Below are 71786 nucleotides of genomic sequence, written 5' to 3'. Positions count from 1 at the left end.
CTCAGTTTCCTTACTTGCCAAATAAGAAAACTGGTTGCAAGAGTTAGATTTACCTCAAGATACGAAGTAAGGATTTCCTACAACACTCTTCATTTCCCTGGTAGGCCTGTCAGTCTGACATGGAGTAAACAGTGAGCAAATATTGTGCTATTGGGCAGAATGCGGTATTAGGGCACCATTTATCTATTCTAAGTCTGCATCATAGAAAATTACCAAGTGCAGAAATGGAGGGACAAAGGGTGAGCAAACACAGCAGTGGAACTCACTGGATGTTATGTTGAGAATGAACAATACAATTTGTGAATGGGGACGGGAAGTAAAAACTAAGGGAGAGCAAGGGAAGGGGTGATACTGTCCAAAAAGAAATGGACTCTTTACCTGACTTATGTAACCGCCACCCCTCTGTACATCACCTTTATAATAGCAAAACAAAAGAAGGAAATTGCCATGTGCAAAGCTGTTGGCTTCCGTGCAACCGCTTGTCCCTGCAGTGGTGATTGCAGGACTGTCTTGAGAGGTTGTGGGCTACTCCAGGCTTGTCTTCATCTGTTGGGGAGGAAGGACTAACCATTTTCTCTACTGCGCTTGCATCAGTTGGGAGACATCTTTAAAAAAAAAAAACTTAAAGACTCTTGACTATACAGAATTTATGCTTAAAATAGCAAACGTATCAACATTTAAGTAGCATGGCTTGAAATCCAGTAAATCTGCTTCTGCATGCAATTCTTAGGAAATAATTGAATGAATAACCAATATAAAAGTGCAAAAGTCTTATTGTTTATTTTTCATGGTGGGTAGAAAGAAATAAAGTAATTATAAGCCTGTGACTCATTAAATGAAACCAGAAATGAATCCAGAAATCATTTGAATACACCACTTTTTTAATATGCCACTTGTTAAAAAAAATATGGCAAAATGTAATTCACAGAATTCTAGCATTTTAAATGTTTGGTTCAATGGCTTAAGTATGTTTATGTTGTTGTGCAACACCATTACCACTGTCCAACTTTGGAATGTCGTCATTTTTCCAAAGTAAAACTCTACATTTAGAAGCTCTTCGTTTCCCTTTCCCTCCAGCCAACAGCAACCACCTTCTTTCTACCAGTTTCTATGAAACTGAGCTTCAGGTGACTCATATAAGTAGAAACATATGCAAATATCAGAATTTACCATTTGGAGTTTATATTTAGCCTTGGGGTTGTATCATCTATATTAGTTAGTCAAAGACAATAAATAGTCAATAAAAGATAAAGACGGTCAATAATGTTAAATTAAAAAATATAAATGGCATGAATAGAATGACCATTAGTTACATGGAGTTATCAATGCACATGAGCATACATGAAAAGGACAGAAAAAGTGGAGAAAAAAGAATATAAAAGATATGTATGTAACAATAGTTATTTTATGGTAGTTGTGAAGGGCTGAGGAGTTTTTTGTTTTATCCTAATTTTATTTCCTTGGGTTGAAGCTTTCTTTTCTGCCCTTTTAAACCAAATAAGCAATGAAAAAACATGCTGTAAGTCAGGTTGTAGGTAGGCTACAGGGTGGCCAGTAGGCTTCCAGGTCCTAACACAGGGCTAGAATCTAACACGCCATGTTGTCGATGCATATGAGACCTGAAAAATACAACAAGCAATCCAGAACTAGGGAAGCTGCTTATGAAGGGCAGTAAGGAGTCAAGTTGACATGTTTGAGCCCTAGTGGTAAAGATGCAAACTCAAGAGCAGCAGTCAGTGCTTCAGGACCATCGGACAATGAGGACAATGGACTCCCATCCGAGTGTGCATCTACATCTCTTCCACTAGTCACAGGATTCTACATGTCCTTTTCAAGCTTTGTATGTTATGCATCCCATCCGAGAGCCTGGAGTTAATCCCCCAATACTAAAACATTGAGAGGAAGTGTCCGAAAACAGAACTGGGGCACCAGCAGATGATCACAAGCCCATAACCAAATAATGGCCTTCAGGAGGGAGAAGGTTGTGTTGCCTTCCAGCAAGCCCTGTGCCGACACTACAGGGGCCCAAGTTCTAAGCTGGTAGACAGCAGACTGCTTACTCCTTCCATCTACAGTGCAGCTGCCAAGGTATGAAGGAAGGAAAGGGAGAAGGAAGGCTCAATGTACAGAGAAAAATCAGGAGCCAGACCCAATTCAGACACTTGCCAGATATGCAAATACAGCCTAATAATAATGATATTTGCTTTCATGTAGTACACACATTCTATGTGCCAGGGTGCTTCTGGTGATTGCTTTATTGAACAAAAACCACTGAACTTATGTATAAAATGAATTTAAGAACACTACATTGCAGGATTGTTATAAGGATGAGAACTACAATGGTCTACTGTCTAGAATTCAGAAACAGTTAAGTAAATGTTCATATTGAACATTATCAAGCCAATAGAAGCAAAGGGAAATATTCTGGAAAGAATGTAGTCTCTCTATTTAAGCAAGCAGGCTAGTATTTACCCAATTTTCTAATGGTAACAAAACACTGGAATAAAGAAGTGGGCTGTGCAGATATAGCATAAAAATGTAGTCCTGAGAGATGCAGTGTGGGAATGCACTGCAGGTAAAGAGGGGCTGGAGAGGGGGGACAGGAAGTAGAAAGTGGAGGCTGCAGGATGGAGAGGGAGGTAGATCTGTTCCCAGGGTACAGAGCAAGTTCTGTGGGAATTGTCCACTTTCCAATTGCCGAGTTGCTCCAAATGTTTGCAGTATTCTCCCAATGGCGTTCTTCATGTTGACAATGGAGGGACTGTGCCAAGCATGCTAGCTTTCCAGGGCTGTACATTTGCTTTTGTTCCTAAAGGATAGGCCACCCCTTCTTGAGTTCCCTCAGCTCTGCTCCTGGGAGGAAGCTCCAAACCTTGGCAACTGACCCTGTTCACTGCCTCTTGCAGCATGGTGAGCATTATGTGGCTATCGCCCAACCCTAAGGGTGCTCCTGACAGCTTCCCTCCAAAGGGTAGCGTTAAAACCCAGAGAGAGAAGGCTGTACACAATTACCACAAACAGAAGGACCTACAGAACAGTCAACAGCATGAAGCCACGGTTCTTGGGGTAAGTCCATCTCCCTATAACAGGAACATGGAGGAAATACACTGTGAATGTGTCATGACCATCCATCTGCAGTGCTTCTGGGAAAATCTTTCACTTATTTCCAGCTGACTCCAGACTAACCGAGATAGGAAATGGAGCTTTCTAAGAAGACACTCTCAGACCTCAGGCCTTTCTGTAAACTAGAGCCACTAAGTTCTTTTGCATCAGAATGCTAAGCAAGTAACAAATCAGTGTCTTCTAATTTCACTTTGGTAGAGATTTTCAATGGAACCATATGCTTTTACTCAGTATGATTTAATCAGATCCTTTTCTTTTGTTCTGTGAACTTTTCAAATATTTGAGATGATAGACTCTAACTTAATCTCACTATACATTTTTTTCTCCTTGTCTATGTGATTAAGGACCAGACAACAAGTGTCCCTATACTGCCATCCATTCTGGACACTCCTAATCAAGACCCAACTCCTACTCATTCCCACCTTTGAAAACTTTCCTACTCGTGCCTTCAGAATAATCTCAATTCCTCAACTTCTTTTTTTCCAAAGATCTCAATCTACGGTCAGAGAGAATCTGTGTTCTGAGGGCAAGCATGCTCTCACCCGAATCATAGAAATGAAGTCAGCATCATCTTTGCTTCTTGAGATACTTGGAGATCCATCTTTCAGTGTATCTCCTATGCCCTGAATTTTGCCTCTTAAAAACCTTTGTGAGCTACTTATTAATTCATCCTCATATATCATTAGCCATGTTGCATTCTATACCTTGGCTCCTAAATCATCATCATCATCATCATTCCCTCTAGCAGAGTTTCACCAGAAGTCACACTGTTTCAATATTCATGTAAGTGATATAGCCACTGTCATGTTCCATCAGATCCTGGACTTCCTTCTCCCCACATATGTTTATTCGTCCTCAGGTGCACATTCCTTAGGTCACATCCTAAACCTTATCAACAGCAGAAAACCTATTATTTCTCTATGTTTCCAGCACCCCACACTGCAAACACCACCTCCAAGCTCTCCCAGATAGCTCAGCATGACTCTCTATTGACTTTCTTTAATCTCGGCCAAGCAGTATCAATAATATCTCTTTGTCATAGAACCTGACCTCTCTATAGGCTCATTTTCTTCTTTACCCTGTCGAGGTCCCATAATTCGCTCTTTCATGAACTCTCTGGTCCTCCATCTCTGCTCCTCCAATAGCACACTCTGCAGGCAAACTGAATTTTAATTTAATTCTAATTATTTGCCCATTTTCCTGCTCCATATCTCAGTCTAGTAAGATACACACACACACACACACACACACACACACACACACACACACACACACACACACACACACACACACACACACACACACACACACACACACACAGCCTTAAGATTTATGGCCATCAACTCAACTGGATTGTTACTGCTACCTAAAAGGGACATGCGTTCTTTCATTCACTCCCCGACCACTCCAGAAAAACACTTCACGCCTTCTAATCTGTAATAAATCTTCCTCGCTCTCATTTTCCATTGAATACATTTCCTACAACACTAAAAAACCTGAAGTAATTTTGACAGAATTCTACACCATGCCCAGTTTACCCACATTTGTGCCCATGCATTCTCCTCTCCATTACTAAGAATAGAACATCCATCACTGAATGTTGACTCTCCCTCCATTTGTGCACAAGACCTCATCTCAGATAACTTGTTCCAACAATACTGCCTACTCTTCCTGCCACTTTTGATGAATTCTATGAGTACAGAAGCTTAACATAACTTCTCCCACTGAGAAAAAATATTTTTAATTTCATGCACCCTCCAGCTATTTGTCACTAGTTGTCTTCATAGCAACATTCATTTGAAGAGTACCAGTCAATGTTTCTAATTTCTCTTGAATAACAGTCTTTCTTGGGCTAATAATAATAATATTCTTTCTTGAATTATATCAAGTAGCATTTGCTGTCTTAGTTACACATTAACAAACTGATTTCTGAGACTTTTGTTAATTTTCCTGAATAGAAGGTTGCTTGATTTTCAGTTGACTACACTTTCCTACTTAGAATATTGCATTCACTTGGTTTTCTGAACATCATACTCTTCTGGTTTTCTACAATAATAGTGATTTTCATTTGCTTCATTCCCTGATTCTTGTCACACAACATGTATTCAATAAATATTAATTATGTGAGTGGCTAACATCTCTAAACTTTAGACTATTTTGTCTATGTATGTCATCTTTCAATAGCTATGTGCTTTAAGCAGTGATTAAAAAGATGAGCTCTCATTTAAATAAGGCTAAAACTCCCATTCTTCCAGTAAGCATTTGTGCAGATTTATAATACCTTAACTCTAATTTTCTTTGTTAAAAAAGGTAAGATTAATAGTGTGTAGAATGTAGGTTTTTAACAAATATACATTATTACTATAATTAGAATGATGAAAATGAATATTATTAAAAACCATGAGCTTGGCACAAGTGGCTCACTCCTATATTCTAGCTACTCAAGAAAATGAGTTTGAGGATGGCAGTCCAAAGCCAACCCAGGCAAGAAAGTCCATGAAACTTTTATCTCCAATTAACTACACACACACACACACACACACACACACACACACACACACACACACACACACACACACACACACGCCAGAAGTGGACCTATGGCCCAAGTGGTATTTAACTAGCCTTGAGCCAAAGAAGCTCAGGGACAGTGCTCAGGCCCTGAGTTCAAGTCTTAGGACAAGCACATTTTATTCTTTTTTTTTTTTTGGTCGGTCATGGGACCTGAACTCTGGGCCTGGGCACTGTCCCTGAGCTCTTCAGTTCAAGGCTAGCGCTCCACCACTTGGCCACAGCACCACTTCCAGCTTTTTTTGCTTATGTGGTACTGAGGAATCAAATCTAGGGCTTCATGCATACAAGGCAAGCACTTTACCACTTTACCACAGCCACTTACCAGCCCATTTTTTAAAACTAAATGAATAAAGGTAAATGACAACAACTGAAACTTGTTGTTCTGTTTGATGTCAATTGAAACTAATACCCTCATTCATGTAAGTTTGTTCTCTATAGTCACATAACTGGACCATTGTACAGATAACTTTTCTCCAACTCCTTTAAAAAAAAAAGCTTTTTGGGGGCTGGGAAGGTGGCTCAGTGGTAGAGCGCTTGCCTTGCATGCATGAGGCCCTGGGTTCGATTCCTCAGCACCACGTAAGCAAAAAGAAAAAAGCTGGAAGTGGCGCTGTGGCTCAAGTGGTAGAGCGCTAGTCTTGAGCTGAAGAGCTGAGGGACAGCGCCCAGGCCCAGAGTTCAGGCCCCACGACTGGACCTTCCCCCCCCCAAAAAAAAAGATTTTTGGCAAATACCAGTTATAAATTAAAATACATGTATGGTCATTCCCTAATTTGCTAATTTAATCATCCTTTCAGAGATTAAGTTCTATATACTTCCTTTTATGAGAAATTATATAACTTTTCTCCTTAACTTATGTATAATTTAGCTTACAACTATGTCTAGCTTAACTCCTTGTGGATATTTCCTTTTCAATATGACATTTTTCCTTATCAGTTATGAAATAATCCTGTTTAGTACTCTTTACAATTCACAATATGTATCTGAGTAATCCCTTTCACTAGAAGTGTGTTCCAGAATCTTCCCTCTGGTCCTCTGTAGGTGATCCAAATCTGGTGCTGCCTGATGATTTCAGGTTTGGGAGCCATTTGGGTTTCAACCTCCTGCTCCTTCTACTTCGACCCAGAAGCTTTCACCATGTTGGTATCTGGGTACCCATTTATTGGAGCCTTGTGTGTGAGTAGCATGGGATCTTAAAAGACAACATGCTTTCATAAACGCTAACTGGGAACTTAGTCCTGGGTGACTCAGTCTTCAAGAGGAGGGGAGAGAGAGGCCAAGGCCTCAAGCTTTCCTCTGTTATCACCCTATATCAGGCCTCTTTCCTTCCACAAGAGCAGCAGAGAAACTTAATCTGCCCTCCTGCTGCGTAAGGATCTCAGAAAGAGACTGAAGAGGACAAAAAGCAAGAAGGGAAGTCAATGCATTGGGTATAACTGAGCAGCACTTCTGAGCTGGCATTATTGCTACCTGATGGAAGATGGAAGATCTTTTGCTTCCTTTTTGGGGACTTTCATGAGCCCATTGTCAGGCAGAGAGCAAGATGGCCATGTTTAAACAATCAAGTGAGACTACTAGTAGCTACCACAGTTTGCAGACATTTACACTAGCACCAATAAAACTCAGGGAAGTAGAGTCATTCTTGCTGTGTGTTGAGTGGCAGTCCTGAACCCTAAGGCTCTTTCTTGCTTCCTGCCATCTAACAGATCATGAAAAGGACTAAGTGCATATTTTGCATGAATAGTAAGGAAAAACTTCCACCGGGATCATTTCTTCCCCCAATAACATCCTGAACAAAAGGGAAAAAGGCACATATTCTAGGCTGGTTGATGTCTTTTTAGTACCTATGTGGGCACAAATTATGCAACCATGCAAGGTCTTGCTCCGTCCCCTATAGAATAAAGAATTTCTCTGAAGCACTAGTTGAGACACTCACGTTTCCTTAGGGAAAGCTAGTGTTAGTTCACGCTGGATCTTCTTTGTGACTATCCAGTAGCCAAAGAACGAACTTAACCAATGGTTCAGCTTCTCAGAATATCTTACTTCTAATATCAGGATCTTTGATTCCACTAGGATCAAACACTGGCTTCTGGGGCTAATGATGAAAATTTAACATCTGAGCTAGTTTCTAATTCCCCCAACTTAAAGTCTTAGGCCACCCACACAAGAGCTTCATGCCCATACATTTCTGCACCTTGCCTCAATCCTGAATGCTTCTGTTCACTGCCTCATCTATCCCTTTCGAGCCACTGGTCTGCCTCAATTGCTTCTCTTTCAACCTTGGATTCTGAATAACTTTTGTCTTTCTCCAGGGCTCCTCAGTACCTCATGCTTTCTAATAAAATAAAGCTAATCCTTCTGAGCATCTGCCTATTCTTAAAAGTCAATATAAACCTTCATCCATGTGAATTCATGCCATTTCTGTAGTGGCATTTCCCTAATTTTTTCCAATATTACTCTTTTTTTGCTTAATGATTGAAAGTATCATAAAACTACATCCTTCAAGACAACTGAATTGGCCATTCTTCTCTTTCCTGAGCAGTTTGCAACTAGTGAATCTCTCTCAATTATCTCTGGAAAAATATCAACCAAGCCTTTTGTAAGTATGCATACCATCAGATTACAGCTAGTGTGAATTCTGGTTCCAAATATCCATGTTTAGCATTTAGAGAAATAACACTCAGAAGAGGTTAGAGTGCCTAAGTTCTTCTGGTTGGCCGATTGGCAGAACCAAAACTGGAGTCCGTTTGCCCTTTGTGTGTGCAGACTAGTCAGGAAGCCACTTCTGAGATCAGCCTGCTCATTTTCTACATTTTGTAAATGAAAAAATGGCATCCTAGAGTAGAAAATAACTTCCTCCAACATAAAGTCAGTAGTTCATACTGATGGTAATCTGTCAATAAAAAAGAATTCCAAGTGTCCTGACCCCCTACCCAATGATACGAATTCTTTAAAACCTACTCCTTAGCTGGGCCCTGGTGGCTCATGCCTATAATCCTAGCTACTCAGGAGGGTGAGATCTGAGATCTGAGAATCAGAGTTTGAAAATCTGTAAGATTCATCTCCAATTAACCATCAAAATGGCCAGAACTGGAGTTGTAGCTCCAGTGGTAGAGTGCTAACTTTGAGTAAAATAGCTCAGGGAAAGCACCCAGGAGCAGCACGTGTGTGCTGTGCACGTGCATGCACACACACCACACACACACACACACACACACACACACACACACACACACACACACACACACACACACACACACACACACACCTACTCCTACTTCTGAGTTTGGCTACAACTTCAATCAGGGGCACTTGCTAGTCTCTGCCACCCATGTGTCTTCATCCATGGCTAGCCAGACCCTGTGTCTTCTAGAGTCAGAATAGGCTTTCCCTTAAGCCATTCTTGCAAGTGTGTGGCAGATAAACAGGAAAGGCTGCTAAGGAATAAAACCTGTAGCTGCTTCTTCCTACCATGTCTTCAAGGTTTGTGAGCAAACTGGCTATTGTTTGTGAGTGGGAAGGAGAAAAGCACAGGGATTAAGTCCGCACATCTCTACCAATCATTTTGCTACTGAGGGAAACTGAAGGTGTATGTTTATCATTTTGAACAACCACTACTTATCAACTGCAGGTCAACTGCATGCCATTTGTTGAAGGTTATATGATATTCAGTAGGGCCAATCATCCTCTGAAGCATGCAACTTCTCCTGTTTATGTCTGCCTATCTCTAAACCTGCTCCTCCACGTAAGGTAACCTCAAATATTGGGTTTTCCAGAGAGGACTAAAGATATATTGCCAGAGATTTTTAAATCAAGATAGTTCTTGGCAGTGGCCTGAGTGCACCGACTCTGAGTTCAGTACTATAGAGAGGCAGCTGAGAGAGGCCAGAAGCCCTCCTCCCTAAGAAGAGTTATTAATGTGCTTTCTTACTGGACAAGCATTGATAATTATATCCCATGGTGGACTATATAGTGAAGAGGGATAAAAGATGAATGAGATATAATCCCTGTCCACTAGGAAAACAGACGCTAAAGGAAAACACACATCCAAGGAAGCATGTCTGCTGTACAATGGACAGAGGGAAAATAGCATCATGAACTGATTCTGTGATGATGGCCTAATGCAGAATTTCTCTTCCAGGCCATGAGAAGCCTGACTTCAAATACAGTGAGTTCTGCCATTGCTGGGGCAGCCTCTTCTTCCTTGCTAATAGCCTAGAGGCCCTGGGGACTGCTTCTCCACCTTGTAATTCAGGAAAGGAGCATTTATCTCTATCGCCTTATTTGGAGTATCATCATTCAATACATAAAGGCAGGACTGCCTCCTGGCTGGGGTCAGTATAACAGTAAGTGGTTTCAGATTGAATATCCTGTCGTGTAAAAACAACATGTCTCTTCTTCACCCAATTGCTGCTTTTCCAGCAGTTTCTGTTTCCTATTTGTCTGAATGTCTAAGTCACACAGAAACAATTTTTGATTGGAAGAGGCCCGTTACCAGACTGAGCGATGTGGTAGATCCAGTGAAAGGAAGCAAATCAGAAAAGGACAATGGAAATTATGTCCCCCGAGTATTCTTTCATAAGTTTATAAGTATTCCAACCTCAATATGTTGAACTGTCAAAATGCTCCTTTGTTAAGCAGGCATTGTTTTCAAATATAGGCAGAAACATTTTCTTTATTGAAATTATTTTTGAACTTCAGATTCTCTCTCTTAAGGCTCTTTCCTGGAGTTGCAAGAACTTAATTCTTAGAGATGCTTATTTTTCTAATTGTCAGTGAATTTAAGTATATAAATGAAGCAGAGTGGGTAGCCCAGTGGGAAAGTGTTTGTTTAGCCTAATTAAGGCTCTGGATTTGATCACTAGCAATGAAGAATGAATGAACCAACCAAAGAAAGAAAGAAGCAAAGAGAGACAAGGGGAGGGGGAAAAGGGAGGAAGGGAAGAAAGGAGGGAGAAAATGAGGGAAGAAGGAAGGAAGGGAGGGAAGATAAGAACAAGACTAGTGCATGCCTATGTGCACTACAAAAATTGAATATTAAGTCCAAATACATGATTAATATATTTTGACCCAGCAAGGCTGGCAAAGAGGGTTAGTGATAAAAGCCAGCTTATCAATACTATAAACTTGTGGTCCTCTAAGAAGAAATTTACAGAAATAAGAGGAGACAAAGGCATTATCTCTCAACTCCCTGAGTGCATATGTCTTACAATTGTAAGAGCATTTTTGCACTCACATCTGCCTGAGTCTATCCATATGCCCTAAAAGTTGTTAAAAGCAGTCATTCTGATCCAGGAGATTGAGGAAGTAAGAGAGCACAGAGACCCATTGGGTTAGAAATCAACATGAGAAATCCCAGAAGATAGTATACTCATGGTACAAAAAAGACAAGGTAAAGGAATGAGTATTAGAGAGTCATATTCCCACTGGAATAATTGGCATTTATTTCAATGAAATCTAATCTCATTACAACAAAATGCTTCCCACTCAGACAAGGAGATCCAAAAAGAACTTCTTGAAATAACAAAGTTGTAACAGAGCAGACTAATCTGATCCCAACAGTTACCTCTTTTTCATTTAATGCAGCTATAACCTAGACAAATGTAATAGATGAAAAAACATCATATATATAGTTTTTTAATCTATTGTTTTATATACATATATATGCTGGATAGATAGGTAGATATAGACATAGATATAGATATATTATTGATTGGGAGAAAAAGAGGGAAGCTAGAAAGAAGGAAGCAATCAAGAAGGAAAGGGAAAAGTGGCCTGGTCATTATTGTTCACACATGTAATCCTAGCACCTGGAAAGCTAAAGAAGACTCTCTGTAGTTCAAGGACAGCCTGCGGTACATGGTAAGTCTTTGTTTCAAAAGAAAAATTGTCCTATGTTCCAGAATCTAAGAAGAATTATAAAGTCAAATTGTCAAGTAAGTGGTGAGAAATGTGGGGTAATTTGTACTAGAATATATGTGTTAAATGTGATGGCCATAAAGTTTTAATGCCTGGGAAAGGTTTCCATTCTGCTACGACTACAGGAACTTCCACTGAGTTCCTTGGAAAAAAGTTCGAAGCTCAGACTGAATATTTACCCAATATTTGAAAATAAGATGAGGAAATAGCTACTCAATGTTCTGAGGAGTTGAATGAAATCTTGCTATCTGCTCACTAAGTCTTGAGCAGGCAGAGTATCCAAGTCACACATAAAATAGGGGAATTTCAAACAAAGGAAGTGTGCTAGTCAAGCTTTGTGTTGCTAGGGACATAAACAACTTGAGGGGGGGAAGATGTATTTATTTTAATTCAGACTAATTTTTATTTATGTCTATCAGCATCAATTAGTTTTTTAGAGGGTTTCATTTTGACACGTCCATATATACATACAGTGTCCCTTGATCAGACCCATCCCCTCCATCACTCTTGGATATTCTCTCGCCCTTTCATGCTTCCCATACCAGTTGAACAAGCTTCATTGTTCCATTTTCACACATATGCATAGCTTCAGAAGTTTCAGTCCCTGGTCCATCACCTTGGATGAAGCCAAACATCATGGAAGTGGAAGTATGTGGAGGAAGAGGCTGTTTATCTCATGGCAGCCAGGAAGCAAAGGGAGGGGAAATAGGATGCAGCCAGAGAGAAGGCCTATCTTCCTAGGGCACACCCTCAGTGATCCACACCCCCTAACTAGATCCTACATTCTGCATGTAAAAAAAAGCATTGAAATCAACAGGAAAATAATGGACGCAACCAGAGAGAAAGGCAAATTACAATTACCTATAATTATGTGAAACACCAAGGTTCTGATATGAAAAAATCAGAGGAGAGAAACAAACATTTTTTCCTGTCATTTCTTGTCCCTGTTGGAGGAGCTTTCATCTCCCAGTCTCTTCTTGGTAAGCACAGGTTACTTGTGTCAGGTACTAACCACTGATACTCTCCAATTTTCAGTATATTCTGCTGGTGATATTTGTCTTCAGTGTGCTAGAACTTTTGCTAGCTACCTATGCTTCTGTCTTTTGGTGGAAACATATCTACTCCAGCAATACCAAGGTGAGTATGCTAAAATCTTCTATGATACTTACTATGTTCCAAGTCTGAGCTACAATCATCCAGGTCCAGACAGTGTCACAAAGAATTAATAACTGGTCATGAGACGCATGTAGAAGATAACTTTTATAGTGGAATAAAAAAGTTTAATAAGTGGGTTTCTACAGGAGGACTCCCTACTCATCTGAGATCAAGGTATAAATAGAGAAGTAGATCATTAGATATTACTTTATATGAAGCTAGCTCTCTTTAGAAATCATCTGGCCCAACTCCTCATGAAGAACTACAGCTTGAATGAAATTGCATGGAGAATGAGTGATAAAATTGAGCTGAAGAACTTCTAATCATGAACACAGCCAACTACCTGCCTAGATTCTCCATAGCCAAGTCTCCTTGCTAATGTGATTTTACAAGCATTTCTCTATTTAGTTTATGCTTTCCAGTACATTTGCTTACTTCCTTTTAGCATTGTGTATATGTGTGTGTGAGAGAGAGAGAGAGAGAGAAAGAGTGTGTGTGTTTGTGTATACTGGAGCTTGAACTCAGGGCCCTGGTACTGTCCCTTAGCTTTCTGGTTCAAAACTAGAACTCTAACATTTGAGCCACAGTTCCATTTCTGACCTTTGGCTAGTTAGTTGTAGATAAAGAATTTCATGGACTTTCCTGCACAGGCTGGCTTCAAAAATGTTTCTCAGATCTCAGCTTCTTGAGTAGCTAGGATTGTAGTTTTGAGCAACCAGTGTTTGGCTCCTCTTAGCTTATGACCTTATCATTTTTAAATGCTCTCATTTCTCTTAAAATCTATAGTTAACAAAAGAAACATTGTACTGAGTTTGTGCAAATTATAATTCTAATATGATCCTATCAGAAAATAGCAAAATGATTACTAGGCTATAGATTATCATTGAATTAATATTATTATGCTAAAGTTAGAAGAACTACTACTATAAATTATAAATAAATTATAAACAAATAATTTTTAAAACTTCCTCAAATCAAATATTAAAAGTTACTGTTAGTCAGTTTCCCTGTCATTTACAAAATACTTGAGAAAGTCAACTTAAACAAGGAAAGATTTATTTGGGTGCATGGTTCCAGAGGGATTGGCCATCTCCAGTGCTTTTGAGACCTGTGGCAAGGTAAAAACATCATGATGGAAGTCTATGGCAGAGGGAAGCCAATCACCTCATGGTGGCCAGGAAGCAGAGAGAACAAAAAGCCAGAGACAAGATTTATCTTTCAGAGGCACACCACCATCAGTGACCTATTTCCTCCAACCATCTTCATATCCTAATAACATACTCAGCTATGAACTCATCCGTGGGTTAATTCATTATAGAGGTCACACTCTCATTGTCCAATCTACCAGCTAAAGACCAAGCTTTTAACACATGAGAGCTGGGGGCATGGGGCAGGGGGAGGGATCATTTCATATACAAATCACAATAGGTACTTACACATTTTATCTTTTCTAGAGTACATTATCCTTACCTCAGTCACATGAGCAAATCTAACAAGTCAATAAGAGTTCGTCGTGGATACGAGTTACCCTCAATTCAGAAGAAAACCTGGTGCAAATGGCAAAGTGTGACTAGACTTCTATAATCTCATTCATTTTGGATATAGAAATAAACTTTTAAAAGTTTTTTGTTATTTTCTTTACAAGTTTTTTTTAGTTTCTCCTGAAAAAATAATTTTTCCAAGGCCCAGGTCACTAAACTGGTATAAATAACTTGACAAACTTCTGTGTGGAAGCTAAGCATAAAATGTTTCATCTAGCTCTATATATTCGAAGGAAAATGTATATTCGAAGGAAAATGTAAACTCCTGCTCATAGGAATTAGTTAGGCCATGTGGCTATGCAGGACCTATATGTTTTATTTTTGTACTCATAATGCTTAAATTAGATATCAGAAATTGTATAAACTTCTTAAAAATTCATTGAAAATATGATTCACTTATTTGATGACTCTATTCTTAAATAGTTGTATTCAAAGTTAATAGTAAATCCTACAAATACACTCATTTAAGTGCTAGAAATAAGAAATAGGACATGCTAAGAATATCAATTACTGTAGCATAGAAATGAACATGACTTAAACAATATAGAAGCTCATAATATTATTCCCTGGGTCTAGTCATTGGGTCCCATCCCAACAGAAATGTCTACACAAGTAGCCCAAATATACAAAAGTGGTCATAGTAATACAACAGACTCCAAATGAACATTACCTGGATGTCTATAAACACATGACAAATACTGGTATGTTCAAACAGTACAGTATCATTCAGCAACACAGAACAAACAGCAAACTACATGCAGACATATAAATCAATCCCATGACAATTACTTAAGAGAAAAAAAATCTATGTAAAAATTAGCAAATGCCCATGATTCTATGTACATAATATATAAATGCAAGCAAAATTAACATATAGTGTTAAGAAGCGCGTAGTGGTTAATTTGGAGCATAGTTGTTGGAAGGGTTTCTGGTAATGTTCTTTTTTGATCTGGATGCTCATGTTGTATATTTGTAATCTGTGTTCTCTCATTTCTTTATTACAATTGAACACAACACTTTGGAAAACAAAGCCAGTAGTCTTTGATCTCTTGTTCATGTCTAGCTTTTTAAGTCCTCTCATCTCTTTTCACAGTCAGGTCCCCTTAAAAAAATCACTTCCCCCCCAACCCTGGAGTTATCCTTGATTCTATTTCTTTCCCCATTCACACATAACCTATCATTACAAGCTGATCTAGAGTCCGATGTCTCCTCCCCACTTCACTAGTACTCTGGTCCAGCACCTCACTGACACCAGCGCAATGATAAACCAATGGGCAACACTACTCAGCATGTTCTCCACGTGGTATGCAGCAGGACTTTTCATTAATCAGATAAGGTCTTTCTTTCACCAAATCCTTTTCTTTTCATTCCAAATAAAAGCCAACATCCTCAAACATCCATATGAGATCTGACTCCTCATTTCTTCTCTCATCTTCACTCTCACTACTTTCCCCTTTGCTTCTTCTACTCTGCCTTCATTGGCTTTTTTCTAGAGCACAACAGTCTTTCTGGAGGAGTTTTATTTTTTTAGGTCCCTCCATCTGGAATGTGTTTCTTGCAAATGTTTCCATTATTTGCTTTCTTTTTTCTTTCAAGTCTTTTCTTCAAACATCTCAGCCACAGTAAGAATTTTCCCCACCAACCTATACAAAACTGCCACCCCCTCCTTTCACTGCATTTTTTCCCACAGTACCCACCACCATTTTACACACAATGTATTTTACGTATACCTTTATTGTATATCTAATATATAAGCCAAAAGATGTATCAGTACTCACTACTCCCTTCTGAGGTTTTCAGCTTCTATTGGACCATCTGCACAAATCGGAATGTGCTCATTTTTAAAAGATGTGAAGAACCTTGGAGATTTCTTTTCTTCCCTTAAGCTAAACAATGCAAATAAAATTAGATGTTATCCAGAGCCTATTTCTTAACTTCTCATTTTGTTTTATGATTTTATTAATTCAAAGAACATCTTGACTACCAAAGTGTTGAAAAGATGCATCAGCCTCCAGCCTCTATCAGGGTCTCTTTCACAAATGGGTGACCATCTACTCAGTTTCTCAAGTCAGACATTTAGGAGTCATTCCTGAGTCCTTTCTTTGCTTCATTGTGTCATTCAGTGAGAAACTAATCAAGGAAGAATCACAACAAGATTTAATGAACTCATGGCAAGAAAGTGTAGTTTTAATCAAGTCCAAGAAGATACGTCTGATATTTAGTAATACTGGATAGATAGCTAGATAAATATATATATGTTCGAACCCTGAGTTCTGACTTTTGACTTTAAAAAGAAACCTCCAATATTGCCAAAAGATAACCCCAAATGCTGAGCCGTGCATACTCAGATCCTCATCACAAGCTCTCCCATCAAGTTCTCTTAGACAATTCAAGTACGTTTATCCTCCCTGGTCAGAAGAAATAAGCAAGCATGTTGAGAAAGAACTGAGAAATCTCCTAGATCTTTCAACGCCCAGTCTACAAAAGCCAGGGCCATTAGTCACACAGTCAGAATGAAATAAGATTTTCTCTTATTCTGGTAGCAACCTGAATATGCCTAGAATTAGGTTTTCTCCCAGTTAAGCCTTCAAGTGAAAGTACAGTATGGCCAATATCTTGATTTCAGCCATCTGAGATCATGAGCAGACATATCCTGCTAAGCTATGACTCAGCCCATAAAAATCAGTACATAAAACTATGGGTTGTTTTAAGCCATTGAATTTGTATAATTAGCTATGCAGATAAACTGAAACACATCCGGTTATTGCCTAGAATCTGAAAAATGAAAAGCTCAATTTGAGCCATATTCACACATTAGCTCCACCACTTACCAGCAGTAATGGTGATTCTCTATTTCCTCGTTAAAATAGATGTGAATGATAGAACCTGCTTTCCAAAAGCTGTTGAGAGGGTACCTAGGTAGCACATATAGAAGGATACATTTAGAGAGGAAATATATATCATTGTATTTTTTAGGAGTTCTTGGCTCATCCTAACTGTTGGTTAGCTGTCAAACTTTTAAACTCAAGGAAGGTTAGACTACTGCAGTTTGAAGTAGAATACCAAGATAAAATATCATTTCTACTTAAAAAGTTTCCATCTACTTGTAGCTGTTCTATAAAGACTATGAAATTCCACCACTCTATGGAATAAGTTAGTTCTTGTCTTCTGGTCTGAGTCTACAGAAAGAAATACTAAAGGGTCAATCTTTGATGAACTTGAAAGTAAGAAAAGAAAGAAAAAGGCACAAGTTGACATTTGTTACCTGGTTAAAAATATATAATTAGATGAATTATAAAATACCTGACACAGAATTGTGTATTTCATGCATAGTCTGCATGAAGACAGCTCTTTGCCATCATTTTAAATGAGAGTACATATGTCTGTAGATGTGTCTGTTCATATGCATATACGTGCCATTTGCCAACCCAAACTCCCATTCAAGCTCTCTAAAATGCAAGTCAAAGCAGAAACAATAATAAACATTTTAAGCTAGGCAAAATAGTGTAATTCCTCAGTCATCAAATAGTCATAATGCTTGGTCACTAACCAGGGATTTCTTTGCAGTCTCTGGCTTCAGCAGTCATTCTAAAATAGAATAGTTTAGCCTCAAGGAAGATTTAACAATGTTTGGACATAATTTTTTTTTTTTGGAATCTGGTCATGGGGCCTGAACTCTGAGTCTGGGCGCTGTCCCTCAGCTCTTCAGCTCAAGGCTAGTGCTCTACCACTTGAGCCACAGCGCCACTTCCAGCTTTTTTATTTTTGCTTATGCAGTGCTGAGGAATTGAACCCAGGGCCTCAGGCATGCAAGGCAAGCACTCTACCACTGAGCCACCTTCCCAGCCCCTGGACATAATTTTTTAGAAGTTAGGAACAGTCTCTAATGTACTACTGGTATCTAAATGAGTATAGGCTGGAATGTACTACTGGTATGTACTACTGGTATCTACATGAGCATGGGCTGGAGACACTGATGCACAGAACTCCCTACAACAGAGACTTATTGGTCCAAATGCCAGCAAGGCATAAAAATTATGAACTCCAGGGGTTCATGTTTGGCATAAGCTAGGAGTAACGTCTGTATATATTGTGTATGGTTATACGAAACCATTTACCTCCATGATTTAATAGTCAAAAATCATATATTATAAGAACATAAAGAACTAATATGGAAAACAGAATTCTGAACAGCATATTATGTTTCTTTTGTATTTGATACAGTGTAGATATAATATAGGCTTCTATACTGATACTCATTTGTATATGAATTATCAATTTTATCTTGTGTTCACTGTATGTCAATAAACAAACTGAAGGTCTTCTGGATTACTGATTCCTTCTCCAGGAAGTAACGGGGTTGGGGGCACTCTAGAATTCTCAGATTCTATGACTCAATGACTGAGATTCTGTGATTCTAGTATGGAGTGGAGTAATTGCTATGGGCACATTGCAAAGGACTCCATGTGACACTGGTAGAAAAGGAGATCATGATTTCAGCCACGATATTCACTCACATATTCTCCTAGTAGAATTCCGCCAGTGAACCATGGAGTCACCATCTCAGGAGAAAAGAGGGACCCAGGTCATCACAATAGAACCAAATGAAACTGTGTTAACTGCGTTTCCTTACAGACCACACATCTCTCTGCTGGATATTCTAAAGGGGGAGCCAAAACTCTTGGGGGTAAGTTCTCTCCAATCGTGGGTCATCCTGGAAGGGAGAAAAAGAAGATTTGTCTTCATGTTTTATCCTCAGAAACACCACTAAGTGATCATTTCCAGGGAAAGAACAGATTCCCTCCCTCTTTCTTTTCCCTGCAATGTACCTTTTTTGAATCATAAGCATGACTTAAAACAAGCATAATACATTCTTTAATATTAATATCCAAAGCACTATAGCAAACAACAGATAGAAATTTATTTACACATATGCAATTTTTCATCAATAATGTACCTAAAGGAGAGCTGAATACACAGTCCTAACCTCATGAAATCATTCTTTGTGTGGTGCTATGATGGATAGGCCTGGGGATAAGATTGAGAATGCCAGAGGAAAAATTTGGCCCCAAGAAAGACTACTGGCCCTTCAAGACCATTGCATTTTCCATCTCCTGCAAATATAAATGTTGAGAAGCTAACTAGATTATTTGCATTTCTAGTCAGGCGCTTAGATGGAGAGCAGATGAGACACAATGCCCACTATCACAATAATGTCATCTATCAGCAAACTCATCATCTTCAAATTTCAAATTTCATCTTCTAATTTCAAAAGCATATATGATTGGCCACCCAAATCTACAGGTTCCACAGCCACAGATTCAGCCAACCATGGATCAAAATATTCAAAAAAGTTATGTCTGTACCAAATGTATACACACTATTTTGTTCTTGTCACTATTCCCTAAAAAATACAGTACAACAATTGTTGTTGTAGCATTTACATTCCCCTAAGTATTATAAGTAACCTGGAAGTCACTTAAAGAATATGGGAGAGATAAATGGGGATGGAGCAGGGGAAGGAAAGGAAAGGCAAGGAAGGGAAAGGAAGGGAATGAAGGAAAGATGGAAGGGAGACAAAGAGAGGAAATAAAAGAAAAATGAGAAATGACTATGAGAGGATGGAGATATTAGGCCATTTTACATAAAGGACTTGAACATCACAGTCGTGGGTAGAACCAATCTTCTTACCCCACTGCATTCCCATGCATACCAAAGGACAACTGTATTAATGTAGAAACTGTGAAGAGGAGCAGGCTGTGAGAGTAATCCTAAAATGCTGTGCTCTAAAAGTGGAAATAAATATAAAGCAAATAGCTTGGTCTCTGCTCCCAAAGTTTATGGTCCAGGGCAGCCAGATGTTCAAATTTGCATGATACAAAATAAACTGGTAATTTGAGGGGCTGTACAAGGCTGAGCCAAGCACACAGTAGGGAAAGACATTTGGGCTGAGGCTCCTCACATTCTGAATATAGCTGGTAGCGGAGAGAAAGACATTCAGACCTAGGGAAATATGTAGTGGAGAGAGACATTCAGACCTAGGGAAATATGCAGTAAGCACAAAGCATGCCGTGAGGCCCCGGCAGCCTCCAGGCCTTGGGCACTGGTAACCTTCTGCATCATTTCTCCACACAGGCTATCCAGATCCTGCTTGCTCTGGTCATTATGAGCCTTGGAATTATATCTGTCCTCACTTTCTCCAAAAAATTCCCCCTCGTTTTCCTCACAGGATACCCATTCTGGGGAGCATTAATTGTGAGTACTGTGCAGTAAGAGCTTTTGAGGCATTGCTATAAAGGCTGGTGTGATATACATGCCCCTCCAGAAAACCAAAGAGGCAGTCCTCTCCATGACAAAACCATTCGCTCCTCTGGGTCAGGTACTGTTCTCCTTTCCATAACAGCGACCCCTACTGGGCAATGCTTAGAGGGATCCAAAGTCCACGCTATTGATCTGAAAGAATAGGCAAGTACATGATTTTCTCCTTTGCAAATAAGGAAACTGAGTTTGAGAACAGGGAATAAATTAAACATATCTATCTAGCACTCATAGCATCAAAAGGAACTCATAGCACCAAAATTCTGGTCTTTACATGTCATGTCAAGACTCCAAGCCCATGATGAGCCCAAGATATCCCAAGGAAAATAGCAAACCCCCCAGAGGAGATACTTATCTCTGGAGCATTAATACAAGTAAGGGCTTCCGCCTTGGGTGACTTTTCCATTTCCTTGCTTGGTACTAGAGTATGTTCTGAAAATAAGTGGACGCAAGGCTTCAGAACCCATTCTCAACTTGAAAAGGGTCTTCCCTGAGAAAGGCCCCCTCCCTCTGCTCAGAACACATGCAGCCCCCTCCCACCTCCTTCCAGGCCAAGAACTCAAGAAAAACTCTTTTTATTGAATCCCAGCTGGAGCATACATCTTGATAGTATATTCTGGACATTACAGAGGGGTTATTTCCCCAGTTGTTGCTGGAAGACAATGCCTATGTTTCTTGCTAATACATGGATGGAAAGGCCAAGACGTTCTGGGAGATTCCCACAAAGGTGATTTGTGTATCCTATGGAGACTGCACCATAAAGCAATCCCACTCTGCCGGGAGCCAGTGGCCTGTCATCCTAGCCACTCAGGAGGCTGAGATCTGAGGAGTGTGGTTCAAAGCCAGCCCAGGCAGGAAAGTCTGTGAGACTCCTATCTCCAATTAACCACCAGAAAACTGAAAGTGCACTATGGCTCAAGTGGTAGAGTGCTCACCTTGAGCTGAAGAGCTCAGGGCAGCATCCAGGCCCAGAGTTCAAGCCCCACAACTGACACTAAAAAAAGTAATTCCACTCATCACCTGTTAACTTTTGTCTCTTGTCTTCCGAACAGTTCTTTGTTACAGGATTACTCACTATGACCAATGGGAAATCAAATAAAATTTGGGTAAGTTATGTTTGCGATTTCTATGCTGTTTAAAATCTTTTCATTCTTTTATATCATCTCAATGTATAAACAATTTTGTGGTAAATTCTCAAGAAAATATGAATATATCAGATCTGCAGTTTAGATCATGATTCTCATATGCTGATGCTGTCATTTGCACTAGATATTTTTTATTCTGGCCAAGTAAACTGGTACATTCTTTATATCCCTCTAACTAAGTAGTTCTTACTTGGTAGTCATTTTGTCCCTTCTCCTCCCCTAGGAAGTATTGAATAATGTCTAAAGACATATGTGCTTGTCATGACTGGATGATGGGATGCTATTGACCTCTGCAGTGAAGAAGCCAGAGATGTTTCTAGGCATTCTAAAATGCACACAGGAAAGCCTCTCAGAGTAAAATCAAATCACATGACCAAAAATGTCTATACTGTTAAAGAAATCCTGTCTTACCTAAATCAATGCATAGAAACCAGTAATTATCTTCCCTAGGCATGACTCCCCATATGAATGAAGGCTTTACGCGAGGCCTGCCAAGGCCCAGAGAAAAGAGTTTGTGCATTGATGCTGCATGGGTCTAGGACTGAACCAAGGGTACCATTCATTGCTGTGCTGAGTTAAAGATGAAGATCTTAGCTATAAAAGAAATAATGATACCCAAATGTTCATATTCCCTTCTAACAACACTGATCTTGTGAAGATCCTGGAGATCTGAGCCTTCTCTCAAAGCCATTTTATCTTTGCTTTCATAGTCCTCTGCCAATTTCTTCTAGAGGTAGTTCCATGCCATAGAGAAATTCTCAGGCAACAGGAAAAGTTGAAAGACCCCATCTTTCCAAAGCTGAGAAATATACTAAGGTTAATGCAAAAGTCTCCCCAACCCACAAAAGGAACCATACAGATGAAATGGCAAATGGGAAAAGAATGTTGAATGGGGCATCAAAAGATCTGACTTTTCCCCACAGCTCTTCCACCAATGGTGGGATTGCTGCAGTCACAGCCAGGGCCTGCCTCACATCCTAAACCACCCTGGAAACATCACCTCTCTGGAGACTGTACTTTACCAAATGTGAGAGAAAAAACAGCTTGGCAAGAGCCAAAAATCTGAAAATTGAGCGAGATGACATCTGCTGACTCTTCCTCTTTCTATTTTTATATGCCATATTAAAGATTAAGATTTAAGTCACAAGCATATGTCCAAGTCCCTGCCAACTAAGCCATTCCACCAAGAACAGGCTGTAGACATTTCTTGCCACAAAAGACACAACACATCAATAAAGGAATAGTAAGTGCAGGCTGAAGTGAGACAGAAAGGATTTTTCAGTGTTGGGAGTGGGTATAAAGAAGAGAATAACATGTCCCTTTTCTCTTAAAGGAATGTATATATACATGCAGATCTTCTCAAGAAAGTCAACACCAACACAATGGGAATGCAGGAAAGACATTGGATGGAGTGATCTGTACATCTTATACCTTTCATTTGATTGATTGATTGATTGATTTAGCTGGTCCTGGAGCTTGAACTCAGGGCCTGGGCACTGTCCTTGAGCCTGTCCCTGTTCAAGGCTAGCGCTCTACCACTTGAGCCACAGCGCCACTTCCCGCTTTTTCTGTGTATGTGGTACTGAGGAATCAAAGCCAGGGCTTCATGCATGCTAGGCTCTACTGCTAAACCCAGCCCCGTGCCTTTCATTTTAGAACATGAGATCAACAACACCTTTAAATCCTGATCCAAATAGTTTATTATCTTCAAATAGGTCAGTGATTTTATGTGACTCCTCTGGGGAAATGAATACAAGTAACAAGATGGCAAAATGTCCTCTTCCTCATTATCTTGATGTCTCTGGAGCCTAATGCAGTGTGACACTAATTCAGTACATAATGTATATGAAATAAGTCACATGATGTAATTTCTCATTTTTAAAGGTAAGACTAATATTTCAAAGGATTAAGCTAGGCACTGGTGGCTCTTACCTGTACTCCCAGCTACTCAGGAGGCTGAGATCTGAGGATCACAGGTCAAAGCCAGCCCAAGCAAGAAAGACTGGAGACTCTTACTTCCAAATAGCCACCAGAAAACTGTAAGTGGTTCTGTAGCTCAAAGTGGTAGAGCACTAGCCTAGAAGAGCTCAGGGGCAGTACCAAGGCCCCAAGTTCAAGCCCCATGACAGACAGACAGTCAGACACACACAGACACAGACACACATACACACAGAGATTAGGTAATTAGTACAAGGTTCTAATGAAACTGGGACTCAAAATCAAGTCTGATTTCAAAGTGAAGATACCTTTCAACATACTACTACTTGAAAGTTACGAAAAAGTTACGATTTGCTGAAATTTAAAAATGAACATTTTTAAGCCAGGTACTAGTAGTTCCGAACCACTTGCAATTCTAGCCACTCAAGAGGTTGAAATCTGAAGACTGCAATTCAAGCTAGCTCAGACAGATAAATCTAAGAGACTCTTATGCCTAATTGACCAGCAAAAAGCCAGAAGTATAGGTGTGGTTCAAATGGTAGGCAGCCTTGAGAAAAAAAAATCAAGCAAAAGCACAAGGCCTAAGTTCAAGCCTAGTACAGGGTCATGAACTCAGGGCCTAGGTACTGTCCCTGAACTTTTTCACTCAAGGTTAGTGTGCTACCATTTGAGTCAAGTTCTGCTTCCAGCTTTAGGCTTTCCCTGCCTAGGCTGGCTTTGAACTGCAATCCTCAGATCTCAGCCTCTTGAGTAACTAGCATTACGGATAGGCATGAACCACTAGCACCCGGCTCACTTACTCAGCTCATTTAGTATTGTTTAGTCTTCTAACTTTGGTGAATCAAAATTTATCTCACTCATCTCTCTAGACCTTGACCTAATGAACCAACTCATCCCTATGAAGTATCTACAAAGAAAAAAGCACTAAGGATTTCTTACAAGGGATTTCTGATTTGTTGGAGATTTTAATTTATTGTGTGTTAAAACTATGTTCCAGGGACTATCAGTCATGATCATGAATGTCATCAGTTCCGTGGCTGCGTTGGCTGGGATTATAATCACCATTATCAGCTTTACACAGCAACACAAGTTCTGCCAGATGCCTTCCCTTGAAGGAATATGCGTTTATGGTAAAACACTTCTTGTTGTAAGTGATTTTATCTCATGTATGATCCTATTCAAACTCTGTCCATAATACAATGGTGCATTAATTTTTATTCTAATAAACGAGATTGTATCAACCTCGGTTGATACATATGAGCTAGTGGCTCATGCCTGTAATCCTGGCTACTCAAGAGGCTGAGATCTGAGGATTGTGGCTTTAAGCCAGCCTCACCAGGAAAGTCAGTGGACTCTTATCTTCAATTAACCACAAAAATGCTGGAAATGGAGCTGTGGTTCAAGGGGTAGACTGCAAGTAGAGCGGTAGAGTTCAAGTGGTATCCTTGAGCCTGGGACTGCACCCAGGCCTTGACACCAGATTTTGTTATAAAAAAAATTAAAAATCACCAATATACAATGGAAGAAATGTTTAGCAAGTAAGGTATTCTAATAACTTAGGGCATAAATCACTTTATATAATTACTAGCAATTTTATTCAATAAGGAAAACAAAATGTACTTTTGCCAAGATGTATACTTCAGACAGAATATTGTTTGTGTCAGAAGTAATAAATGGCACCATTTTTAATCATGTCAAAGATTTCAACCTGCCTTTCCCTCTAGTTCCCAAAGCAAGTCCTGGGTTCCATTCTATCTCTACCAGCTGTATCAAAAGGCTTGCAAACTAGAATTTTAAGATTTTAACCAGCTGGGATGGAAATAAAGCAGAGTCAAGGGGAAGTTAGTTCTCACAATAAAGGAGGACATAAAAAAGAGCTATCAGTGACTGAATATAAGATCTTCTTTAGTCACTCATTTAAGCGGGCCAAGTGACCTTCTTGTATGTTCTGAGGCAAATTCTATATTGTATTCAGGTTACTGTGGAGTGCTAGAAACAAATACTGGATATGAAATTCTAATTTTATCCTTATACATGTTACCATATTTTAATTCATATGCATTTAATTCATGTTTAGGATTCCACTACTCTCTATTATAGTGAGATATATAATTTATACATAATATAGAGTTATTTTGTGTGCATTATTTCCTTATATATTTTGATCATATAAGTGTGTATAATATATATTATTCTATATTATATTATTTATGTAAATTAGATATATCAGGAAGAAATTATATATGAAAAGAGTTAAATCTAAAGCTACATGAAATTCTGTTATTTCTTGCCTTCCCTGGATGGATATTGCAGGATAGTCTTCCTGCATAGAAAATCATGGAGAATCTGTCCCTAGGCCTGTTTTAACTTTTGGCTAAAACTAAGATGAATATTAGGACAGTGAGCTATAGATATCTCATAAAGACCAATCCACTGTCTACATAGTCACCAGAGACATCATTTAAAATTTAAGGGAAGGGGGCTGGGAAGGTGGCTCAGTGGTAGAGTGCTTGCTTTGCATGCATGAGGCCCTGGGTTCTATTCCTCAGCACCACATAAGCAAAAAGAAAAAAGCCGGCAGTGGCTCTGTGGCTCAAGTGGTAGAGCGCTAGCCTTGAGCTGAAGAGCTGAGGGACAGCACCCAGGCCCAAAGTTCAGGCCTCACGACCGGACCAAAATAAAAATCATTCACCTATAGTTCCAAGCATGATCCTCTATAATTATTAAATATTGTCTATCCCCCAGAGGAAATGTATTAATGACTGCATCTTACTCTCTCTCTCTCTCTCTCTCTCTCTCTCTCTCTAAAAAAATTTTTAAAAAATTTAAGGGAAGGAAAAAGTCATCACGATGCCATATGGCAACAATTCACTGTGCCACCAGTATCAATACTCTCTACTGTTTCTTCCTGTTGCACTCAAAAGGTGTTTGGGTCTATGGGTATAGATATTGGAGGATGTTACTGCTATCTCAGAAATATATGAAAACTATATAATATCTAATGCCAAACTTGGTCATGAAGTATAAGGTACTATCTCTAAAGTGACACTGGTTTGTTTCCAAATGCCGTTTACTTTCCTTCCTTACTTGCAGGGAGCTTTGTCAATCTTATTAATCATCAGCATAGCAGAGTTCAGCATCTCTGTAACTATCGCATCCTTCAGAAGCAAATGCTGGACACATTCAAATAAGGTGCGTTCAAATGAGAACTGATCCCTATGAGGTTATCCCAAGTAGCTTCCAGTCTCCAAGTGGGTGGAGGAGGATGCTCAGGTGTTGAACTGAAACTTCTAAATACAAGAAGGCCAGAGCAGGACAAGCTTAAGACTGAAGGTCCCCACAGCCCTATGGGACAACTATGCTTTCCGTTCTCACTGTCTACTGTTCATGCACAAGTCTTTAGCTCCATGACAAAACATTAAAAAAATCAGACTTAATAGGAATCCAAATTGCTGTGACATATGGAGCTTACATCTGGGTCAGAAGGGTACGTGAGACTACTTTTCTTACTTCCTCTTCCTATTTCCTCCTCCTAGAGAGGAAGTAGAAAAAAATATGAGGTGATACTAAGTGCCATTTATAATCATTACAGTTTGTATCTACCAATTGCACACTGGGTCAGTCATTATTATCATCACTGAGCACTAATATAATATCCTTATATTACATAAGCAGGAATGATCTAAGGTTAAATAATGTTCCCAGCTTTTATTTCATATGATCTTCAGTCATCACCTCTCTACTGAAGGGAGTGTAAACTGGTTAATTAAGTGTTTGATGAAAGAAATAATAAGTTAGACAGGAAAACACAGGACATAGGATTCTACTGTGGCTCTCTAGCTTCATAGTCTACAGGTCTATGACACTGTTCTCATTGGGGTGGCCACGTTACATCTCAAAATCTCAGTCCCCTCTGTTGGAAGACAGTCAGCAGTAAGGATGAGTGATTTTTAAACAATGGCACCTAATAGCTGGAATAAGTGATAAATTATAATCCATGCCTCCAAAGCTCTCTTGGAACAAATGAGTAAGGTAATACCAATGAAAAAAGGCTAGAGATAAGTGAAAAATACAAAACTCTTCAAAGTACCACTTGTCCCCACATAACTAGTGCTCTAATGGATGAAAACAGATGGTGTAGAAAACAAAGAGGGTGGAGAATGGCAATGTATATAATACAAGAATGTGTGGATTGGGGCTAGTCCTATTACCAACTAGATGAGCATAATTAATTCACTGAATACAAAATATGTAAAATAGAAAGATAGTCTCTTCCTACTCTGTAAAGAACCTCAGAAATGGCACAGACTGATTAAAAATCAGCAGGCTCAACAGGCTAGGAAAAGATCTTTACCAGCAATACATCCAACAAAAACCTAGTATCTAAAATATACAAGGAGTTCAAGAAACTAACCCCTCCCAAACTAATAAACCAATGACTAAATGGGCAAAGGAGCTAAGAAGAGACTGTCTCAGAAGAGGAGGTAAGAATGGCAAAGAAACGCATGAGTAAATGCTCATCAACCCTGGCCATAAAGTAAATGCAAAGCAAAACAACTCTGAGATTCCCATCTCACCCCATTAGATTGGACATCACCATGCAATCGGACAGCAGAAAATGTTGGCAGGGATGTGGGGAAAAAAGAACCCTACAGGCACTGCTGGTGGGAATGTAAACTAGTACAGCCACTCTGGACAACACTCTGGACAACTAAACCTAGATCTCCCCTACAACACAGCCATACCATTCCTGGGCATCTACCCAGAACATCACAAACTAGGATACCATAAAGCCACTTGCACATTCCATGCTCATTGCTTCACTATCACAATAGCCAAGTGTGGAAACCCCAGATGCCTACAATAGATGACTGGATCCAAAAATTGTGTACCTATACACAATGGAATTTTACACAGCCATTATTAAGAAGAATAATAAGGCATTTGCAGGAAAATGGATGGATCGAGAACAAATCATGTTCAGTGAGGCAAGCCAAGCTCAGAGAGACAGACAATATGTTTTCTTTCACATATGGAAGCTAGATTTAAAATACACTGCTACATGATAAACTATACAAGACTCTAAGCACTCACACAAAGGAGAGACCAAACAAAAATACTCTTAAGGAACGCAAGAAGCAATGCCTATGTGCAGCATCTGATCATACAAAATAATAATATTTAAATGAACTCCAGGAAATGGAAACAAGAGGTTTTTTTCTTTGTTGCTGTCTCCCTTTTCTCTTATTTTTGTCTTGCTTGTTCACTTATCTGTCTTTGGGAAGGGTAAGAGAGGCACAGAAATGGAAGGACAAATGGTGAACAAATGTAGCAGTGGTATTCACTGGACACTATGTTGAAAATGAACTGTGCAACTTGTGGGTGGGGATGGGAGAGAGCAAGAGAAGGGTGACATTGTCTAAAAAGAAACATACTCATTACCTGATTTATCTAACTGTAACTCTTTGTATATAAGCTTCTATAAATAATAATATTTTGACAGATCCTTATTTTTAGAAAGACTAGGACTCACTAACGTTTGTGTCAGATACTATTAGCTTTTTATATAAAAATCATTAACCTTCTCGAGTCTAAAGGCAAATCCCAATCCCCTAGCCAATCATACCCTATAACAATATCTAACTGCGATGTTATCATACTAGGTTATGTCACAACCCTATCCTTTCATAACTGTTTCCATTGTCTCGCTACATGAATTGTCTGTCTTACCTCATCTTTGCCTAAAACATTCCTATTACCTGTTAATATTCATAGATTAAAATTCATATCCTGACCCTAATGAAATTAGGTCATCTATGTTCCCTGAAAGCACCCCTTTCCCTGTACCTATAATATCATCACTCACTGAATGGTTTTATTGTTACTGATTTGTTATATTGGTCTGCCAACAATTGTGAGCACTGTAAGGTCAAAATTCACATCTAATTATTTTTGATGACTAATATTTAGTCCTCTATGTGACCAATAAATCATGCGTATTACTTCTTGTCTAAGATTGAGTGTAGTATTTGTTCTTATCATACACATACATACTACATATATACATATATATTAGGCGGATATGTATATTTGATGACTATATATATATATATATATATATATATATATGATGGAATTTTATAGCAAGAAGATGCAATCAAAGCTTGCCCGGCCACTATGCACATCAACCTGGTATTGCAATACCCCCAGGAAAAATGTGCGCCCTTAGGGGACTGAATTTAAAAAAACAAACTTCATACTTGAATACAAACTGGATGATTTCAAATGTCTTATAAAGTTTATAATATTAAGCATGGAAAAAATATTTGTGACGGTATATTTGTGACACCAAGGGGTACTGACTTGTCCCCAATAATGCCAATGAGCTGATGACAGGACGGATATTATTTTTTTTCCAACTCCTCATCTAGATGTCAGTTCCTATCTACAGTCACAACTAAAGATTACCAAAAAAAAAATTGGAGAAGTCAACAGGAAAATTTCATCAAAGATGGTTCTGTCTGTTGCATTAATGCCCTCTTCTCCCTGTTTTACAGGTTGTGTTTTTCTTGCCTTCAGATGTTATTCAAAATGGTGAACAACCTGCTCCCAAAGAAAATGCTCAGATACAATTTGAGCTTCAAGAGGACAGTCACACTGATGGTACTTCAAACACACAAACCGTTTTCTTTGGAGGCTATACTTTCTACAAGTTGAGAGTCTCAAAAAATCCTTTGCCCTCCCAAGAAAGATCAGAGCCAAGTGATGAAGACAGGACAAGTTCCCATGTACTTTCTGTTTTAGAAGAGCAACAGGAAAGTATACCTCTACCATCCAAGTCATCACAGGAAGAAATGGAGCCAGAACCCACATTAGAGGCAAGGTCCTCAGAAAGCATTACACATTCTCTGAAAGGCTCTGTAAGTGAACACATAAATGATTTAGAATCTACTCTAGTACAACCCTCTGAAACACAAGACCAGCTTCCGGACCTGGACTCACTACTCCAAGGGCTCGCAGATTCATTGCCCAGTGACTTGCCATCTGAACTTCCACTCTCACAATCCCTATCAACACAAGTCTTGCAGTCTGAACTTTCATCATCCCATCTCATACAGTCAAGTGATATGACAACTGAAGACTTGCCCTCTCTGGAGGAACCACCTCAGGAGGAACCACCACAGGAGGAACCACCTCAGGAGGAACCACCAAAGGAGGAACCACCCCAAAAGGAGCCACCCCAAGATGAACCACCCCAAGAAGAGCCACCTCAAGTAGAACCACCTCAAGAAGAACCACCTCAAGAACTACCACCTCAAGAAGAACCACCTCAAGAACCACCACCTCAAGAAGAACCACCTCAAGAACCACCACCTCAAGAACCACCACCTCAAGAAGAACCACCTCAAGAACCACCACCTCAAGAAGAACCACCTCAAGAACCACCACCTCAAGAAGAACCACCTCAAGAAGAACCACCTCAAGAACCACCACCTCAAGAAGAACCAGCTCAAGTAGAACCACCTCAAGTAGAACCACCTCAAGAAGAACCACCTCAAGTACCACCACCTCAAGAACCACCACCTCAAGAAGAACCACCTCAAGAACCACCACCTCAAGAAGAACCACCTCAAGAACCACCACCTCAAGTAAAACCACCTCAAAAACCACCACCTCAAGAACCACCACCTCAAGTAGAACCACCACCTCAAGAAAAACCACCTCAAGAAAAGCCACCTCAAGAAAAACCACCTCAAGAAAAACCACCTCAAGAACCACCACGTCAAGATGAATCACCTCAAGAAGAACCACCTCAAGATGAACCACCTCAAGAAGAACCACCTCAAGAAGAACCACCTCAAGAAAAACCACCTCAAGAAAAACCACCCCAAGATGAGCCACCCCAAGAAGAACCACCCCAAGAAGAACCACCTCAAGATGGACCATCCCAAGATAAACCACCTCAAGATGAACCATCCCAAAATGAACTACCCCAAGAAAATGAACCATCTCGAGCTGAACCATCCAAAGATGAATCATCTCAAAATGAACCACCCCAAGAAATCCCATTCCACGATGAACCACCCCAAGACATTGCATCCAAAGATGAACCATCCCAAGATGAACCAGCTGAAGACATACCATCCCAACAAACACCATCCCAATACAGTCTGGCTCAAGATACATGTCAGGATGTTCCAAAGGACATTTCATACCAAGACACATCATCACACGATATACCACTCAAGCTAGACCTGGATCAGTCAGAAAATGAACCACTTTCAGAAATAATATATCAAGACATTCTAACAGAAGTCAAGATACAAACCCAGGAATGGAAATCTGAGAAGAAAGCCCATGGCATCAAGTCCCCAAGAAGACTTTCCTTTGACCAAAGGAAAGATAGGAAGTTCCGAAAGAGATATTCCTTAGACATACCAAGGAAAAGTTTGCAATACCAAAAGAGATATTCCTTGGACCTGTCATCTCCAAGACGACAATCCCTAGATCAAAGAATCAAATCCTGGCTGTTCCCAAGGAAGCACTCCGTGGATAAGCAAACACAATATAACCAAACCTCAGACCAACCCTCAGATCAGCAAACTGATGATCAGGTTAAAACTAAGCAGGCTGAAGATGAGAAGGTTGATGAAGATCAGCAGGTCCAGCAGGTCAAAAAAGAGAAATCTCAGGATGGAGAAATTCAACAGGTTGTAAAGAAGCCAGACAAACCGCCCAAAGATGAGGACCAGGAAGCAGATAAGGAGGAGCCTCCAAAGAAAGAAATCCAAGATCAGCATTTTGAAGACCAGAAATCCCAAGAAGACAAAAGCCCAGAAGGACAGTTCCAAAAACCGAGACAAGAAATTCCAGTGGAGAAACCTCGAAAGCCGTTCTGTCAAGACTGGAGCTATGGAAGCTTTGACTACCCACACTATGAAGCCCAGGACAAGCAATCTCCATTCTGGACATCCTCATCTGGTCAGAAAATACAAGACTGGAGAGGTCAAGGCTGGAGAAACAAAGACTGGAAAGCACAAGAATGGCAATTTGGAAAGCAGCATACCCTAAACTGGGGATGCCGAGAGCTACTGGAACAAGAATCCCTAAGGCAGAAAGCACTCTGCCAACAAATTTCAACCCAAAGCATCACAGCCCAGCAAAACCTGGGCTGCCAATCACAAAACATTCTGTCTCAAGTCAGTGAGTATCAAGACCAAAAAGGCACTGGATCCAGAGCTGTAAGTCAAGATGTATATGCACACAGTACCCAGACAAAACTGAGCCAACAAGAGGACATGAAATCTGCAGATCTGGTGTCAGATGACACCAGGTCAGACCATCAACCTTCTTGCAGCCAAAGCACATATCTAGCCTATCTGAGCAGCATGGAATCTGACCAAGAAATTCAGAAAAATAGCCCAGCTTGCTCAGCTTCCAACAAAGATATGAATATAACTTCTTCCTCGAGTTATGCAAGAGATCAACAGCAGTCTGAAGAGTCTGATTAACACTCAGAAGCTATACAAATACCACACTGCCCCTCCCAAAATGGAACCAAATGAAGGGAAAACCAATATAGTCTTCCCTAACTTATAATCTTAACTATGATAAAGATCACCAGAAAATGAAGGGCGTGTAGAACCCTCTAAGAGTTCCGTCTTAATTAAAATACAAGGACAACAAAACAAAAAAATGTTATATGTGAACTTTCTGGGGGTAAAGGAATAAATCTCGTGTAAACATTTTGTCATCAAATTTAGTGTTTCAATTTATGATTACCAATTCTTTTGAAAACAATATTTAATGAATCAACTTTTGATAGGACTAATATTTTGCCTGCTACTTTGTATTCGATATGGGGGTTCATAAAATTAACTAGGAAGTTTACTCGGGCTGTATAAGGATTCAAAAACCAAAGGAGTCAGCAAGGAATCAAACTCACTATGACCCTTCCCATTTTGCTGCTTCCAGCTCCCATTTATTATTTCTCTCCAAATTTGTATGGAAGATAAATACAACACATTTGCTCAATATTTAATGAGGTAGAATGTGGCAGTAAGCACAGTGAAGAAAAAGAAATACACACCTGGCAGTGGGAAAGAACTCAGGGAAGGACGGCAATGCAGATGTTTCTAGAAATTATGACAGAGGCTCCTTCAGAATACAAAGAGAAATGGATCCTTTATGCTGTACTTCACCTGAAATTTCAAATCCCAAAACTCATCCTTTTCTCTCTTCATTCTGTCCAGCAATTATAGGAGAAAATAGTCAATGGTATTATCTTCATTAGTTTTCAAAAACACACTATCTTACACTGTGCTCCAGTCCCTTGCTTATAAAAAGTGGTTGGCTAGCATCTGTGTCTTATGTCCACAATCCTGACTACTCAGATGGCTGAGAGCTGAGCATCGTAACCTGAAGTCAGCCTGAGCAGGAAAGTCCTTGAGACACTTACCTTCATTTAACAACCCAAATGTTGGAAGTGGAGCTGTGGCTCAAGTAGGAGAGTGATAGCCTGGAGCAAAAAAGCTCAGGGACAGGATTTAGGCCACAAGTTCAAGCATCAGGACTGGCACACACACACACACAAAAGTGGTGGGTTAGGTGTATCCAGTAAAAACAGTCTGTAGATCCTATTGCCAGATTATGCCATGGACTATCAGTGCTCTCTTTACAACTATAAAGAATCATCTTCAAAACAAGACCACACTAAAGCTACCAGCACAACTATGTTTATTGCAGCATTATTTACCATAGCTAAGATATGGAACCAACCCAGATGCCCCTCAGTAGATGAATGGATCAAGAAAATGTGGTATATATACACAATGGAATTCTATGCCTCCATCAGAAAGAATGACATTTCCCCATTTGTTAGGAAATGGAAAGGTTTGGAAAAAATTATATTAAGTGAAGTAAGCCAGGCCCAAAGAAGCATAGGTCCCATGGTTTCCCTTATTTGCAATATCTAGTATAGGTATGAGTCAAGCGGAAAAGGTCAGATAATGTGATGTTAGGAAAATGAACCCTTAAATATGTATTTTAATGTTTTCGTTTCTTTCATGCATGTGTTTCTAACGCATTTATAAGATTATTTCTTTGTTGCTTTGTATGTCCCTCCCCCACAGTGTAACCCCGCTTTCACTATATTTGATGTCAGTATAACATGTGGAGGAGATGGGGACAAACAAGTCGTTTAAGGATTCAGGTGGACCTGTTGCAACAATGAGAAGTACAAAATGTCATGTCAAAACCAACTTTACAATGTCGGTGTGGGGGGGGGGTATAATTGGGTGGGGGGAGGGGGGAGGCTGGGAAGGGAGGTGAAGGGTAAACAAAGGAGGAGGCTGCAATGCTTGGTAAGAAATGTATGCATTATCCTGCCCATGTAATTGTAGCCCCTCTGTACAGTATGTTCTCAAATAAAATAAAATTAAATTAAAAAAAATAAATAAAAATAAAAAAATAAAAAAAAGAATCATCTTCAAATGATTTAATTATATATGTATATATATGTATATATGTTGGTGAAATTAAAATTCTGTCCTCCATCAAGAATCCAAAGTATATCAGGGATCTTCAGAGAATAATCAATATTATCTGGATGTGGAAATCCATAAGTCAGTAGATGAATGACTTGATAGGTAAGAGTGGTTCATGCTATCTTTCTCTACTATAAACCAAACCATGCCCCTCCCCCAAATTCTTACATTGAAGGCCTAACTCCTAAAACGACCGTATTTGGAGATGGCTCTTGGAAGGCACTAGGGTTAGATGAAAATATGAATGTGAGTGCCTTCCTATGAAAAGAAACTAGACACATTCACTTCGTGTGCGTGTGTGCATGCATATGTGCATGCGTGTGTGTGTGTGTGTGTGTGTGTGTGTGTGTGTGTGTGTGTGTGTGTGTGTGTAGAGTGGTCCACATGTGAAGAAAGGAAATGTCATTCAAGGAAATGGAAAGAAAGCTATAAGGCAGGAAGAGAGAGTTAAGTTAGCTGGCAGCTTGCTCTTTATTTTCCACTCTCCATGATTATGAGACGTTTCTGTTGCTTAACTCACCCAGTGTATGGCACCTTGTCTTAGCATCTCAACCAGACTAACACATGTCTATTATTTTTCTTAATGGGTGGCAAAGAGAGTGTGGGCATGGAAAAGCCATCAATCCATATGAAATAAAAATTATTTTTCCTGGGCTGGAAGGTGGCTCAGTGGTAGAGCGCTTGCCTTGCATGCCTGAGGCCCTGGGTTCGATTCCTCAGCACCACATAAGCACAAAGAAAAAAGCCGGAAGTGGCGCTGTGGCTCAAGTGGTAGAGTGCTAGCCTTGAGCTGAAGAGCTGAGGGACAGCGCCCCAGGCCCAGAGTTCAGGCCCCACAACCAGACCCCCCCCCAAAAAATTATTTTTCCTTTGATGATAAAATCCCTGAAAAGCCACAAAAGGAACATTTAATATGTGTTCATATATCAATCTGGATTACAGAGGTTTTATCATGGTGGTTCACACATGTAACCCTCGCTACTCAGGAGGCTGAGATCTGAGGATCGTGGTTCAAAGCCAGTCAGGGGAGGAAAGTCCATAAGACTCTTTATCTCCACTTAACCACCAAAAGTCCCCAAAGTGGAGCTCAAGTGGTAGAGCACTAGCCTTGAGCACAAAAGCTCAGGAACAATGCCCAAGCCTTGAGTTCAAGCCCAAGTATTGAATAAATAAAAAAATAGCAATCAAAAACTAGAGGATTTAGGGGCTCCCACAGAGATGCCACGTGTCACTATTGCGCTCTTCAGGGGACAGATAGGGGTATGTAAAAGGGATGGGTAGGTTTTATAACCGTGAAAAAACTTAGAAATGTGAAAGCAAAAGCTTCATCTGCAGTAAGGTAAGAGTGGAAGAACACACAGAGCCTTTCTTGCAACAGCTTTGCAAAGGAATCAGAGCAGAGGCCTAATCTCATTGGACCACAGACCTCAGGTCCAATCACCTGGGGCATCATAACTCCTCTGGAATAGCTAGCAAATAAAAAACGTGAAATAAAATCTTGATTTTGGGGTACAAAGCAATGCAAATGTCTATTAATCCATAAACTATCTTAACATTAGAGCCATTCCCCTGCAAAGAATAGCTTTTGGCAGACTTGAAAATGAGATAATTCAAGTACCCAGGAGTACAGAGAAGTAGGGAATAGATGTCATCCAAGTATGAATAAGCCTAGATGAGTTATTAGATAAATTGGATAATATAATTTTATAAAAAAATATAATTATTTGATAAAGTCATTTCTGGACCATATTGTAACATTCATTATACTACATCCAGAGCTAAGCTCATGAGTAATGAGAGTAAAATAGTTCATTATAAGTATATTGGAGGGGGATAGTGAAGTGGTACATGCCTGTAATCCCAGCTATGGGAGAGGATCATCATGGCTCAAAGTTGGCTCTGGGCAAAAGTGAGAACCTTATCAGAAAAATAAGGTAAAAAAAGTATTGGTGCTTAGCTCAACTGGTAGAACATTTGCCTAGCAAACTACAAAGTCCTGAGTTCAAACCCTAGAATTGTCCATTTTAAAAACATTAGAACAGAATTTAACTCAGACAACATTAATCCAAAATCAGCTGATACCCATGAATGATCACAGAATTCTACACCCATGGAAAACTGAATGAAAGGCAAATTCAGAAAAATAAAGTCGTAATGAATGAATGATCTTTTTAGATATTCTGTCTGGCAGCTCAGCAGAAGCCGGCCAAAATTCAATTAAGGGAAATCTGATCTCAGTAGAAAATACTAAAGAAAAACAAGGCAAACTATAAAAATGTTTAATGATGAGACATACAAGACTCTGTGTTGAAAAAGAACTTTACAACTTTGGGGCATAGGGGTGGGTTGAGGGAGGAGTTGGAGAAGTGGGGAGGGAAGGAATAGTAAGGGAAAACAAAGGAGGAGGCAACAATGCTCAATAGGAAATGTACTTATTACCTTACTCAGGTAACTGTAACCCCTCTGGTACAGTATCTTTACAATTTAAAAAAAAGACTGAAAAAAGTTTTAAATAGTCATAAATGACTATCCTTCATTCATTCATGTCCTTGTAATTTGATAGTTCAGATCTTCCATGAAGATGCAGAATCTTTTCCTTATACTTTGAGTCTAAATTGTCTATACAACTTGCTTAGGCCAATGGACACAAGCATACGATTGACAAAAGTATAGAAAGCAGTTATGAACTGGAAGAGGTTCAAGTGTCTGCCAACCGCTAGATATATTGATCTGAGATGCATGAGAAAAACTGGAAGAGATGAGCAGACCAAGACCACAGCAGCATAACCAACTGTATGCCAACAGAATAAACTGAGATGATTTGAAGTCACCATGTTGTTTGTTTGTGTATATGTTTGTGTATACATACATACATATACACATATATATATGTGTATATAGAGAGAGACAAGGAGAAAGATAATATACAAAATATACATAGTCCAATTTGGTATAAATATATTGTACATATAATTATTACACATGACATATATATCATACATATTAGGCATCATATGTTATATATTATGTACTATATGTCTACCAAATCAAATGAGATTTATATTCATTTATAATATATATTAATTAATGTGGTCTATGTATATTTGGTACAGATATATATGGTATGTTTATGTTTACATATTTAGGCTTATATATGTTTATAATTTGTATTTTATATTATATATCTGGAAGTTTAAACATCAGAGGAGTATGGGGCTTGCTCCAAGGTGACAGCTTGTTTCTGGCCATTTTAAGACTACTGGTCAGCTTCTCTGACCCAAGCCACAGACCTGGCAGGTTGCTTTGCAACCTTCTCAGGATCTTGAGCAGAGCTGAAATTCTATGACTCTGTGACTCAAAGGTTCTAGAATTCCAAGTCAAAACACAACAATGCCAGTGCCATAGACAGCCTTACTACAGACAATGCAAGGAAAGAACATGGACTAGACAGAACCACCAGAAAATCATCCTCTCTTACATAAAATATCAACCATATCAGCATCATCATGAATTCAAATACTGCACACAGTCCCATGTTCCTGATATTTCCTCCAGAAATTAACAGTCCGGAATATAAGTCATCAGAATTCACGGCTAAGATCTACTACTCTCAAAACTTCCTGCAGAAATTTCTTGTTACAAAAATGAAGATCTTAGGGGTAAGTAGCAAGACTTCCCTCCTCTGTATAGCATTGAGGGGAAGTTTGAGAGAGGAGAAAGGAAGCCTAGCTTGTGACACAGTTTAAAGGTATGAACCAACCCCAACTTTCATTTCCACTCAATTCAGAAAGGATGGGTCCCCTCCTACCTCTACCACAATCACATATTTTTTTTAATTTTTATTGTAAAGGTGATTACAGAGTATTGTAAGGTGATATACAGAGGGGTTATAGTTACATAAGTCAGGTATTGACTATATTTCTTTTTGAACAGTATCACCGTCTCCCTCGTTTACAACATATTTTTAAAAATAATATTTAGAAGCTAAAAAAGAGAGAGGAAATACAGTAAGGTAGTTTGGGAGACCTCATATACCCTTCTTTACCTAGATTTCGCATAATGTAGGAGCACTGACAGCAAATATCGGAGAGAGGGTTTAAGAAAAGTCCTGGGAGCATCACCAAGGAACTTCTGCTATCCTTCCCGTGTTTATGAGAAAGCAGAACTGTGAAATCAGATCTAAACATGACTTTTCCCTCTATTCACAGGCCATCCAGATCCTGCTTGGAATCATGGTTTTTTCTTTTGGAGTTGTTTTTATTTTCCTCTTGATAAAACCATACCCAAGGTTTCCCTTTATTTTTATTTCCGGATATCCATTCTGGGGCTCTGCTTTGGTGAGTACAGCCGTTCCATTGGAAGCCATGTCAATCACATAAGATCCTAGTAAACACTTAGTAATGAACTGTAGAAGATTCGGGTATATGATATGCTTTGAAAAGAATTAGCAGAAAAAGATTAATCTGGTTGAAGTTACTTCCTCCCATTAAATCACCAGCTTTATGTATATCCTATCTTTGGGTCCTGAAATTCCTTTGGGAATATTGCTTTGGGTCTTATAGTTGCTATTTTGTCCATTAAGTCTTCTAAAATGAATAGCTATGGATTCTAAGTCAAATCCATAGAGCAAAGCAAGGGAAACCAAAAAGCTGGTGCAACTGAGCAACCTCTGAGAGCTCTCAAGCAAGCAAGCAAGAAAAATGTGAACAGATCCTGTCAAGGTGCTGTGATACACAATGTAAGAGGAAAGTTAGAAGTACTTATATAAGCCAAGACCAACTTGCAATTCACTTTTAGAGAACTGAAGTCTTCGTATGCCCCTGCTGTGTACACATTCGCTTAACAGTAATTCCATCTAACAGTGCCAGAAAATAGGCAGGCTTTGAAAGCCCCTCTCAGCTGTGATTGCTGACAAGGGAGGTTACACAATTACCACAGAGAACCGTGAGTACTAAGAGAGGATATGGAAGCTGCCTTCAATAGGAACAGGCACCAAAGAGTAAGGGATATTTTTCAGAGCCATTTCCAGTTTGACCAAGCTTTCAAATGCTTAATGGGGTAAAGAAACATACAGAGGACAGGAACAAGGGACACCTAGGTGTAAAGGCAGGGATGCCTTGTTTCAGAATAAAGGATCAAGGTCTGGGAAAGCATTTCATATTCTGTAACCTGCAGTATTTTACCCCAGGTAGTAAGGGTGGAGGGATGAGCCTGGCGAATACCATCAGGGGGACTAGAGATTTAAGCACCAATGAACTATCATGTGATCTGAAATCTCCACTAGGTGATGATGGTACCACATTTGACTCACCTCCATGAAAATAGTTGGGGTTTTTTTTTTTTTTTTTTTTTTGGTAAGGATTAGAAGCAATATCACCTCACATTTCTCTCCAAGAGAACATACAGACTGAACTCTTAGTAAGATGAAATTTCTGATCTTAGTATTGTAAACTGACTTGACACTAATGTGTCATGATATCATAACTAGAAATGGAAATCAGACAAGAAAACTAAAGTGTGGGACGATTGTTTTTAATTCACATATTCAGGTCAATTGCTAAGGCTAGAACAGGTTGCCAGGGTTTTGTTCACCATTTATTTAGGGAGCATCTTCCAGACAGTCCATCCTTCTCACTTTGCCAAAGGAAAGGATGTGCAGTAACCTAGCCTGTGAGAAATCCTAACATCAGACAGACACATCCATCATTGTGATACTCGTTGTTGTTTTAACAGTTCATCATACCCGGAGCCTTCCTAATTGCATTGGAAAGAAAAAACACAGAAACTCTGGTGAGTTGTTTCTACTTTATTTTAAAAATTAAAAATTTGAAATAATTCATTCTAGCCTTAAAAGTGAATTTGGACCGTTCATAAGGAAATGTAAAGACTTGGAAAAATTATATATATATATATATATATATATATATGATATATATATATATCACAAAGTAAGCCAGACCCAGAGAAACATAGGTTACATGGTTTGCCTCATTTGTGAAAAAGCCAGCTCAGCAACAAAACAAGTCCAAGAGAGTCTTATTTCTAATTAACCCAGAAATGAAGCTGTGACCCAAAGTGGTAGAGAGCTAGCCTTGAACAAAAGAGCACCGAGACAGCACCTAGGCCCTGCGTTCTCAAGCCCCATGACCAACCAAAAAGAAAAGTGAATATGGAGAATCATTAGGCCACTATATAATTCCATGATGGGTCAAGAACTGATGATAATCTTTGCTAGTTGTGATCATAAATTATACTCCACTGGTGCCCGAAGTGGTTTCCTAGGTCATCTAGCTTAACTCTCATTTTATATACAATGACAATGAAGCAGAGAACTGACTTGCCCAAGTTCCCCAGCCAATGAATGGTACAATGGGCTCAGCATTCCAGTTACTCCCTTATTAACTCTTTTCTGTATTTTGTGCACCTACTGCACACCAGACACTTTGACAGACCCTGGTTTTACCACATAAGAAAGGTCGTCTCAACATCCTCATTAAATTACAAGTGAAATATAGAAATAAAGAATGCATTGCTAAATATATACAAATACATTAACATAAATACTGTAGATTCAAGGGAGAACCAAATGTAATGCCTTAAAAAGGCAAGGTCAAATTCAGCAAAATAAAACACCAGGAAGTGGGTAGGGTCAAGGGAAAAGGAGTAAACAAATGAAGAGGAAAAGGGAGAGAATGCAGTCAAGAATCCAATGTATATCCTACAAAATTAAGAAGAATCAGGGAAGGAAGGATGAGAGAGAATGTTGAAAGGGGTGACACTGATCAAGATATATTGTATTCACAAACTGCGTTGTTAAATGGCAACTTCTTTGTACAACTACTTAAAGATAATTTTTAAACAAAAAAATAGCTACTAAATGTATGATGATAACTTAAAGATTCATATAAAGAACATGATTCTATTTTGCTCTAAGAATCTAAGACATTAGATGTCAGTCAATAAGCCAATTACTGATTTGCAGCAAAGAAGATCTTCTGCGGGGATGTGGACAGAAGGGAACCTCACTGCATTGCTGGTGGGAGTGTAAACTTGTTCAGCCAGTTTGGAAAGTAGTATGGAGGTTCCTCAAAAGAATGCCCCTATGACCCAGCAATCCCCCTTCTGGGCATTTACCCAAGTGATCACAAACAAAACCATACTAAAGCTAAAAGCACAACTATGTTTATTGCAGCATTTTTACTATAGCTAAGATATGGAACCAACCCAGATGCCCCTCAGTAGATGAATGGATCAAGAAAATGTGGTATATATACACAATGGAATTCTATGCCTCCATCAGAAAGAATGACATTGCCCCATTTGTTAGGAAATGGAAAGACTTGGAAAAAATTATATTAAGTGAAGTAAGCCAGGCCCAAAGAAACATAGGTCCCATGGTTTCCCTTATTTGCAACAATTAGTATATGTCTGAGACAAACAGAAACTGTCAGACAAGTTGATGTTAGGCAAAATGAACCCCAAGATAAGGATTCAAATGTTTTTTTCTTTCTTGCGATTTTTTCCAACATATTTATAAGATGATTTCTTTGTTGCTTTGTATGTACCTCCCCCAGGGTATAAGCCCTGCTTTTACTGTATTTGATGTTGATATAATTTGTAGAGGGGAAGGAAAAAAACAAGCTGTTTAAACAGGGTTACAGGTGGACCCATTACAACAATGAGATGTATAAGACGTTATGTTGAAAAACAAACTTTACAACTTTGGTGGGATGGGGGTGTGGGGGTGAGGGGAGGATGGGAAGGGATGGGAAGGGGAAACAAAGGAGGAGGCAACAATGCTTGATAAGAAATGTATTCACTATCTTGCCCATGTAATTGTAACCCCTCTGTATGGTATTTTCACAATAAATAAATAAATATCTTCTGCAAGCCTGTAGTTCCAGGAAGAAATAAAAATGACAGAGAAATACAATACTTAAACACAAGTTTTAGAACAAAAGTGTTAACAGGCCATGAGTTGTGCCACAGCATCAAAATGCAACACTAGGTGTGGCTACTAGCTACCCTATATCCCATCCTTTGTCCCCTGAGCACCCACCTCATATGAACGGAAGCTAACTGAGGTACAGAATGTGGCAAATAGAAACATCACTGAAAAGTCTACTGCATGGGCTGGAAATGTGGCTTCGTGGTAGAGTACTTGCCTAGCATGCATGAAGCCCTGGGTTCTATTCCTCAGTACCACATAAGAAAAAAGCCAGAAGTGGTGTTGTGGCTCAAGTGGTAAGAGCGCTAGCTTTGAGCAAAAGAAGTTCAGGGACAGTGCCCAGACCCTGAGTTCAAGCCCCAGGACTGGCATAAAAAAAAAAGTCCACTGCATTCTGTGGATAAGGACCTGGCTGGCCCATGGCACTGGATCATTATGACTAAAACCTTGTTCTCCAGGAGCTCTGCTCATTTCTTTATCTCTGTCCTTGTGCTGTGTTCGGATTCCTTTGCAGCTAATCGTGAGCCGAGTGGTAAACATTGTCAGTGCCCTGGGAGCAACAGCTGGAATCATTCTCCTCGTGTTTAGTTTCCTTCTAGATGGAAATTATATCTGTGGCTACTCTCGAGACCGATCTCCATGTGAGGATATTACCATTCTGTTCACTGTAAGTATGATGCATTTTTTAGAGTGAGAGGCCAATGGCTTAATCAAAAAGATTCAGTAGCATCCAATTAATACCACCCAGATAATGTGAACTAGGCATGTATATTTTACTCACACAAATGTAGGGAAATTATAATACCTGATAGAACAATAAACACGTTATAACTCCTACTCATAGGGAATTAGACATGATTGGAAGGGATAGGCTTGTACACAAATCACTATGAAATTTAATACTAAATGAAAATAGAGCTCCATAATTCATAGATTGTTGTACTAGATACTAGAAACATGAATATTTTTGTTTTAATTTGGCTTTTAATATTTAGAGAGGTAAAACAAATGACCAACACCCACCTCATACACACAAAATGTCCACAGAAAATAGAGAGAGAAGGAAATCAATCTGCTTTTACTGAATGTTAGCTGTAAAGGGGTTGTACCATGGTATCATGGTATTTCACCCTTACAGACACAGTACTTCAACCAGCTCAACCTATTATTTTCTCTTCCCAGTTCCTCCCCACGTTATCAAGCAACTATTAGTGAGTGTCCTTATGCTATCTTTGTACAGTATTTCAATACTATTGACTCAGTCATTCCTTGTCTCCCTTCCTCCTGGTCCACCCAAAAGGTCCTACCATTACAAGTATGCTTTTTTTTTCTGCTGGGGTCTTGGGGCTTGACCTCAGAGCCTGTGGACTGTCACTGAGGTGCTGTCACTGAGCCTCTTTGTGCTCAATGCTAGTGCTCTACCACTTGAGCCACAGAACCATTTTCACCTTTTTCTGAATAGTTTATTGGGGAGAAGAGTCTCATGGACTTTCCTGCCTGGACTGGCTTTGAAATGCAATCCTCAGATCTCAGCTTCCTGAGTAGCTAGGATTACTGGTGTGAGCTACAGGTGCCCAGCTCAAAGTACTTTTTATATATGCATGAAACTAAAGTAATAAAACCTGTTGAAATTGTTTTAGGGAGAGGGATGAAGGAAAATGACAAAGGAACTGAATTTGATCAGGGAACATTTTACGCCTGCATAGCTATGTCACAATAAAACCTCCTGTGCATCTAACATATGCTATTTTAAAACATTAAAACATTTACATGATCACTTATTATATGGCCACTAAACAATCTGTAGCTCAAATATGATAGACAAATATGGCTGGAAGACAGAATATTGATAATATTAATGTTTGCAACTTCAATATAAGGCTCAGTTCGCAGAAGGTGACAAAGAGTCTTAACTGACACAGACCCAGCACCCCCAGACTCAGGGTTCCTGACAGTGTATGTCATTTTACATGCTCTTAGTTGCCAAAACACGGAAACATCTTCCGAGTCTTTTGCAGCGACTAAAATGGAAGTTATAAGGTGATGAAGAGAGCAGTAAATTCCTCTAAACACTATTTGAACAGGGATAAGACAGAAGAGAAAAGGGAATGGGGTGAATATTCACCCCTGAAGAAAATAGTAGGTGGAGTGAAAATATTCAAACTGCACTGTGCACATGCATGAAAATACCACAATGAAACCCCCATATATTATAAATGTACACTGGTTCAAAAATTTAAAAAACAAATAAATACCAAAAAAGCATAGATGGTACTCTCAGCTGATGCTTCTTTTATGTATCTTTTTCTTCATGTTCCTCTTTTTCTGGGCTAGTAAGTTTTCTTTTTTTCCTCTTTTTCTTTCCTTTTCTAATTTTACTTTTATCATTTTCCTGTCTTCTCCCTCAATGGGCCACTTTTCTGATGTGCATTGCTGTAGTTGCTACATTTAAGAAATTGAATAGTACCTATATATAGTTTAGAAAATATATTCTTTTGTGTGACTTTTTCAAGTGATATATGCTGTCCTGTGCTATGCTAGGAGGTCTGCATATTCCCATAATCCTCCACAAATCTGATGCCCAAGTATCAGATACACTTGGGGGGGGGGGGAAGTAAAGGGAGTTTTTATTACCTAGGAATTGCTACCTCACTATTAATTGGAAATTTGATTAGTGTGCTAATACCATGACTTCCTTTTTTCCTGTTCTGTTACAGGGAAGTTTGATTTTGCTGTTGATATTTACCATTGTTGAGTTATTCATCTCTCTGACTTTCTCAATTTTTGGAAGCTACTCAGACAAAGACTATAAGTAATGTTCCTAAACAGCACAACGCTATCAGAATAAAGACAGAATATCTTTAGAGATGAACTCAATTTGAGAGGAAATGTCAAAAGGAATGCTGATGATTCAGGCTGGCAATTCTCTCAAGCCAGAAGCGTAAGGAATGGGTGAGGAAGCTGAGAATTTGACAGATTACATGCACCTGACCCTGAGCAATGCCAGCACCTCTGCCCCACGCTGCCCCCCATATATCCCACATTCATCGTGGTGTCATCATCTTCTCTGAATCATGAAATCTTGAAACTGAGGGCCATAATGTGGCAGATTGTGTTTCCACAAATAAAGATATGAAAGAAAGCTCCAGGTTGGGATGACTTAGTCATTTAACTTCCTGGATTCACAACATCCTCCAGCTCCTTTTTTCTAAGAGCTGCCACACAGTGGCTCCAGCTCCATTGTGTGTACACAGAAGCATGGTCCGATCCACCAATTTTACATTGACGTTGCAGTTATCATCAACGTTGTGAGCTGATCAACTAGAGTAATAGCAGAACAAAAATGAGGTGAATATTGGTGGAGCCATTCTGCACTCTGGGAATCATGTTCAAAGCTGTACTTGACCTCTCATTTAATCTTACAAAAATCCTAGTAGGAACCAGGCACCAGTGGCTCGTGCCTATAATCCTAGCTACTTAAGAGGCTGAGCTTGGAGGATTGCATTTCGAAGCCACCCTGGGCAGGAAAGTTCATGAAACTCATCTCCAATTAACCACCAAAAAGCCAAAAAGAAAGCCAGAAGCAAAAAAGCTCAAGGACAGCCCTCAGGATCTGAGTTCAAGCCCCGGGATCAAGAAAATAAATAAATCCTAGCAAATCCTAGTAGGTAAATATCTCTACATCTAATCAAAGAAACTGAAGCATAGAAAGGTAGATAACTCATTCCTAGTCAGGACACTTACAATGGCCGAGCCACAGACTTCCCGTCTGGACTCTAGCAGCCATGGTCTTAATTCTTGTACCAATCCTCTCTCTCCAGATTTTGGGACAGGAATCTCTTCATGTCCTTAAAAATCATTGAGTCATTTCAGATTGACACAACCAATATTTCTCCTGAAAAGAACTACATTTTTGTGTGTGTAGAGAATAGCTTTGATTCATATTTTTAAGTCTTTTTAATATAGTGGGGATCATAGGCTTTACTGCCCATTTAAATCATCTGAGGAACTTTATTAAAAGTATCACACACAAACACATATGAAATCAGAATTTCAGGAAAGCCAGGCACAAGTAGACCTTTTTTTTTTACAGGGGATCGCGGTGCAGAGGGACATGCTTCAAATCTGCTGCTTTACTGTGGCATCACAGAAGACCACTGAATGGTTTTTGCCTTCAGTCTGTTATATCTCATATACTATAGCCTGTGTAATCTTGTGAAAGGAGGAAATAACTTTTTTTTGGTCAGTCGAGGGGCCAGAACTCTGGGCCTGGGCGCTGTCCCTCAGCTCAAGGCTAGCGCTCTACCACTTGAGCCATAGCCACTTCTGACTTTTTCTGCTTATGTGGTGCTGAGGAATCGAACCGAGGGCCTCATGCATGCAAGGCAAGCACTCTACCATAAGCCACCTTCCCAGCCCCGGAAATAACTTCTTAATGTACTTTGGAGGTCATGACTCTCAGACCATACTTAGAGAATTGTTGCCTTCCATTCCACCAACTGAATGTATTTGAACACTAGTGCTCTTACCTGTGTCTTCTCCCTTGTCATGACAGCCCTCTAAAAGAGACAGGACTTTTGTCACAGACAAGAAGTTCAAAGTAGCTAACTTTTCTGAGTCCACAAAAGGAGCATGATTTAAAATCAGGATTTCAATATTAATATTCTAAGTCCCAAACTTCATTACCCTATGGTACTCTGGACATGGGGGGGGGGGTTGAACTTTATACTCAAGAAAATATACAAATAGGCTTTTATTTATTCTATGGGGTGGAAGAAGCCACTATCTATAGGTAATGAGTGAAGGTGAGGAATGGTAACACCGGGAGAAAACTCTGATTTTTATTTCTCATGGAATAAGTCTCTGGTAAAAAGTATTTGACAATAATTTTTCATCTCTAAATGATATTCAGAGATATGAGGTCCTAGAAGTACTTAAAGGTAAGAATCTTGGAAAACATCATGGCTAGGACTTTTAAGTCAAGCCAACATTTAAGTGGCATTTTGCTATGTAAAGCTGTGTGGCTTTATCAAACTATTTAAATTTTGGAGGTTTTAAATGGTAGCCGAGCTCTGGTCACTCACATCTGTAATCCCAGCTACTCAGGAGGCTGAGATCTGAGGATTGTGGTTCGAAGCCAGCCTGGGCAGGAAGGTCTGTGAGTCTTATCGCTAATAAACTACTCAGAAAATGCCAGAAATGGCACTATGGCTCAAGTGGTAGAGTTAGCTAGCCTTGAGTACACAGAGGCTCAGGGACAGTGGCCAGGCCAAGCCCCAGGACGGGCAAAAAAAAAAATCTCATACTAAATTCCTAAACAAAGTCCCTATCTACCTAACAGGTTTGCTGTAAACCTTCAAAGGAACATGTAATATGTGACATGATTTCATCAGCATTTGGAATTTATGAATCACTTAGTAATGGCAGAAGTTATTCAATGTTTAGTTCAGATTTTCTTCCTTTTTACACATCACCTACTTTATCAATTAGTAGCTGTGTGATTATTTGGAGCCAGTTTCCCTAGTTTTTTGTTGGTGGTGGTGGTGGTCGTGGGGTTTGAACTCTGGGCTGGGCACTGTCCCTCAGCTCTTCAGCTCAAGGCTAGCACTCTCTCACATGAGCCACAGTGCCACTTCCAGTTTTCTGGTGGTTTATTGGAGGTAACAGTCTCACAGACTTTCCTACCTGGGCTGGCTTTGAACTGTGATCCTCAGATCTCAGCCTCCTGAGTAGCTAGGATTACAGGCGTGAGCCACTGACACCTGGCTTTCCCCTACTTTTTGAACTTTAATTTCTGACAGTATAAAACACAGCCAATCTATATTACATGTAAGACAATCCATACTACATTTAAAACTCTTGACACAGACAGTGCTTGGCATGTAAGCAAGTATTCAATTAATGTCACTTTCCTAACGGTTAAAAGAAAGCTCTTGAAGACAGAAAGCATTATATGCTTCAATACTTAAATTTACATTTCCCTTACAACTAATTATAAGTACAATGTTGGAAATTCCTGGGCTATAATTGAATTCTATTTGCAATTAGATATTTAACCTTACTTCTGCAGATCCATGTATTTCTCTACCTCTGCTCTGAGACAAAAGCCCACTAATAGCAGATATGTGTAGATGGCAGGGCCTTACTGAGGAGCTGGTAACAGGCCGCAATGTTACTTCCTAATTCCAAAAAGCTTGCTATCATCGCATGGATGGAAGAAAGAGTGAAAGCGTAGATATTTCTCATGACACTGCAGAAGGTGCAACAATCATAAAAACATTCTCACTTCCAAGAGACAGAGTCCAAGGGCTGAGTAAGGAAAAGACTTAAATAATTATAGTGTACTGTCTAGTCTTCATAACAAGGCAAAGTCATTCAGGGATTTGAAAAACTGGTAGGAGAAGAAGGGAATAGGAAAATTTTATATTGGGTACTCACTAAAGAAAAGTTGGTGTGCTTTTATGTAGACTACAAGAAAAGATCATCTTTGGGAACTAAAATACCATCAGATGATGGCAGAACGCTGTCAAAAAAATTGAATGTGTGATAATAACATATCCTCAAACACTAAACTGGGGGAAATGTAATACATCAAAAAAGATGCCATTATCAAATCCTAAATATAATAGGAATCACAACACAATCATTGGAAGGGCACTCACACCAAATCAATAAAGATAGAGTAAATGTTTATTCATAGAAACTGAACTCAAGTTCATTTAGGAGGAATCACACATAGTGTTGAAGTTATCTCACTAGCCACAAAGGCCATATTAACAAACATCCCAAAGTTAGGGGGAAAGAGGACTAAACCAGACACCAATGCAAAGATCAGGTTGTGCAATCCCAATTCCAGCCTCTTTCAGGCCGCACATCTGCACATCCAGACCCTGCTCCCACACACAACCTCTCATTCACTCCCTATCTGGGCCCAAACCTCAGGCCTCACCATCATCTGCAACCCAGCCCCAATCTCAAATACAACCATGTTGAGAATGGAGGCTTCCAAGACATGCTTAGGTCAGTAGAGCCCTGCCCTCATGGAGAAGTGAATGCTGTTGCCACGGGGGCGGGATAGTTCTTGCAGGAATATGTGCCTGGTACCAGAGGACTTCCGCTTGGCCTTCCGCTCTCTCCCATACACACACCCTCCCTTGCCCTCTGCTTTCCTCCATAAAATGATGCTGCAAAAAAAAGGCCCTTGCCAGATATGGGATTTTTGGCCTCAGACTTCCTAGTCTCCTGAACTATTATAACCAAATCTCTATTGTTGTTGTTTTGTTTTGTTTTTACAAACTGCTCAGTCTCAGACATTCTGTTATATAATCGTCATCCCTGTCGTAACCACGCAAGCATTTCAGCAGCACAGACCCACAACTAGAATCTTAAATGGAAGACAGTTTCTCTTTCTACTGCCCTACTTGCTATAACATTTTAAGAGATGAATGAATGAACTATCCTTGAGTATTCTGGATTACCACAGACATTAGTACCTCTATTCAAACAGTAGCTTGTTCCACTAACAACATACTTCATCTTTTTCTTTCTTTTATTTTCAATATGTTTTTTATTGTAAAAATACTGTATAGAAGGGTTATACTTACATGAGTAAGGTAACGAGTACATTTCCTATCGAGCATTGTTGCCTCCTCCTTTGTTTTCCCCCTACCATCCTTTCCTTCCCTCCCCAACTACCCTTTCCCCCCACTGAAGTTGTAAAGTTCGTTTTCAACATAGAGTCTTCTACATCTCATTGTTACAATGGGTCAACCTGTACCCCTATTTAAGCATTTTATTTTTCCCCTCCCCAAATTAGAAAAGTGTATATACAAGATGCAGGGCACTGGAATCAAATACAGTGAAAACAAGGGTTATACCATGAGGGAGGAAAATACCAAAGAAACAAAAAAACCCACATAGTACATTAAAAACAATAGCAAGAAAGAAAAAAACACTGTGTCCCTGTCTTGGGGTTCATTTCGCTTAACATAATCTTATATGGTCATATGTACATAGCTTCGCTTCATCTTTTTTTCTTGCACCAAAATCACCCTCCCCAGAACTACTTCTATTCGCTGCTTTCAGCCACATGATTCCAACCCATGTTAAGAAAAGAGGGGAAGGGAAAGAGAGAGGAGGGGTGGGGGAGGGGAGGAAGAGATAACCTCAGATTAGATAATAAAGTTGTCATATCCTTAGATTAAATGGACAAAAAATTAATTTATAGTCCTGTGTCCAACAAATCCAGTACTGGATACAGAACTTTTAAAGTAATGGAAAATCCCAACATATGAATACAAAGTTTGCATATGGAGCTGGAGCTGATAATATCTTTGGACAAATATTTCTTTGATTTACTCCCCAGATGTTTAGAATCCTGATGCCACCAGCTTCCTCCATTCTCCTACTTGATCCAGCACTAGGCTTGTCCATGCAGCTCTCTCTGTTACTGAAGAGGGCAGCTAGGGAACTAGACCCATGGAAGAAACACACTTGTTCACAGGTACAAGTGCTATTTCAATTTCCATACCCAAATGGAGAGAAGGCTCACTGTTGCCTCAAGTGAATGAGCGATATTTCCAGCCATCTCTGCTAATCTGACATGAGACATAACATGATACACTAGAACCCTCAGTGTGAGCAGATAAGTGCAACACCCCTAAGAACATGTGCTCAATGATTCTCTGAACCACTGCATGGATGCTTCCTCCCTACCTATTACCCCTCAAAGCAAAGCAGAAAGGTAAAAAGTTCTAACAGCCTAGCCTTGGAGAATTTCCAATGCTCTTTTACCCCTTAGGGACCCACTACCCACACCTGCTTGCAGGGTGGGGGCTGCAGAAGTTCTTCTAATTAAGGTAGCAAGAAGGGCACTGTGCTGTCCCCTGGGGGTGTTTTTCAAGAAGTGAAACCTGTTGGTGTAGCAGAAACTTTTTCTCTCTCTTGGCTCTGGTTAAGTTCATATTAAACCAAAGTAATTGGAGCAAGGTAGCAGCAGTACTGATTTCCTGTCACCTGGTATCTACTAGAGATAGCACCCCCTGGCCTGGTCTATTTCATTCGCCCTCAAGTTCTTGAGCCGCCAGAAGCAGCAAACTGATCAGCCCTTGGAGCCTGGAAGCCTTGAAAATTGGAAGTCGTGGAAATTCAGGTAAAATCTGTGAGTTTGATTTGTTTAAAAGGCTGAAAGAAATGGAATACTTGGGGGGAGAAGTATGTTAAGTAAGTCAAGCCCAGAGAGAGACAAAGGATCCATGTTTTCCCTTCTATATGGAAGCTAGATTTTAGCTTACAAATTCCTAAGTAAATGCATTGGGTGGAATGCGCCTGTATATAAATGTATTACCGAAATGTGGTAGATTCAAGGGAGATCTCAAATAGTATAATTCCTTGAGAAGCCAAAATGAAAAACACCAGGAAACAGGTACGTGAAAGTAGTAGAGTGTGGTTGGGGGAAAAGGGGTACACAAATGAAGAGGAGAAGAAGCAGGGGGAAATGCAGCCAAGAATCTAATATACATCCTACAACATGAAGAAGAGTAACGGAAGGGGTGAATAAGGAAGGGAAGATTGAGCGTGTTAAAAGAGGTGACATTAATCAAGCTATATTGTATTCATACACTGTGTTGTTAAATGGCAAAAAAATGAAAAAAATAAAGTGCTGAAATGAGATGATAAAGAACTAGGCGGATTGGAGATTCTGTTTCCATTCTTGGAAGACTTTCTTTAGTCAGACTTTCTAATAGCACCGTGGTTTGATCCTGGTGGCCTCAAGGCTTGAAGTCCATTCAAGTCTCTTAACTGTTCTCTTCTCCAAAACTATTATGGGCAGTCAATTCAGGCTACAAAAGGAGTAGATGCAGCATGGAGACCACAGCATGGTTTCTACCCTTATGTATTCCAACTGGAGCTCTAGCCATATAAGTGAGTTGCTAAACCCCTGCACGTGTCGGCTTGCTTATCCACAAAACAGACAATAAGTATTGCCAGTATGTCATGAATACTGAATGAGTGAGCTAAAAAACACAAAAGCCTTTAGAATTTTTTGATACTAATACTAAAATGGAAAAAAAATCAGTCATGGTCACAGAAAAATAACTCCAATCATTTCCCCTTAATTGCTTTTGTCTCCAAAGATAAACTAAGACATGTAAATACACCCAGATGATGTTAAACTTTAATGCTTATATATACAGGGGATGATGGACACTAAACTGAGCACAAAATTGTACCTTAACCTAGAAGACAGGAGAGGGGGTTCATTTTAATCATATCATAATGGGTTCCTGAGGCCAACCAGTGAGAAAGAGAGACAGACAGAAAGACAGACAGACAGACAGACAAACAGACAAAGAGTCTGTTTCTGAGAGAGGGAGAAAGAAAATTGTCTTTTCATTTCCTTTAAAATGGCTTGTTCTTACCGGGTGCTGGTGGTTCACACATGTAATCCTAGCTAATCAGGAGGCTAAGATCTAAGGATCACTGTTCAAAGCCTGCCTGGGCAAGAAAAGTCCGTGAGACTCTTATCTCCAACTGACCACCAGAAAACTAGAAATGATGTTGTGGCTCAAATGGTAGAGCTCTCTCCTTGAGCTGAAGAGTTCAGGGACAGCACCCAGGCCCAGAGTTCAATCCCCATGACTGACAAAAACAAATGGCTTGTTCTCACTGATGGGCAAGTGAAGTGAACTTATCATCCTTTAAACCAGCATCTTGAGCACCCATTTAGTGGAAGGAACAGAGTTTAGTGTTCTATTGAACATGTATTGAGGTCATACTATGCAGAAGATGGGCTCCCTATGAAATCCTAGTAGGACACTGAAAAGAAATGAATGAACAGTATCAAATGCAAAAAAAGCTTTGGACTTAGAAGAAATCTTTTCAATCAGGTAAGGACAAGGATGGCTTCGGGGAACTGAAGAGGGAGGAAAAGGGCGTCTCCAGATTGAGCAGATTCAGAGAAGACAGAAGACAAGTCCAGGCCAGTGGCTCCAGTGGAGCCACCAGCTTTGGAAGTTATGTGCAAGTCAGGTGGAGCTGAAGAGCAAAGGGCTAGAGAGGCCAGATAGAGAATTTCTCTAATAAGCAAGGACAAGACAGCAAAAGAATTTACACTGAGAAAAAGCATGACTTAAGCAGTGATTTAAAGTTGGATCTAGTAACCCTGTGTAGGATATATTAGAAAAGAAAATGACAGCAGACAAAAAAAAAAAAAAAAACTTTTGGCCGGTGCCGGTAGCTCAACATCTGTAATCCTAGCTACTCAGGAGGCTGAGATCTGAGGATTGCAGTTCAAAGTCAGCCCGGGCAGGAAAGTCCATGAAACTCTTATCTCCAATAAACCACTCAGAAAACCGGAAGTGGCCCAGTGGCTCAAGTGGTAGGGCACTAGCCTTGAACTGAAGAGCTGAGGGACAGCGCTCTGGCCCAGTGTTCAAGCCCCATGACTGACAAAAAAAAACAAACTTTTGTGCAAAACCAAGAAAGTTCCACATGGCAAGACACATTGCAGAGGTAGAAATAACATTATCTGGCAATTGGTTGAGCATCGGAAATGAAGGAGCTGGCATGAAATTTGGCTCCAACTTCTTAAATCAGGGAGCAAGAGAATAAGGCAATCTGAGGCAACACATGAAGAAAAGGCCACGTCTGCGGCGTGGTCTTTAAACACTGTGAGCAGTCTCAGCTGAATGCCTCGGATAGAAACTAGGTGCAAAGTATAGAGAGGTGAGTGGGTGATGAGGAAGTTGGGGGAAAGGGTCAAATGTAAAGCATTAAAGAATCTGAGGTAAAGGGGAAATGGAGAAGTGCTTGGAGCCATTCTAGACTTAAGAAAGGAGGCTTTGTGTTTGGGGACACTACATTTTAGTCATAAGAAAGGTTCAGTAATAATAATTTAAGTAGCAACACTTTAGTTGTACAATAACTTATGTTACCTAAACAATAGTTTGTATTTGAGTAAGGTACTTATCCCAACTCTACAGAGATCCCAAATGTAGCACCAAAGATGGAATTAACTTTCCTGCCAACAGAGTGAGAGACTGTACACAGCATGGGAGAAGCAATTCACTGAATGGGTAAAGGTCTTGGTGGAAAAGAAATCACAGATAAGAATATTTATTCTCAGAGATAAGTGCACAGAGCTGAAAGGATGAAAATGCAAAGCTATTTTGAGTGGCAAAGGAGGAAGTGGAGGTAACAAGGAAGGCAACCTTGAACGTCTCAGTATGTGATGGAGTTATTGGACCTACAAGTCATTGCTCAAACCCAAACCCACAGACTGTGAATGCTTCTTCAGAGGATGAACACAGAAACAATAGCATCTTTGAAAATAAGAATTTTAATGTAGAAATTGCTGGAGCTAATAAAATCAGTGTGTGTGTGATCAGCTGACTCATTATTTTAGGATCAGTTCAGATTTTAGTATCACTAAAGATAAAAATCCTACGGTTAGTCCACAATATACCAGCTAGTCTTTGAAATGCATTGGTATATGTGAATGTGCCCAGAACACAGGAAGAATGTGGTGAATGCTATTTGCTATTACTCATGATTTGCTTCTGATGTGAGAAGGTGATTTACAATGTCCAGCTCATTTCAACACTCACTAACCTTTTGCTTTTGATATTTATTATTGATAAACTACTTAAATGAATTCTTTTTGTTTTCCCTGAGCCCTGTAAATCCTTCTTTGGGGAGCGGGGGTGTCAAATCTTGTATCTCATTTAAAGGAACCTGAGAAATCCAGATCATTTATCTTACCAAAGTCCCACAGAACTGCAAGTCTGCAGATACTCAAAAATGTTCAAAAACAGATAATCAAATGTTTTACATCTGTAGCTATATTATACTGACATTATTTATTTCTAGAAGTTCTGAGGACAGAAAATGGCAACACCCAGAAATTCAGTGATTGGAATGTTCCCAGCAGAGCCCATGAAAGGCCCCGTTAGGCTTCAGGCTACTCCCAAAGTAAACCTCAGGAGGGTGTCTTCCCTGGTGGGCCCCACGCAAAGCTTCTTCATGAGAGAATCAAAGGCTCTGGGGGTAAGTCCATCACCTTATACTTCACATTCTAGAGATGCTCTGGCATGCAGACGCTGGTCCTGTGGGCTATGTATAGTCCAACTGGGAGAGATGTGGTCCAAATGATATAGTCTTATGTGTGATGCATTGGCCTAAATCAAGGCTGCACCAGGCTCACTGCAAGGCCATCTTAGGTCCTCTTTGTGTTTGAATCTTAAAGATCTTCTATTCCAAGCCATTTCTAAAATTCAAGGCATGACAGGGAAATATCCTGTGTGGTGGGGAAATGAACATGAACAAGAAAAAGACAGGCCACCCCTACTACTTTCTTTAGGAATCCTGTGCGGTCCCCCAAGTCAGTCCCCAGGGTTCAAACCTCTTCACTGTCCAGCTGTAGTCATTTCACTTCGCAGTGTCCCTTTCCCCCCAGGCTGTCCAGATCATGAATGGACTCTTCCATCTCGCCCTGGGTGGCCTGCTGTTGATCCCCACTGGGGTCTATGCACCCATCTGTGTGACGGTGTGGTACCCACTCTGGGGAGGCACTATGGTAAGTAAGAATAAATAATATTTGTGTAATAAAAAATTCTTTAAAATAACAAGATCGGGGCTATTTTTTGTTAAGGAAGGTATACAGATAGAATAACAATTATTAGGTTGAAATAATTAAGTGGTAAGACAGTGTGACTAACCTGTGTGAGTACCATAGTTGAGCATTAGTAATCACGCTTTGTGTGAACTTTTCAAAGCAAGATGCTCTGCCCAGACCTGTGCAGGAAGGAGGAGTGTTTAAATCAGGGCCTTTTCACAGCTAATTCGGGGCGGGGGGCGGGGGGAGGGAGTAAAGAGGCACTAGATAGCTGGTGCCCAAAAGCAAAAGGAAACAGGAACACCCCATATTCTCCCACCTGCTCCTTCCTCCCTATCAATTCTGATTGCTTACTGTGGCATCTGAACAAATTGGTCTAATCCCCTCAAAATCTCTTTAAGTTTAGGAGTATAGCAACTCTCCTTTGTAATACTGTAGGCGCATGTTTCCCAAACTCATTAACAGAGCTGACTGCATCACAGGGCAGTGATGTCTATCCTTATGGCTGCCACTCTAGCAATGAGTCCAGCACTAAAGTTTCATAAGGAAGACTCTTTACAACAAGGTTTCCCTCCAAAGCAGCTAAGAAATAATCACCATCATTTCTTGTCGTGACCAACATTTGAATGACACTTTTAGGAACTTCAGGACAAGGATTTCCTTCTACATTGACTTCTCCTTGGCATCAAAGCCATTTAAGTTACTCTGAACTCCAAGGAACGTTGTTACTAACTAAACAAATAAAAATAAGTCAGAAGCTGTGGCTTCATGTCTGTAATCCCAACTACCCAGTAGGCTAAGACTGGAGGGATGGTGGTTCAAGACCAGCCCTGGGCAAAACAAAAATTCACAAGACCCCTAGTGGGTGAGGTGGTATGTGCAAACTAGGGGAGATGCATACATAGGTAGGATTGAGATTTTAGCTATCCCAGGGAAAAAGTAAAATGCTATTTTAAGAATAAAGACAAAAAGAGCTAGTGGCATAATTCAAGTAGTAGAAAGCCTGCCTAGTAAGCACAACTTAATGTGAACAAGAGGAAAAGGAAAATCAAAATTTTTAATTCATATTTATTATTTTCTTATTTCATATCTGGAGATATCAGCCCTAAATGTATTTTGAAAGACAGTTAACTGTGGCTGATTATAAACTATGTCAATAAAGGCTAAATCATATTACTATTGTTGTACATTTTTGTTTCAATTTAATGGTCCAGGCACAGAGGTTGCTACCTATCTGGTGTAGCCAGATAACAAAACACAAGTGAACTTAATAAAGTCTGGTGCATAGTTCAGTGAGAGTGGCTAAATATGTAGAAGGCTTTTTTATGACCAGTTTTCAGTGTCAACAAGTGATCTCTCTTTCTCTTTCTTCCTTCTCTTCTCTCCTCTTCCCCCCACTTCTCCCCATCCACCACCTCACATCTCTTTTTTTACAGTTCATTATTTCTGGATCACTCCTGGCAGCCACAGAGAAAAGCCTCAGGAAGAATCTGGCAAGTAAACCAATGTCCTTTCCCACACACCAGAGAAATATTTGTCTTCTTCATTCACAACTAGGACCCTTAAAGAGATCTGGCATCATAGACTAAAGTCTACAAAGCAAAGATCCTTAACTATGCCAATTGTGATTTTTATTCAGGAAAGTACATAAACATGAGATCTTCCAGAAGTCCAGGGAAGTTGTACTTACAGACTTGTCAATACTAAGTATTACATGCAAACAACCCTTTTAATATTTTTAAAGAATATCCTTGAAACAGACATTCTCCAATCAGCTTTGTCTGATTCAGGTTTTAGCTAAGTTAGAACCTTAAGTCATAAACTCAGATACATCAGTTATCTCTAGGATGCTCTGTATTCTTGCTCGAAAATGGAAATAATAGAGGCTGAGAAGGTGGCTCATTGGTAGTGTTTGCCTTGCATGTATAAGGCCCTGTGTTTGATTCCTGAGCACCACATAAGCAGAAAAAGCTGGAAGTGGCACTGTGGCTCAAGTGCTAGGGTGCTAGCCTTGAGCTGAAGAGCTCAGGGACAGCCCCCAGGGCCCAGGCCCCATGACCGACAAAAGAGAGAGAGAGAGAGAGAGGGAGAGAGAGAGAGAGAGAGAGAGAGAGAGAGAGAGAGAGAGAGAGAGAGAGAAAGAAAGAAAGAAAGAAAAAAAGAAAGAAAGAAAGAAAGAAAGAAAGAAAGAAAGAAAGAAAGAAAGAAAGAAAGAAAGAAAGAAAGAAAGAAAGAAATGGAATACTAATTCTGGCCACTCCAGGAAGTCGGCATGAGAATGAAATGGAATAATATGTGTGACAGTGTTCCAGTAGCTTTAAAAAGTTACAGCATGGCCAGGCGCAGGTGGCTCATGCCTGAATTCCTAGCAACTAGGGAAGCTGAGATATGATGATCATGGTTTGAAGCCAGCTTGAGCAAGAAACTCCATAAGATTCTTTTTTTTTTTGGGGGGGGGGTCCGGTCATGGGGCCTGAACTCTGGGTCTGGGCGCTGTCCCTCAGCTCTTCAGCTCAAGGTTAGTGCTCTACCACTTGAGCCACAGCGCCACTTCCGGTTTTTTTTCTTTTTTTTTTGCTTATGTGGTGCTGAGGAATTGAACCCAGGGCCTCATGCATGCAAGGCAAGCGCTCTACCATTGAGCCACCTTCCCAGCCCCTCCATGAGATTCTTATCTCCAATAAACTACCCAAAAGCTGGAAGTAGAATTATGACTCAAATGGTAAAATGCTAGTCATGAGCAAAAAAAAAAAAAAAAAAGCTTAGAGATAGCACCCAGGCCCTGAATTCAAGGCCTAGAACTAGCAAAAAAGAAATAGCTACAGTGTGATGTTACTCATATAACACCTAGAATTCATTCATACATAAAAAGAAGGGTTCCTGTAGAGCCCCTGATTCTGCTGGGTAGGTAAAGCCCTTACCAACAAGGTTCCTCTGAAGAAATTTCTCTCCTTGTACTTTCTCTCACCTACTAAACTGAGTCACTTTCAGTCAGACAGCGTCTAAGTATCTTGTTCCTCTCTAGAAGTGGCCTGAGAAACTCAGTTTTAGGGGAAACAAACTGTTTATGAAGATCAAATTATTCTGTTCTCCAAAGACAGCCTCACCTCCTGTCTGGCCATACCTCCTGAATGGCCATCGGTAGGTCACAGAGCCAGAAATGAAAAATGTGTGTCATAAAATGTCACTGGTAACTGTACCAAAATGTGTCTGTCACCTACTCCTTCCAGTTCTGAGCTTTTCTCATCCCTGCAAGGTGAAACATTCACACACATGCTTTCTCACCCGTGACAGCCTTAATTGTATTTTGAAAGACTGAGATTGCATGAAATTTACATCAATAAGGAGAAGGTAGCCATATCATTGCTGCTGCTTCTGGTTTCTATTTGGAATAAGTAAGAAGACTGAAGCTTATGCTGACAAGGAGGCTAAAATCCTCAGACCTTTGGTGGGATTTAGATGTGGCATTTTTGTGAATCAGGAGAAGGGCAGGTGGGATTTCTTTCTAGGCTATATTCTCCAATGAGAATCATAACTAATTAATAAATCTGTTTGTCTGTTTCAGATCAGAGTAAAAGTGATAATGAACTCATTGAGCCTCTTTGCTGCCATTTCTGGAATAATTCTTCTGATCATGGACATACTTAATATTACAATGTCACATTTTTTAAAAATGGAAAGTCTGAATCTTATTAAAACTCCCGTGCCATATGTTAACATATACAATTGTGAACCAGCTAATCCCGCTGAGAAAAACTCTGCATCTACACAATTCTGTTACAGCATGCAATCTGTTTTCTTAGTAAGTGTGAAATTGAATTTCTCTCCAGGGGAGAAATAGTGGGGTTTTTTTTATTACAAGAATCAACTCTAGACCTAGACTGTGTGAGTCTGTTCCTTAATGCCTCTACAGCTTTAGGCAAGTATTTCACCCATACTCTGCCACAATTTCTTCCACTATAAAGTATACGTATAGTATACCTATAGGTAGACCTGTCAGATAAAGTATAGATATAGTATAAAGTATAGTATAACACTAGTTATAGGGTTGTTTGAAGGAATAAATTAGTAAATGCATGCAAACCACTTAGAACAGTATCTTGTATAAAGTACTATATATGTTTATTAATGGCATTATTATTATTATTAATACCATTAGTGGTATTAATATTAGTAGTATTATTGTTGCTACTATTCTTTAACTTGTTTAGGCAGCAATATGTTTTGAACTCAGGGCCTCACACTTGCTAGACAAGAACTCTACCGTTTCAGCCAGGACCCAAGCCCATTATTAAGTAGGATGAACATGGCTGTCCTAAGAAGCGATAACCATCTTTCTTTTGGAGGAGTTTCACTGTAGAGTCAGGGATCTGCTCCCCCTCTAGGTGTAGAACGGTTTCTTTGGTGTGATCCCATACTACCTAAACTTGGATACAATTTAATTTGGGACTCAGTCATTTTTTTCTTTCATAAGCCATTTGGCTTGTGAAGACACTGTTAGCTGTGGTAGCAGGCCCTCCGGGCAGTTATTATTGTATTAATGACTTGATCTTGTAATCATTTACTTGTAGCAGCAGTCATTTAATGAGCATCAGTCACATTCTCTTCATTTAATTGTAGCAGCAGTCATTTAATGAGCATCAGTCACATTCTCTTCATTTAATTGTAGTCAGCAGTCATTTAATGAGCATCAGTCACATTCTCTTCTATCGGTATATGTTCACCTCCATTCCTGTGTTGTTGTTTTTTCCCTCAGGGCATTTTGTCAGTGATGCTCATCTTTGCCTTCTTCCAGAATCTTGTAACTGCTGGTATTGTTGAGAATGAATGGAAAAGGACTTGCTCCAGGCACAAAGCTGTAAGTAGGAAACCCTCTTGCCATCACATCCTCCTACTAAATTCATATCGACAAAGGACTATTTATGGAGAATGAGATTGGGTAAGACTTGGAGACTAGGAGCTTCTTAAGAAATGGTTTTGTCACATTTCTAGAAAGCAGAGAACACCAATAATGTACACAAATGTCTTAGAACTGCAAAGCAATTTGTGATTAGAAAGATAAAGACTGATTAAAGTCACCAGTTCTTCAATTTCACTTCTAATTTTTCTCCTCTTGCTCCTGCCCTTTTCACCTAATTCACTTTCCAAAACAATAGGCTTTCTAAGAGGCTCTGACAAAGGGAAATATGAATATTCCAACAATGGATCTATTAACTGCTTCAGTACTAGAATGGAACTTAAGAGGTTGTCGCTAATTATTTTGTTTTACAGATGTGGAAAATGTGAGAGAAAGGCAAGGAGAGAAGGAAGGAAGGGAGAGAAAGGTGGAAAGGGAAAGAAAGAGAAAGAGGGGAGGAGAAAAAGAAGGGAAGGAGACAGGAAGAGAGAAAAAGAGAGAGCAATGGTTCCCAGGGTTATAATCACTGAAAGAAAATCAGAACTAGGATGTAAACACCTGTGTTTTGAAGTGTTCTTTTCCTAGGCAGTGTGAGCATTCCAAGGAAAGTGGTAAATCTTCAAGTGGCAAGCCCTTGAACATTTACTCAGACTTGAGTTTTGATAAGTGATCTGATAAAGATTTGAGCATCTGAGGAAATCTTGGTAGTTGGAGGTCTATGATAAATAACATAAGTCGCATAACAACTAGGAAATGATGTTGATGTATAGAGATTATGGAGAAAGGTGTCAATGGAAAAGTCTAGAAAATTTTGTTTCTGTTTTAGAGTGTGGTTTTCCTGACAGCTGAAGAAAAAAAAGAACAGACAATTGAAGTGAAAGAAGAAATGTTTGAACTAACTGAAGTATCTTCCCAACCAAAGAATGAAGAAGACATTGAAATTATCCCAATCCAAGCAGAAGAAGAAGTAGAAGAAGGAGAAACAGAAATAAACTTTCCAGAGCCTCCTCAAGATCAGGAAACCTCCCCAATAGAAAACGATGACTCGTCTTAAACTTCTGCTGCTGCTTTTCTTGTCTGAGCATTAGTGTTTAGAGCTTTTCAGGCCATCATCCACCACTCTGTCGTTGTGTTCCATATTTCCTTCTGATCAGTGCCTAGAGTGCTGCAGCTTTCTGTCTTTCACACTCAAAGAGCGTAGCAATTGTAGCAGATTGTATCTTTGTGGACCTCATTTAAGAAAACTTGCTTAAATTGGAACAAGGGCAAAATAAGTGCTACAGAATATAATCTCCCACCAACTTTTCCTCCAATAGACGTTTTAGTAGTAGTACAAGTAGTTTTTGCACGTCTTTACCAGCAACGTGGAGACTCCGCAGCTGATAGAAACAATTTATGACTGTTTCATCCCATCCCTCTACTATCTTTAACTCTACATCTTTGGCAGCTCCTCTTTGGTATTATTGTTTAAAGGAAAATAAATATAATGAGGAACAATAAGAAGTTAATCACAGATATGTTCTCATCAGGCTCACACTGTAGCACAATCTTCAGATCCAAGGCAGCAGGTTCTGTCAGAGAACCTACTCAGACCAGAATCAAACAAGGCTTGAGAGTTAAACAAAGTGTGAGAATCAGATTTTTACTCCTCAGAAACAAAAATACTTAGTTATGTTATTAGCTGGCAGAGTGCACAATGCATACATGGAATCCTACAGACAGTCTCGGGAGAAAGATTATGCTTAGAAACAGCATAACTAGGGGCTGGGAAGGTGGCTCAGTGGTAGAGCACTTGCCTTGCATGCATGAGGCCCTGGGTTCGATTCCCCAGCACCACATAAGCAAAAAGAAAAAAAGCCGGAAGTGGCGCTGTGGCTCAAGTGGTAGAGTGCTAGCCTTGAGCTGAAGAGCTGAGGAACAGTGGCCAGGCCCAGAGTTCAGACCCCACTACTGGACCCCCAAAAAAAAAATCAGGGAAAAAAAAAGAAAGAAACAGCATAACTAAAATGTCAAATCTCAGATAACCACCTTACTTTTAAATTCCTCTTCATATTCAGAGATACTAGTACCTTGCCTAAGAAAATAATGTTAACCTAGGACGATATTACCATAATCTGCCTACCAGATGCTGTAATCCCTCAGTTCCTGGTATAACAGGCATACAGGCAATGTAATTTACATGTCTTGTGATAGTTCCATTGTGTGAGTGACTACCAATGGAAAATAGTTCCTATAATTATGAAAAAAAAAGAGAACATTTCTCTATGTGAAGTCCCCAAAATTAATGCTTACTGAATAAAACGAGTTCTTTTCTATAACATATACTTGTAACATGAGTGTTTCCTTGTTCTTTTCTTTCATAATATCAGAGTATAAAAGGTTCATTCAGCCTTCAGTATATATTTATAGAACAAAATCTGCATTTAAACAATGTCATAAATACTTAAACAATGTCATAGATATGTGTTAGTATGGCCTTACACTCCCAAGGAAAATAATTATGGAATAGCTCATTAATAATATATTTCTCCCTCTCAACTTTAGGTATAGTGCTCCTACACTGAATTAGAGAATGAAAAAAAGGCAATAACAAGTTGAAGGGGAACTAAAACTAAAATCAGAAAACCTTCAAAAATGCAAGATCCAATTTGTAAAATGCCCCCCACTTCTGCAATATATTTGTTGATTCAAATATGTTCGAAGACTATTGATTTTTACATCTCAAGTAATTAGATTTTTAAAACTTCACATAATTCTTGCCAGGCACCAGTGGCTCACGCTTACAATCCTAGCTACTCAAGAGGCTGAGATCTGAGGATCGTGGTTCAAAGCCAGCCCAGGCAGAAGAGTCCATGACACTCCTATCTCCAATAAACCACTCAGAAAAACAGAAGTGGTACTGTGGCTCAAGCCTTGAGCTGAAGAGCTGAGGGATAGCGCCCAGGCCCAGAATTAAAACCCCACAACCAACCAAAAAAACAATTCACATAACTCTTTATGTTAATACCTTTAATGTCTATCTACGACATTTCTTCCTAAGAATCCAGTAACACTGACCAATAGCAAACATACTTAACCCTACTAAAGCCAAAGATGTGTTCTCTGGCTTTAAATTATATATCCTCTTAATTTTTTTTTTATTGATAGTCTTTTTTTTTTATTTTATTTGAGAACATACTGTACAGAGGGGTTACAATTACATTGGCAGGATAATGCATACATTTCTTACCAAGCATTGCAGCCTCCTCCTTTGTTTACCCTTCACCTCCCTTCCCAGCCTCCCCCCTCCCCCCCACCCAATCATACCCCCCTCCCCCGCCACTCCGACATTGTAAAGCTTGCTTTGACATGACATTTTGTAATTCTCCTTGTTACAACAGGTCCACCTGAATCCTGAACGCGCCCGATCTCGTCTGATCCTCTTAATTTTTATACAATTTTATAATCATAAAGAAATAAATGTTCAGGGGTAGGGCTTAGTAGTAGAGTGCTTGCCTAGCATGCATGAAGCCCTAGGTTCAATTCCTCAGTACCACAAAAACAGAAAAAGCCACAAGTGGCACTGTACTTCCAGTGGTAGAGTGCTAGCCTTGAGCAAAAGAAGCTCAGGGGCAATGCCCAGGCCCTGAGTTCAAGCCCCAGGACTGGCAAAAAAGAAAGAAAGAAATGCTTAAAAATCAATTTCACCTCCAGGCACCTCCCATTGCATTCATGAATCATTATGAGCTTATAAACCATACCTTCATAATTAAGAGGCAAATTGAATATCATCAGAACACAAAAATACATGACAAGGGACACTTTTTGTCTGACAATACTAGGCTTGAATGAACTTGATGTAAGAGCATTCAAACTTCAAGAGCAGATTCTGCTTTTGAGATATCTGATTGTAAAGGAAAGGAGAGAGAGAGAACTCGGTGGTTTGCATAAAAATCTGGATAAGAAATTACTCAGAATAGGCCACATTCATTTAGCAAACTGAACAAGTATCTATGGAACAGCCCCATGTGCTGCCATGCCATGTAGTACTGCTCTAAAGTAAAGGAATACAGCAATGGGTAGTATAGAGCAAACTCCATACCTTCTTGGAGGTTAAAGCATTTGGACATACTAGTCTCCCTCTCACCAGTGTATGGAGTATTGGGTGCCAAGATGCACAGAAAGCTAAGTTTCAGTCACATCACTGCCAACTTACTCAAATCTTATTACCTTATTAACAATGTGTATGTGAGTCTTGCAATGTTCTGGATCTTCTGTCAGCTTTGATAGAAATAACCACTACTGACAATATTGTAGAAAGAAATTTGTGGGATACAGCATCAATGTCAGAAGCCAAATTATTCCATGGCCCAAAGTGTCAAAAAAAGCAAGCAAGCAAGCAAGCTCTTGTGTTGGCCCCATTTTTTCATTGGTTTCTATGGTAAAAGAGCTATATGGTGATTCCTCCATAGTTCTTCGTGCTTTTATCTTTGTAGGAAATGAAACTTACTGAAATTACCTTTTTGCATTTTACAGGAAACAGCTGCCACAAATCTAAGTTCATGACAGGAACAATGTACGTCACAAGATGGTAGAAACTTTATTAAAACTTCTCAAATGAAAGAAACACAAAAATTTTCATTTAAGTAAAGTTGAATTCCATGCTTGTGAAAATAATAAGCAAAGCTCTAGGGAGGATTACCAGTAGCAGATCGTTTGATGGTCAATGTAAAAAGATAAATTCTTTTTTTAAAAACTTCTTTTTCCTAAGTCCCCTTAAATAGATTATACTCAGGAAAGCTCTGAGAAAGACAAACACAATTTTAAAAAGTGTCATCATATAAGGAAAGAGTAGAGAGTTGGGATTTTACTAGCAAGAAAGAGAAATCAGAGATGCAATTAAAATTCTACCCCATTTCCAGGAGGAAGTCCCTGAATATGGAGAATATACTTGAGGCTCCAAACCACTGTTTATACAAGGTGAAATGACAGCTGCTCTTTTTTGTGATCATGCATAAGTATTCAACAAGCAGAGGATGCTTGTCCAAAGTAGTCACACATTTAATCACTGAAGTCTACATTTCAGCCATCAGGATAAGACAAGTCATGAAGAACAAGGAGACAGAGGCAGCCAAGGATGAGCAGTGGTTATACTAAGGCCCCTCTTTTCAAAGCACTTCAGTTTAGAACCATTCTTACACAAAGAACTTTTATCCAAGGACATAAATTTACTTAAGTTTTATTACAAGAAATACAGATGCAAAACTGGAGCTCAAAGACGGGGTCACTTCCTCCAGCTAGTGAGGAAGGAATTGGGATACAAACTTCAGCCTAACTGAAAAAAATTTTTTGCCCTTTCTCTCTGCTCGTAATGTTAAAAAGACAATTCTATCTTCTATCTAAGGAGCCACATATTCCTCTCATTCTTCACTCCCCCCAACCCCCATTTTTTAAATCCTATAGCCTCATAGGTTAAATAGTTTTTTTTCTTTTTTAGTGCTACACAAAAATAATGTCACATCTTATCAACTGTGATGTGACAGATACAATGACATATTTATATACATGACCGACTCCAGAAGGAAATTCTGGCAGAGATATTAAAAATAATAAGACAGCATACATTAAAGGCAAGGGATCTAGAATAAAAGCATTTCTAAGAGGTGGCTTGAGTTAGTTCTATATTTTTCACATTTAGATTTTTTCCATAACATGGGGAAAATCTATTCATTCTGCCTTCCATAACTCAGAAAAGTATCTTTTCTGGTTCAGCCCTGGGGTTTGAACTTGAGACCTAGACTCTGTCCCTGAGCTTGTACTCTGGTGCTCTACCACTTGAGTCATTTATGGCTATTTATGACTTTTTGGTGGCTAATTGGAGAAAATAACCTAATTAACTTTCCTGCCTGGGCTGGCTTCAAACTGTGATCCTCATATCTCAGTCTCCTGAGTAACTAGGATTGCAGGTATGAGCCACCAGTGCCTGGAGAAAATAATGTTTTAGCAAAGCTTATCTGAATTAAAAGAGCAGGCTATATTCACAAAAATAAATTGAATAATACACAAGTTAAGTAATGTGTGGGGTATTCTGTAAAGGCAGGAAGGACGAGGCAGGCCTTGAGAGCAAGTGCCTGAGCTGCACTTTGTATGACTTGCTGCACGAGCAGGAAGTGGCAGGAGGAAGAAGTGACTGGTGTACAGAAATGGTGACTGAGACGGGACTGGCCAGCCCTGCCTGCATTGCCCAGCCCACTCACCTCTGTTCTCACACACTTTTGGGGAGGATGGGGTCTTCCATTTCTGCCACTCTCAATCCCAGAGGAGAACATCAAAGGTCACCACCAAACAGGATTGAGGCTCTCATCCTTTGTAATAGGCGAGGCCCACCAAAGGGCGTGTGAAGAGGGCATTCACTGCCCAGAGTATGGGCCAAAATTAGAACTGCCTCCAAGGCCGGGAACTACCTAAAATCCTGTGTCTCGAGGAATTCCTGCTCAAAGGAAGATGAGGGCTGTTTCTATGAAGCTTTATCCACCAAGATAAAGCTTGGTGGACTGACTGAATTCTAGAGCTCTATATGTCACTGGCTCTGCCTTTCCCATTAGGATAAGTGGAAACCATTTTCACTCATCTCTGCACCTCAACTCCTGCTTGATGCCTGGGGTTAAGGGTATAATGCTTAATTTTCTAGAAATATTCCTAGAATCAGAAAACAGCCCAATTTCCTACAGAAGGAATGAAAGTTAGGTGTCATCACAGATGTAAAAGTGGAGCCTTATTGCTTGGTCCTTACTAACTCTAGGATGCTGGAAAAGCAAATCACTTCATGATGCACTTTAGAATCAATCCATGGAAGTCTTACAAATGGGCCTGTGAAATAGCTAGGGGCATATGATCATATAACATGACATTTATCAAAATGAACAAGAAATGGAAACGAGATTTTTTTTGTTATTTTGCTCCTTGTTTTCCTTTTTTCTCCCTTTTCATTGTTTTTTAATTTCTTTAGAGACTTCGTCTTATATGTAAGTTTATCCACATGGGGGAGAGTAAGGGGAAGCACAGAAATAGTGGGACAAAGGATGAACAAATGCAGCAATGATACTCACTAGACGCTATGTTGAAAATGAACTATACAATTTGTGAGGGAGGGGGGTCAGGAGGGAAAAATAGGAGAAAATGAGGGGAGAGGTGACACTGTTCAAAGAGAAATGTACTCATTACCTGACTTATTTAACTTTCACCCCACTGTACATCACCTTTATATCAAAAAAGAAAGGAAGAAAAGAAATGAGCCTGTGAAATCATACATTCTTAACAAACGTTAGCTATGCTATGGGAATACAGTAATGATAACAGCAACAATTATTAAGTATCGTTTGTGGACCTGAATGTTCATTATCTGCTGACATCATTTTCATGCTTGTCCCAGATCTTTCCAGTGATACCACCGCAATTCCACAAAATGCCGCCAGGGGGTATAACTTTTTCCCAGCTAGTCAGAGGTAGGGGAAATATTTTCTACAACACTTACAGACCCTGGTAGCACATGTTTCAATATGCTGAGTAAAATGTCCATACTGGTTTAGCAGAGACAATTTTTCTTTTAAAAAAAAAAAAAGAAATAAACAGCCAGGCACTCGTGGCCCAGGCCTATAGTCATAGCTGCTCAGGAGGCCAGGATCTGAAGGTAGCAGTTCAAAGCAGCCTAAGCAGGAAAGTCCTTAAGACTGTGATCTCCAATTAACCACCAAAAATAAAAGCTGAGTAGTGTAAAAGCTCAAGTAGTATAGTACCAGCCGTGAGGAAAAAAGGTAAAAGTCAGCAGCAGCCAGACTCTCAGTTCAAGCCCCAGGTCCAATCAAAAAGAAAAAAGAAAAGAAAAATAGAAAAATATTTCAAAACTTAATGATCAGTGACCTCGGTCACTTTTAATTACTATTTAACTCAGTTATATAAGCATTTTTCTATGCTTATGGTTCAAAAGAGATTATGAAATGCTGCCATATCTCCTGTCCTTCAAGAATCTGGAAGATGGGTGAAGAACCAATCCATGGAAACACCACGTTACTAATGGCAACAGCCAGTTATGAGACCAAGGTCTCATCAGAGGCAGGAATCTTACAAAGAAAGACTGACTGCATAGCAGTGAATGTCAAAAGCCACCAGGCAAAGGGAAGGAATTGGGGCTTTTAAAGAACACTATTCATGTTCAACTCTCTTTTCTTGCTCTTTGACCCACATGAATCAGGTTGATCAGAATTCTTTGCTGTTTCTAAAAATGACACTGACCTCTTATTCTTTTAAGTATGTTCTACCTTTGACAAAGATTGCTGCCTGAAATTGTCACTTCTTAAAATCATAATCGCTGACAAATCTTCAGCACCTATTTCCCCATTTAGGAAACTGACTTCTATTTAGAAAAAAAAACAGTAAATATTAATCCACAAGAGAAAGAAAAAAAAGCTCAAAGAACACAAAAGAAAAAACATCATGGAAAAGAAGTCTATACTCAGGTGACTAATTCATTCAACATGCTTTTAACAGGTCTTACTGAGTAAGCCATCTCCTCATCTTAAAGTGGGTGATTTTACAAAATCATGTATGTCTCTGCAAAATATATACTGCCTTGTGTAACTATAAATTCAAATAAAATACTGTCATTAATTGTATGTGGGTATTATGGTTCTGAATGCTTTTTCCCCCTGTACTTTTTATAGTTATCTATATTTTAAGTTTTGTTCGTTTACTTTAACAGACATTAAAATGCAATAAGATACTACATTGATCAGTATCAGAAAAGTCCAAAGGGCCTGGAGAAATGCACACTAAGTGTCTGCAGGTGTCAGAACAGGTTTCCAAACATAAATGAGCGGAAGTACAAAAGCACGGCACATTTCAAATGGACAAAGGGACCTGCCTTTGTGTTCACTGGAAGTTAGTGTATGGGCCATAAATGGACTTTGGAGTTTCCTGGAGACAAAATTGATTTGAAGTAAGGAAATATAAAGGACTTATAACATACAGGTAACTAGCTCAAACTGGAACACAGAGCAAAGAGAAAATCCAGGGGAACAAGGTAAGTCCACTGAAATGGCTCTGCCTGTGTCTGAACCCAATGCAGTGGGTATAAAGTAAAGCTTGGATTATGTGGGTGGGTTCTTTGCTGGATTCTGTTTTCAGGGCTGGAGAAATGAGGACAAATCTTAATTCCATGTTACTGAGACCAGTAGATAGAGTAGGGGAAAAGAAACCATGGTAAATATTTTGTATATTATATCTTCTTCATAGTTGATAACACACTTGGGAAATTGTATAAATTTTAGTGATTGAGAATACTAAAATACTAAATTATTATCTTGCCCATGTAATTGTAACCCCTCTGTTCAGTATTTTCACAATAAAAAAAAAGAAAAGAAATAAAATACTAAATTAAGATGGTTTAAAAAAAAGAAACCATGATAAGACTGATACAAGAGGAATTGAAAAGTAAGTCAGTTACAGCAAAATGACTAAAAGTAAGTTCAAATAGATGCAATTCAATGAATATTTCCAAGAAGGAATGGCACTTGCTAATGAAGATCCCCAAGGACCAAGCAGGATGGTAGAAATACTGTAGCTCTTTTATTCTTGTCTTTTATAGTTTAAAAATTGGCATTGCTTTGTCTTGCATTTCCCTATTTTTTTCTCATTTTTACTGTCAAGACACTCCAAAGTCCCCTGGATCAAATCACCCTCTCTTACTGCTTTCCCTCAACAGAATTCACCTGTCCTCATAACAATTGCAACAGGTTCCATTTGTTCTATTTTCATATGTGATTTTTTAATGTTTTAATTAAGGTACTTCTTCCAGGCAATCTTTCTGGAAATCCCTCTTTTTTTTAACTACATCAATATTTTTATTTGTGTAAGGTTATATGCTGCCTTCCTTCAGATTTTCGAACAATGTTTCACTATATGCTATAATACATTCTGAAAGATAGTAGCCATCTTCACTCTGGTAAAAAGAAAAGTTAATGTGTGAAAGGCAGGTGAAGCAATTAAAATAGTTTTCTAATTTTGATTTGAAATTATGTAATCAAGTTTAT

General features: G+C 39.5%; 4 protein-coding genes, 1 long non-coding RNA gene and 1 pseudogene across 8 annotated transcripts in view; 5 read left to right on the top strand and 1 right to left on the bottom strand.

Moving 5' to 3' along the window:
• Nucleotides 1-16093: 16093 nt before the first annotated feature.
• On the bottom strand, nt 16094-57003 carry LOC138833852 (uncharacterized). The gene is made up of 4 exons (XR_011373966.1): nt 56926-57003; nt 17144-17227; nt 16297-16442; nt 16094-16198 (listed from the first exon to the last, which is right to left on the bottom strand). It is a non-coding gene; the product is annotated as an uncharacterized lncRNA (long non-coding RNA).
• Ms4a14 (membrane spanning 4-domains A14) lies at nt 18756-33445 on the top strand. Of its 2 annotated transcripts, XM_070032232.1 has the most exons (6): nt 18756-18999; nt 20448-20567; nt 21683-21736; nt 24711-24860; nt 26807-26905; nt 30271-33445. In XM_070032232.1, exons 1-6 carry the CDS (start codon nt 18862-18864, stop codon nt 33223-33225), a joined length of 3516 nt encoding a protein of 1171 aa, XP_069888333.1. In that variant the 5' UTR covers nt 18756-18861; the 3' UTR covers nt 33226-33445. The 2 variants fall into 2 exon arrangements, with proteins under 2 accessions (XP_069888333.1, XP_069888334.1); XM_070032233.1 differs by lacking the exons at nt 18756-18999; nt 20448-20567 and adding an exon at nt 21243-21357.
• LOC138834238 (U2 spliceosomal RNA) lies at nt 29712-29939 on the top strand (annotated as a pseudogene).
• Nucleotides 38649-46336, top strand: LOC138833529 (membrane-spanning 4-domains subfamily A member 5-like). The gene is made up of 5 exons (XM_070031804.1): nt 38649-38918; nt 39468-39596; nt 40993-41049; nt 43722-43874; nt 45925-46336. The coding sequence occupies exons 1-5, from the start codon at nt 38766-38768 to the stop codon at nt 46021-46023; spliced, it is 591 nt and encodes a 196-aa protein (XP_069887905.1). The 5' UTR covers nt 38649-38765; the 3' UTR covers nt 46024-46336.
• Ms4a1 (membrane spanning 4-domains A1) lies at nt 52197-64039 on the top strand. Of its 2 annotated transcripts, none has more exons than XM_070032235.1 (7): nt 52197-52358; nt 56081-56254; nt 56664-56783; nt 58259-58315; nt 60388-60624; nt 61579-61680; nt 62546-64039. In XM_070032235.1, exons 2-7 carry the CDS (start codon nt 56096-56098, stop codon nt 62771-62773), a joined length of 903 nt encoding a protein of 300 aa, XP_069888336.1. In that variant the 5' UTR covers nt 52197-52358; nt 56081-56095; the 3' UTR covers nt 62774-64039. The 2 variants fall into 2 exon arrangements, with proteins under 2 accessions (XP_069888336.1, XP_069888335.1); XM_070032234.1 differs by having other exon boundaries at nt 52198-52358; nt 56078-56254.
• A 6640-nt stretch (nt 64040-70679) lies between these two features.
• Nucleotides 70680-71786, top strand: part of Ms4a12 (membrane spanning 4-domains A12) — a 16569-nt gene continuing 15462 nt past the window's right edge. Inside the window, exon 1 of one of the 2 annotated variants that reach the window (XM_070031803.1) lies at nt 70680-70777. The gene's annotated coding sequence lies outside the window, so the exon portion shown is untranslated. The remainder of the gene's footprint in view (nt 70778-71786) is intronic. The other variant, XM_070031802.1, reaches the window with a different exon arrangement.

Source organism: Dipodomys merriami, unplaced genomic scaffold, assembly GCF_024711535.1.
Source record: "Dipodomys merriami isolate MVZ:Mamm:240054 unplaced genomic scaffold, mDipMer1.0.p SCAF_21, whole genome shotgun sequence".
In the NCBI taxonomy this organism is placed as follows: Eukaryota; Metazoa; Chordata; class Mammalia; order Rodentia; family Heteromyidae; genus Dipodomys; species Dipodomys merriami.
The sequence above is the reverse complement of the archived record's forward strand: the minus strand, read 5'-3'. Positions and strand labels throughout refer to the sequence as shown.

Bases quoted from the DNA above. Each gene is read 5' to 3' on its own strand.
- Ms4a14 (XM_070032232.1), top strand. From the start codon at position 18,862: ATGGAGTCACCATCTCAGGAGAAAAGAGGGACCCAGGTCATCACAATA. The intron at 21,737-24,710 runs GTAAGTTATGTT...ACTATGTTCCAG, and splicing joins GGAAATCAAATAAAATTTGG to GGACTATCAGTCATGATCAT. The intron at 24,861-26,806 runs GTAAGTGATTTT...CCTTACTTGCAG, and splicing joins ATGGTAAAACACTTCTTGTT to GGAGCTTTGTCAATCTTATT.
- LOC138833529 (XM_070031804.1), top strand. From the start codon at position 38,766: ATGAATTCAAATACTGCACACAGTCCCATGTTCCTGATATTTCCTCCA. The intron at 38,919-39,467 runs GTAAGTAGCAAG...CTCTATTCACAG, and splicing joins CAAAAATGAAGATCTTAGGG to GCCATCCAGATCCTGCTTGG. The intron at 39,597-40,992 runs GTGAGTACAGCC...TTGTTTTAACAG, and splicing joins CATTCTGGGGCTCTGCTTTG to TTCATCATACCCGGAGCCTT.
- Ms4a1 (XM_070032235.1), top strand. From the start codon at position 56,096: ATGGCAACACCCAGAAATTCAGTGATTGGAATGTTCCCAGCAGAGCCC. The intron at 58,316-60,387 runs GCAAGTAAACCA...TGTCTGTTTCAG, and splicing joins AAAGCCTCAGGAAGAATCTG to ATCAGAGTAAAAGTGATAAT. The intron at 61,681-62,545 runs GTAAGTAGGAAA...TTTCTGTTTTAG, and splicing joins CTTGCTCCAGGCACAAAGCT to AGTGTGGTTTTCCTGACAGC.